The sequence below is a fragment of the Vanessa tameamea genome, chromosome 19, assembly GCF_037043105.1.
Source record: "Vanessa tameamea isolate UH-Manoa-2023 chromosome 19, ilVanTame1 primary haplotype, whole genome shotgun sequence".
NCBI classification, from domain to species: domain Eukaryota; kingdom Metazoa; phylum Arthropoda; class Insecta; order Lepidoptera; family Nymphalidae; genus Vanessa; species Vanessa tameamea.
This window is the reverse complement of record NC_087327.1, coordinates 299,943-372,031: the sequence shown is the minus strand read 5'-3', so window position 1 is coordinate 372,031 and position 72,089 is coordinate 299,943. Positions and strand designations below refer to the sequence as shown.

At 35.8% G+C, this 72,089-nt stretch overlaps 3 protein-coding genes across 3 annotated transcripts; 2 read left to right on the top strand and 1 right to left on the bottom strand.

The window, feature by feature from the left end:
* Positions 1 to 16,366: 16,366 nt before the first annotated feature.
* On the bottom strand, positions 16,367 to 26,095 carry LOC113397043 (structural maintenance of chromosomes protein 2). Its single transcript, XM_026635186.2, has 21 exons — positions 25,787 to 26,095; positions 25,460 to 25,609; positions 25,192 to 25,353; positions 24,414 to 24,524; positions 23,792 to 23,913; positions 23,267 to 23,423; positions 22,046 to 22,237; positions 21,332 to 21,467; positions 20,906 to 21,081; positions 20,421 to 20,604; positions 20,122 to 20,195; positions 19,676 to 19,822; positions 19,245 to 19,609; positions 19,066 to 19,165; positions 18,686 to 18,798; positions 18,367 to 18,595; positions 18,055 to 18,249; positions 17,584 to 17,784; positions 17,295 to 17,510; positions 16,866 to 17,075; positions 16,367 to 16,715 (listed from the first exon to the last, which is right to left on the bottom strand). The coding sequence occupies exons 1-21, from the start codon at positions 25,952 to 25,954 to the stop codon at positions 16,602 to 16,604; spliced, it is 3,522 nt and encodes a 1,173-aa protein (XP_026490971.2). The 5' UTR covers positions 25,955 to 26,095; the 3' UTR covers positions 16,367 to 16,601.
* Positions 26,096 to 26,787: 692 nt separating this feature from the next.
* Positions 26,788 to 35,973, top strand: LOC113397032 (nuclear pore complex protein Nup133). Its single transcript, XM_064217844.1, has 22 exons — positions 26,788 to 26,991; positions 27,071 to 27,189; positions 27,438 to 27,634; positions 27,806 to 27,995; positions 29,201 to 29,316; positions 29,452 to 29,635; positions 29,893 to 30,009; positions 30,094 to 30,237; positions 30,588 to 30,744; positions 30,827 to 30,914; positions 30,996 to 31,186; positions 31,267 to 31,421; positions 32,010 to 32,137; positions 32,687 to 32,917; positions 32,995 to 33,119; positions 33,265 to 33,428; positions 33,595 to 33,728; positions 33,824 to 34,057; positions 34,335 to 34,523; positions 35,270 to 35,380; positions 35,466 to 35,577; positions 35,677 to 35,973. Exons 1-22 carry the CDS (start codon positions 26,882 to 26,884, stop codon positions 35,832 to 35,834), a joined length of 3,354 nt encoding a protein of 1,117 aa, XP_064073914.1. The 5' UTR covers positions 26,788 to 26,881; the 3' UTR covers positions 35,835 to 35,973.
* Positions 35,974 to 40,643: 4,670 nt separating this feature from the next.
* On the top strand, positions 40,644 to 71,605 carry LOC113397053 (uncharacterized). Its single transcript, XM_026635197.2, has 5 exons — positions 40,644 to 40,882; positions 58,588 to 58,737; positions 59,181 to 59,361; positions 70,678 to 70,911; positions 71,153 to 71,605. The coding sequence occupies exons 2-5, from the start codon at positions 58,624 to 58,626 to the stop codon at positions 71,242 to 71,244; spliced, it is 621 nt and encodes a 206-aa protein (XP_026490982.2). The 5' UTR covers positions 40,644 to 40,882; positions 58,588 to 58,623; the 3' UTR covers positions 71,245 to 71,605.
* Positions 71,606 to 72,089: the final 484 nt, after the last annotated feature.

Below are 72,089 nucleotides of genomic sequence, written 5' to 3'. Positions count from 1 at the left end.
GTTTATATTTCAATAATGAAATTATTTAAATGCCAAGATCCGTGATGGTCTATTGATCACAAGATGTGAATCTTAACCGATGATTCTGATTTCGAGTAGAAAAAACTGACGATCTCTGGTTAAAAGGATATTACTATACAACGATACACGTATATTGTACATACTAGTGTTCCATCTGTCACTGCACCATCTCGGATCTTCATATTTTGGTTAATACTTTTACATTGGTGAAAGTTGAATGACGTATTTATACTATATTAGCTAGTTTCACTTGATATAGTTTCTTAAATGACGATTCAAAAGGGCTTGTAAAATCCTACTTGAATAAAGTATATTTTGTTTTTTTTTTTATCGCTAATCGCAGATTAGCCAAAAGTACATAGAACATATAACATCACATGAGCGTGTGTGTAAACACCAGCAAGCCCTTCCGAGGGCTTCCTGTAGGAAGTCAATACGAGCTGAGAGATCACGCGCGGAACCAACATTGTAAGAGCTTTCAGAGATCCATGAACATTACATAGCCAACTGTTGACAGCTACATAGAATCTCCCGACAGATAAATCCATGACTAACCTAAGAACGAACCTACGACTTTGACTACTAATAAGCTAGCCACTAGACCGACGAGATGAGTTATGCAATGAATTATTAACAATTTAACATAATATTAATTAATCATAAAGTGAAGCCAACCGGAACGTAAATCATATTTAATCACTTAAATACTAAAATATTTTGTTGTAATTAATTTATACTTACAAATAAAATACACGATGATCCAAATTAATTGAGGCATTCCTTAATTACATTTTCCCTCAAATTTATATTCACATAATTTTATGAGATTTTGTTAAAATACATACGTGATAATAACTTATGAGTATGTTTCGACATATACATGCTACGTCTTTATGAAATCGATTTTATAGTTTATGGCTTTGAGTCATATATTAAATTGGAAATTAATTTTGCTTCATCACACTATTGCTTACCATTTATAATTCGGCATCAAGTCACCGAGATCTTTTTTTGTTTATTTAAATTTGCAATAGTTCGTGTTCGGTGTTTGACGTCCACCTTCATTTGTTTTAAGGACCTTAATAGGAAATTTTTATATATGTGAGTGTAGGTATTCCAAATTCGACTTTTTATATTCACATCTGTGACAAATTAATTTTCAAATGAGATTCAGTTATATTGGTTTAATTTCTCTCCTTTTAATTATAAATACTGAACAAATGTATGAACATTTTCAACTTTATAAAAATTATAATAATTATTAATAGTAAAGTGAAGAAAAATTAGCAACTATAACATTATCATTTAAAGAAAGGCGGTGGGTCTGTGGTAAATAAATATGAATTGTTTTAATCAAATACTGTCGCCTTGTCTACCCAGAAAATAATTCAGCTCTGAAGTTTATTTAATTTAAATAATAAGCAGTTGGCACTGAGTAACTGCTGCGAGATAATTTGATAAAACGACACCTCTTGCTGGGAAATTAATTCGGTCTCTGAGCTATTCTGTGAGATACACTCGAAACTCACCGCAGAACACGATCGGGGACCGTCATAAAGTGTGATGCGATATTGGCTATGATGTAATTCTGAGCGATTTCGGCCACGGTGATTCTTAAAGGAGACTGCTGTGCAGGATATATTACAGTGCACAGGTGCATACACTAACCCAGACGCAAACTATATTCCGTCACACTCATAATCCGATGGGACGGCAAATTCGACACGACCTGAAAATTTCAGGCGTAGACCATTTGTCAGTTTGATCAATTGCGCACATTTCACGAGTGACATGAACTGACTTCTTACCGAATAGCACTGCTCAATCTCATCTCCAACAGACCAATGGAACAATTGTGACGTTGACAATTGTTCAATCACTGTTATTATTTATATTTGGAATTTGAATTTCATTTTAGAAATTTGTTTAAATTCAAATTTATAAGCGAAAATAAAAATAACTAATTTATGCTTAAGTACTAACCGTGCAGACTAAGTTTTGTTTTCTTCTGTTGGTTGGAATAGAAGAGGATACCAAAGCAAATGGACAGATTAATGTCCCCTTATGTGGCAGAAATTCGTTGAAACATGCAGGTTTCCTCGCGATGTTTTCCTTCACCGCCGAGCAAGAGATGAATTATAAACACCAATTAAGCACATGAAAATTCAGTGGTGCTTGCCGTGGTCATCGGTTAAGATGCACGCGTTATAACCACTGGGCCATCTCGGCTTTACACGCCGTACGCACAGAGTAAAATCGAACTCATTTCAACCAATTTAAAATGACACAGCTGCAGTTGACAGAGAAAACAAGGCAGATTAAATCGACTTATTGTTTATTTATATTAACATTTTTTAAAGCCGATATAATGCCTAAAATAACAAGATAAACCCTTTTGGGGAAATTATTAATTAATTATATTGAACAAAAATTTTTTTTTTGTTTAATCCTAAGATTTCTGTATATTTGTTTGCGGTGTACAATAACGTATATTAACATTAATATTATCATTTTTTTATTAATATTCGTAATTCGTTTTCTTATTTCATCATTTTCCGCCCCTGCTTACTCTGAGTTTGGGAGGACAGTTGTGTTGGAACTCTTTGTCCTTTTCTTTAATTTAAATATAAAAAAAAACATTTTTAAAATACTCAGTATTTCTTAATAAGCTTACGAAGAACAGAATCACATGTGAAATATAATCCTGAAAATAGAAAAACAAGCGTAAAAACGGGTCAGATTTGAAAAACATTGTTAATTCAAATACAAAACTATGTAAATAAGGTTTGCAAAAAACACAGCGTATGCAAATATTTCTTTCAAAAAGACATCTAAAAATATCCTATTTAAATTACCCAGTGAATAAATAAGTCTCGTGAAATGGGGTTAATATGTATACGATTTTTAACCAGCTTTATAAATCGAGGCTGGTCCGGATGATTTTATCTGCGCGTGTAACGCGATAATGATGTTCGTCCACTATGAACCGATTTTAATGACAAGTTTTTAATAAAACTCTAAGGTTGTCATATCTTAAGGTCGTACCAAGAAGAGTCTCAGATTTGAAGAGTAGAATAAGTTTAAAAAGTAGATTAGTCATTAACAAAGGCGGTAGGCGGACACTACCGCCCATAGATAACGACGCTGTAAGAAACATTAACCATACCTCACAACGCCAATGCGCCACCACCCTTGGGAACTAAGATGTCCCTTGTGCCTTAGTTACACTGACTCACTCACACTTCAACCGGAACACAACAGCACTGCTCTTTGATAAAATATATGATGACTGGGTGGTACTTACTCAGACGGGCTTGCCCTACCTCCATTTTAAAGTGTTGTTTTATTATTAACCGAGTTCAGTTACAATTCTTTCGTATTGTTTTTTTTTAATTTCAATTAAGCTGTAGGACACACTTGTCCTGCCCAATTGTAATATATTAATTTAATGGAACGCTCAGTTATTACATTTAAGTATCTTAACTAGTGGTGAAAATATTTGGTTTCGGATTGTTACTTGTTCATAAAATATTCTGCATCAATAATTGTAAAATTTGTATTTATATATTTAATATAAATTATAATATTACTTAATCCAGAGATGGTGCACGTCGTCTTCTATTTATTTTAAATCTTATTAACTTTCTTTTAAATATTTTATTTATTTATTTTTAACTAGAATATTAATAGCCAGCAAAACTTGATACTAATAAGAGTTTAACTGTAAGTGAACCTTATAATATCTTCGCCATATAATTGTTTTTAAGTTTTTTAATATACTCAGCTTATGAATAAAAATAGTACATAATATTGCCTCCATTTTCTATTAGAATGTAAGGTCTTGTAAGATAAATAAGGGTGAAGATCCAGAAAAATGGTCGGGTCCATCGTCGCCACTCCACTGATAAGCAGACCTAATATATTATGTTGTCGTTCAGAAATATGAATCTTATTCGTGTGAACAGGCCCTATATATACAACTTTACATCTTTAAGTATTAGCTATAAAGTTAATACTTATTCTTCTATATTAAAAATCCTAATTAATATTGTTGATTAATAAATCTTATGGTAAATAAAAATTGAAATATTTTTTTCTCAATTAGATTTAATGATTGTTCCACTCCTAGAATTAAATCTGCGACTATTTACATCGCTAGGGGACCCGTATACCATTGCGCTAGTGTCGCTTAGATTAATTTAACACCAAACTTTAGTAAATAAATATTTTATTACTTTATTGGTCTAGAGGCTAGATATAAGCTGGGATTAATAAATGCCAGGCATAAGAAGAGGCTAGATATAAGGTAGCAGATCCAGAGGTTTTGTATTCAATTTCGGAGTCGGGCCGATAAAGGGTTGTTGTGTTTTTACGTCGAAGAATTCTCAGTCGCAGCCCGAAGTGTGGACACTCTCGTGCGTCAGAAAGTACGTGAAGCCATCGTTCTCGCGTCTGAAGTCTTTCCGGTCGTGTCGGATTTTCTGTCCCATCGGATTTTGAGCTTTAGAGAATAGCGAACCTGCATCTGCAGAGATACTAATTGTGAACTATAATATGTCCTGTGCAGTTGGCTGACTCCCTTTGAGAGTGGCCACTGTATCGAATTCGTACCTATTAATTTTCGTAAAGAACATATTTCCATTTAATTGTATATATAAGAAAAAGTGTAACTTTGACACATTAATATTGTCACTTGTGTTATATTTTCTAGTTAATTTAACGCTGCTCGGTTTTCAAAATGATTGTTCTAAAAGCAGCTTCGGCCCCAGCATTTTTCTGTGATAAAAATCCTTGTAACTATCCGTTAACTCTATGAAAAAGAGGTATACAATACACAATTGTCTTTTGCTCTGAGAAAAAATAATAGCGCATCAAACATATTTTGAAATTTATGATATTTGCTGTAGCCGATCAACGGACTAGACTTGCCGTTTATAATATATTAAAATTAATATAAATTCCAGAGCCAGTGGAATCCTCATTTGTCATCCTTTACAGGTAGACTCGGCCCAGCAGTATACACGTTTCGTATAATTAATAATTAAACAGATACCAAACATTTGAACTGCTCGATAATTTGACGTATGTACGTTTATTGATAAGAGAGTCTTACACGACGACGCGGAAGTATGTCATATGATGCTACTAACTTTGACCGCCTAAAAGAAACGGCCGGCCTTCGTATGTCCAGCAAAGATCTTGATACTTCCACATACACACAATACACACACACACACATATCATACAAATTACAAATACATTAAAACTAATTCCTGTCCTGGAGCTGAGATGGCCTAGTGGTTAGAACGCGTGCATCTTAACCGATGATTTGGGGTTCAAACCCAGGCAAGCACCACTGAATTTTCATGTGCTTAATTTGTGTTTATAATTCCTCTCGTGCTCGGCGGTGAAGGAAAACATCGTGAGGAAACCTGCATGTGTCTAATTTCAACGAAGTTCTGCCACATGTGTATTCCACCAACCCGCATTGGAGCAGCGTGGTGGAATATGCTCCAAAACCTTCTCCTCAAAGGGAGAGGAGGCCTTAGCCCAGCAGTGGGAAATTTACAGGCTGTTGATGTTTGTATATAATTCCTGTCCCACAAATATTAAAAAAAAGAATTAAAACGGCCAATTAACCCTCTACTGATCGAACTGGTCTTCTCTTTCCTGGTAAAGAAATTTTAAAGATTGTTTTATAATTTATACTTTTAATCAAACTAATTATTAAGGGCTTGACATTGAAGTACGATGCATACTAAATACAAATTCGCTTAGCGTGCGATATGTTACGAATATCTGCGGTAATTATACAAGACATAACTACCATAGAAATTTAATTACTCGTCTCATATTTAGTGTACTCCATCAGCAGGTTGTTGAGATTCAAATATAATTGAATCTATTAATAAATACGCGAGTATTTATTATTCTAGTCTTACCAACCAGAAGTTAAAAGTACTTTTTAGAAAGAATAGACTAATGACTATCTGACTTGATATTAACAACCAAGAACATTAATTACTTTATATGAATAAATATTATTGATGCATTAGGCATTATAACCAGTTTATATAGATAAATCGTTGATGGCTTTACTCAGTGGGAGCGCTCTGTGCATGCACTTCTCGGAACAGATACTCTACAAAACATCAATATAAAACACTGGAAGTCCATCGAGATTTTAAACCGTCAAAATAAGCATTTTATACCGAGATATTTTTCAAGCAATAACATACTCATATTTGACTAAAACTGGTAACATTAAATTATTTGTATGCCTGTTTCGCGTGAAAGGCCCTTCAATTATATTTAGGCTACGCTATACACATACAGTATAATACGCTATACACATACAGTCCCAATATAACTCTTATGGTACACTAGCGACCCGCCCCGACTCGCACGAATGAAATTTATTAATAAATAATAAATATTGGACAACATCACATACTCTGATCCCAAAGTAAGTAGCTAAAGCACTTGTGTTATGGAAAATCAAAAGTAACGACGGTACCACAAACACCCAGACCCAAGACAACATAGAAAACTTATGAACTTTTTCTACATCGACTCGGCCGGTATAATCGAACCCGTGAACTCAGAGTGGCGTACCCATGAAAACCGGTGTACACACTACTCGAACACGGAGGTCGTCAGATAAAAATGAAAATTTGTGAACTAAGATGTTATGTCCCTTGTGCCTGTAGTTAGTCTGGCTCACACACCCTTCAAACAAGAAAACAACAGTACTGAGTACTACTGTTTGACGGTAGAATATCTGACATACGAGTGGAATCTACCCAGACAGGATTGCACATAGCCCTACCTCCAAGAAACGGAGATATAGTTACGAAAATTACACACTATATACAAACAAACCAATTTTACCGCCTTCTATCATTAGATTAGTATAGACGATATGTTCACACTGACGATATAATTACAGTCGCTTCTTACGATCATATTATGTTTAGTTTAGATTTGAATAATAAATCAAATGTCAATAACGAACCAAAAAATTGACTTAGTGTATTTAGGTAAACTTTATGGGAGGATTTATTAACAAAGGAAGTGGTTTTTTTTTTTTAAATTCCTATCGGTAAGTACTACTGAATCGATATAACAAAGGCAGCGCGTTTCGGAGTAGACTTTAGTACATAATTTCATTATTTTATACGTATTTATTATATGTGGGAATTTCATTCATTTGGAAGTATAACTAGGAACGGGCTGTGAATATCTAATGAAATCTTCTTCTTTTTAAGAAGGGTGGGAACTTAGTCCACCACGCTGCTGATACGAGGACGTCGGTTATACGTACACGACAAATATAGCAACTAAAACTATGTAATACCTTGTATAATTATAATATTAGTAGGAATTATTGTTATCTATCACACTAATATGTAAATCAAATAGCGTCTGTTACATTTGAATAAACGTATTAATTTGTAGTTAACCGGCAAAGACAAATAGCGTCCATGATAACTCATCCTAATGCTGAGGCAATTATCCCGACACGTGAGCAAACCCACGACACGAAGTTATGGCCGTGTACAGAGAGACAGACGGGCAATCTCAGACTGAGGCTGCGCGCTTGTCTCATTCCTGTACAAAAGTTTATGCTAATATAGGCCTGGAGATTGACTGAAAAACAAGTTATTGCTAGCAATTGTATTTTATTTAAGAATATCGAAGGATATTAGGGGACAGTATAAATAGTAGGAGTCATACGTCATCCATCTAAGTAACAGCGACTTGGTGAGAGTAAGTAGTTCGGAGTACGTCATTTTTTTAAGTTAGAAACATGAAACTTTATTTTGGGCTACTGATTAAAAATGAGTAGATACGTATTAAAGCCTTTCCAGATATTCTACCCCAAATGGGTGAATTAGGGGTTGACGATTAAGGATTTATATATAGGTTAATCTGGAAGTCCGTCATTTTTTAAGTTATCTTTATTTTGGGCTACTGATTAAAAATGAGTAGATACATACGTATCTAAGCGTTTCTGATTATCCTACCCCTAAGGGGTGAAAAAGGTGTTGACATTTTCTATATAGGTTAGTCTGGAAGTCCGTTACTTTTATGTTAGAAGCATGAAACTTTATTATTGGGATACTGATTAAAATGAAATACACATCAATATATACCACAATCTTAAATTAACGTAATATTTAAATTTGCAATGCCGTAGGCAACAGCGAGTACATTATAAATTAACATGCATTTATTAAATTATTGCTTTTCATATTTTTATTAAAGCGAGATTATTTTAATTAATCCTATAAATTGTATGTTAATCTTTATGTGATATATTTTAATCAATTAACAAAATGGTTAAAACGGCCGTTGATGCAGGTGAGTCCCAATGTGCGTCACGGTAGAATGCGTAAGCGATCCCGTGGCGCCCGACGAAAAGACGGAGAGGGTACCGCTGGTTTTTTAGCGGGTATTCCGTTGACCGGGGCGCACTCGGCGCCCTGGACATCGGCGAGTCCCACATACTCCCCCACTTCCATCACGTGGGGAAGCGCGTAACGCGTATTTCCAGCGAAAAAAAAAAAAGTGAGTCCCAATGTGTAGCGTAGGGCTTCCTCCAGATGCGGGGTATTGGCGCTCCTTATGTGATGTATATGATTGACTGATGGAAGGTTTAAGAGAAATATACTTTTTATAAAAGCGTAAACCGAAGGTTCTATATACGTATTACTTGCCATTTATTTGTTACAGTAATATAACTTTTGTGATATTAAATCGTTGGTAGGAGGCACCCGTCGTGACGGTGGAGTAGTGGCATGCGCGAAGGGTGCGCGCGGTACTGGACAGTAATTTGAAATCGCAGCGTGACTTTATACATCATTCTAAAATAAAAGTAGCCTAAATTACTCATTATTACATCAGCTATTTGCCAGTGAAAGTCGTCAAAATCTGTCCAACCCTTCCAGAGATTAGCTGGAAGAAGACACAGCCAGACAGACAAAAATAGTAAAAAATGTTATTTTGGTATATGTACCGTGTATACATACATAATATGCATTTAGTAAAAACGGTTATTTTAATATTACAAACAGACACTCCAATCTTTTTATATGTAGTATAGAAGATTATTAATGCGAAAGAAACTCTTTTTGTCAGTTTGTCTGTTACGCTTTCACGTCTTTACTACTGAACCGATTCTGATGAAATCAGTTATCTTTTTAATTCATCCATTAATGGTCTTAAATTGGAGTTGGAGAGTTTTATACAAATTATTTAAATTTTAAGTAGAAAATGTGCAAAACTGTATGAAGGTCAAATGCGGGCGAAACCGTGGCCAATAGACTAATATTTAATAATTGATTGTGTTTCCCTTAGGTTTTTTGTTTCACAAAAGGCATATGGAAAGCATTTTTTTAAACCTGTTAGTAATTAAAACCTCATTCGAACCCAATTCTGAGTAAATATTAATAAAATGTCTTTTAAAAATGGAATGGAATTTTATACGAAATTTATTTAGCGCCGGTTCACTAAAAATGTTTATGATAACTTTTTGAGGTCTCGTCTGATGCTGGCTCAGATAATTATTTTGACTTTATATATTGCTATTACATCCATGATTAGACTCTTAAAAATATATTTTATTTTAGTGCTATGTAAAAATTATGGGATACAATCTCAACATGACTAGTCGTGACCATGAATCAAAGATACAAAAAACGCGGCTCATAACTAAACAAACAGTAATTTCACGTCGCAATATATTACATGTGATATAATTTTTCCTCTACCCTTTCAAATTCCGCCCATCCTTATTCCTTTGTGCAAGCATTCACCGGACAAATTGCACACCGTAGCCTCCGCGACATTTGACTTGAATAAAATGTTCCGTGCATTTTGAAAATTTATGTCACCCTACATAGTGTTGCCATGCCATTCTGACACTTGACTTAAACGCGGGAAAAGATGATAGGCATGCTTGATAATTTTATTTCAGACCCAGTATGATAACTTCTGTATTATATACATAATTCTGTATTGAGCCTTAACTTCTGTATTATTGCTATAGATAATACCAAAACCCGACAAAATACTGACAATAATCATGGGTTACTTCTTTTTGTTTATATAAACTGTATATATAAAAGCGAAATACCACTCACTGATTAATCACGAAATGCCAGAAGCTATAACACTTACAAACTTAAAATTTGGCAGGTAGATATTTTTTCTTAAATTAACTTTTTCAGCATAAAAGCCAGGACATCTTTTCGAATATCAAGACAGATGGATACCCTACTTTACGTGTGTCTCATCATTATTCAACTTTTATGAAGAATAGTTTAACGTTACTGCACCAAAATTAATCAGTTTCAATAGAAGCTGTATATTGTGCCAACGGTGAGACAAATGTTAATCTCAAGTTTCATAGTCTCATCGAATCTTATTTTTTAATATTCGCATATTACTAGTAATTAAGTAACTGTTACTATCAAATAACTATGTCATGGTACGTAAACCCTATGGTCAAATTGATTTAGTAGACGATAAACTTAGTTTTATTCATTTGTATAAATTATACTTATTATAGATTCCGAAAAAAACTGATTATTTTTGAGAAAAGAAAGTCGTATAGTTGTGTCCCACGATAAACGTGAGGGATATTGCTACAAAGTATTACGTCGTATGACATAAAGATTCCGTAGATTCAGATAGAGTTTTTAAAGTTCAAAAAAAATGTTTAAGATCGCTATGTGGTGTAGGATGTTTAGACAGTTGCAAACCGCTCTTTAAATCATTAAGAATTCTTCCTTTTCCTTGTCTGTATATATACGAAGTAAGTGTGTTTGTCCAAAAACATCTACAGTTATTTAAGACAAATGGTGATGTATTGGGTACAAATTCTAGACATAAACATAAGCTCTATGCTCCTGTACAAAAGTTAGTTTTATATAAAAAAAATGTATACTGTATGGCGATACGCATATATAACAATATTCCCGACCACTTAAAGGATTTACCATTTACTATGTTTAAAAAAAAGGTATTTGATTTGCTTTTAAATAAATTGTACTATAACGTTAATGAATATTTATGTGACAAAAATTGATGAAAATATTGAAACTATTTGTATTATTATGTAATCCTTATTTTCGTAATCTAAATTCTTTATTCCTTAATTTTATTTTATGTTAATGTGATTGAATTAAGACTACCATATAGTCTTGCTTTTGTTTATGTTATATAAATTATTATTTATTGCATGTTTAATATTGTGCACACCGATAAATCGGTAGAATATGAGAATTTATATTAATGAACACCTGTATTGTGTACCATATTCTTGCAAATAAATAAATGAATTGAATTGAATGAATTGAATTGAAAGATGCGAGTCATAAGCTTCAATTCGAAAGTAAAAATTTAAAATATAATCAACTCTATTCATTCCAGTATAATTTATGTTTGTATCCCTTCTTAGAACGTCATGCGAATTCTCGCTCGCTGGAGACATACTCTATTCCAATCGTAAAGATAAACAAACTTTAGACTTAATCAATGCGATTTTCTCATATATCAGTTATATTACGCACTAAAAACAGTTCTTTATTAATATATCTTTAGATATAATCCATCACTATTTCATTTGTTGGTTAGCGCTGGGTCCACTAACCGTCTGGCCCATTTTGCTTGTCTAATTTAAAAAATGTATGTCACCGAGGTTTTATTATGAAAAAAAAATCAATTTATTTTATATAAGCGTTGTCTGCGTATAGTGAAATTAACATTTTTATTACTCTGCATATAAATTAGAACACACGATGCGTCAATTTTTGTACATAAAACGCAGAACTCAATCATTGCGATTATTTTAACCAGTTAAGCATGACATGTACCTCTAAAACATTGCCTATACCGCTTTAGGTACGATACATTTAATGTATATAAATCAAAGAAAAGCTGAATTGAAAGTAATAAACGATTTATTGCTCGAAGCAAGGGCACGTCCTCGATATTGGTGAAAAAATGATTGTGAAGCTATTCTGAAGAGCTCTGCCCGATATTTATGGATCATTTCAGTATCTATTACGAAAGTGAGAGATATACGACCATAATTACAATTATTTTAACCGTAAGGTAGAAGTCATAAAATTCTATGTTAACTGTTGATACCAAATAATTGTGCATTTATGCTTTAAATAAATATGTACTAACCATGTAGAAATATATTACGTGTATAAATTTACTAGCAATTACGATTCATGACCGTATCGCAATGTATTTATATTTTACCGAGAAATACTGGTAAGGAATTGAGTGTCGACACTCTTCCAACAATTATATTGTACTGTCTGATCTGGCTGATAATGTCCTGCCTAAGCATATTCTACTCGAACAGGAATAATTATTAAAAAAAAAGCAATTCGAAAACATAGTGTTGTAAAAATGTATTAAATATTTATACTGAAAATTTGTATGCTCGCGTTTACCATAATACATATAGGGTCTCGACAATGAAAATCTAATGTTAGCAGTTTTGGAACTGTGTGTCATGTTGAATTATCACAGAGTAGTAATAACTGTCAACTGGAATTACGGAAGTGGTATTTTCGATCTTAGTGTACACTAAACCGCCATAAGCGGTTATAGCGCCTTTTTCTTAGGTTTTCTTTCCTTCTACAAAGTATTAAAAAAAAGATGAATGAAATCTATAAAGTTAAATAACAAGCGAATTAGGAATTCATTTATTTATATATAAAAATTAGAATATAGAATAATTTTATTTTGAATGGTAAATGTAAATAGTTTTATTGTGTAAACATAAAACAAATACTACAGGATTTAATAAAAAAAATTATAAATACTAATTTTATGCTAATTGCTAAGAACTAAGAAAAAAAACTAAAACAGCCTGCGATCCAGAGAACTGAACATTTAGCTCGACCAGATAAGCTATTATACAGAATAGTACCTCCGGGAGTCCGAATGAAATCTTGGAACTAATGCAAAAGCTTACTGTTCTCAATAAAACATAGAGTTACTTCCGACGTCCGGATCAATTCTGGGAGTTATTTCAGTCGAAATATGTAGTAAAGTTTTATTTCCCTCGAGCCAGGTGAGCGACTTGCTGGAAAACTTGTGCGCCCCTAATAGAATTTTTAACGGACAATGAATGATACTACGGTTTATGTATGCAGTATTTTCTTGATTTATACCAACGTGAAAGTTTTATGGCCGCCTTCGTGCATTGCATGGCAACAACCCGCTCGTGACTTAGATACACACAGTTTTTTGTTATATTTAGAAATTGATTATGACGACTTCGCAAAAAAATAAAATTGTCAACTGTATTTGACACTGGTGGCGTCATGTATTTTCGTTCCATGATGCGTGCAATTATCCCTAATATTCTTGTAGCTAGCATATAAGGCAGCAAATGAAGAAATTCTGGGTTCAGTGGCCTGAGATAGGCCATAAAATTATTGTTGTTTAATCTTTATGTATTATGTTGTTAAACAAATATATTTTTATATATTATTGATGTATTGTCAACCTATGAATTAACAAACTGTTTTTGTACGAAAGTGTTTTAATAAGGAGAGGGTAATACTCCCCTCCCCTCTGCCGTTACTTCCAACGTTGGGAGTAATAACAGAATCCAGGTATAATTACTAAATAGTAAAAAACAAATACATTTTTTTAATGAACTCCACATCCAAGCTAAAGAAAGCATTTTATATAGTAATTAACGCATTTAAATATCCTAGTAATTTCATATTTTAATTCCGGAAGCCAAGCGTTAACTTACGCAGCAAATACCGGAAGAAGTCTATAATAGCGGAAGGATTGACATCAGTAATGAGAACGCACGTCGGGGCCCGTTACTTTGTGTGAATTATTTACTACGGAATATAATTACCAACGCTAATCCGAACGGTTACTGGAGATAGCTTTACAGTCATATTCATGTTCTAAAATTATTATTGGGCAACCTGATGGTATTTGGTCGCCATCGCCCAGACAGTGGTAGAAATATTACCCACCCTTTACACCGCCAACCTTGGAAGCTAAAGATTTCCGTTATGGCTGTAATCACCATTCGAACCTCAACGCAACGAAATTATGCTGTTGGGCGGTGGAATGTGTAGATGTAGTGTGTGGATGTGTAGGGTACAGTGATCCGAGAAAACGGTTTATATGAATACATGCATATTATAGTAAGAGCCGATAATTTGAACATTCCCAGCTTGAAAATGACAAGTATATTTATTTTTATGTTTGTTCTTTAATCCTAAAGTTATATTCAGACCCTTGCTCCCATGCGAAGTCGGGAGGAGAGCTACTGGAAATATAAAAAGAATGAATAGTTTTGCTATGTGCAATAATATAGCGTATACTCTATTCCAATGGGAATAGGAGAGAACCAAAACAAACCGTACTTTTCAATGTCACGAGTGTTTTGTTGATAAGTCCGCTTTATGATTTACTACAAACAGTTCTTGATTAATATATCTTCACTTTTAATATACCAATATTTAACTTAACTACGTACATCCACTTAAATTTGACTTTCAAAGTAACGAAAACAGTGTTGCCGACATTCAAAACGCCATTTTTCGATGAACGAACGATTAAAATGGAGGCCTCACTAAGGATGTCGCTAACCGAATGGAGAATGAATAAATTTATACAGATAAATATATTATTTTAGTTTTAACATACAGTTCAGATTTTTTTTTTAGTATATATTTATTTAATTGGTTATAATATAATATATAAAGTTACATATTGTTCGATAAAAATGTTATTATTTTATATAGTAAGGTATAGACAAAAAAATTAAAAGAATTAATTAATTTTACAGAAATAAAAAATATTAAAATATAGATCAGTTTTATGCAAAGCAACACTTAATTTATAGTTTTGAAAATAATACAAAAGTAAGCTATTATTCGGAATTATCAAAAGTTTTTTTTTACGACCTGGCTTTGTTTAAGCGAACTGTAATTGTAGCCGATTTAGTATTTACGACCTTTTGCTTTTGCCTACTGACTTTTGATTTGCCATCAACACGGCCTACGCTGATTGAACGTTACTTTTTCAATTTGAAGATTAAAATAAGATGTTATTTTTAATTACATTTTGTTTTTTTTTTCAAAAAATTTAATGCTAAGAAATGCATTTCAAGGTCAAAGTCGTTTTAGATATAAGATAAAGTAAGAGTTTCTTTGAAAGATATATAAAATTTTATTTATTCAAAACCTTAGTATTATACAATACGTCATATGTCTTGAAAATGCCACTTCATTATTGAAACATACAATTTTTCTTTTTATTAATGATGAAATAAAAATCTATTCATATAAATGAAATTGTGGGTGTGTTTCTATGACTTATCACTGAAAATAACTACCTCTTTATAAGTTCTATTTGCGAAATACCACGATCCAAATGAAAACTAACGACCTCATTTTTATTTAAGCCTAAAAATACTGCTATCTAAAAATTGGAATATGTACCTTTCTTGCAATTTATATAAAATTTATTTAAAATTTCCATAAAACCAATAAAATATATCGTTCCTTAGCATTCTTTACCCATTCACTCAATAATTTTCTCCTCACTAGTGTAACTAAAATGTCATGTCAATTCAAGGTCAAAGTTGTTTATTTATCTTTTCTCCTATTCCCGTTGGAATAGAGTGTAGATATATTATCGAGCCTTTAGCGCGCCTTAGCTTACGACTTGGACATGAGCTTAAGGTTTGGAGCTTGCTTCCGCTGGATTGGTAGCAAAATAATTAAAAACAATAACAATTTTATAAGTACATAAAAATACTTTATTAATCAAGAATTTTTTATATACAATATCAATCTTAGAAATATTGTTATAAAAATACTCAAACTAAAAAATTACCTAAAGAAACACATTCTAATTAGGAAAGCTTTGAAATCTTATATCATTCATCATTCATCAAAATAACCCGAATATTATTAGCTTCTACGCCAAAGGGTTTAAAATAAAGTATCGGCTAAAGCCCAAGTAAGAGTTACAACTTATACGACATAAAAATAGAAAATAATGTCACGATAAATAATTCTGTATCTCTTTCTTCCAAACCGCCCGTCGCTACGGAATGAAGGCCTTTATTAAAAATACTACGTATACAGTACTTCGTTAGTAAAATATTCTACATATTCATGGAATCCTTGAATTGTAATAAACATTTCTCATATAAAAATATTATAAAAATTTTAAGACGCATGAAGGCCTTAAATACTCCAAACTTTTATATTATGAGAAAGAATATGTATGGTCTGCAAAAAAATAATTTTTTTTTTTTAATAAGTCGCCTGTATCTAAAGTATACGTGACACGAGGAATCCAAATAAACTAAAATATTCATTTATTTATTATTATTTATATTCATAATTATAAAGGCGACTGCGATTCTTCAACACAAGGGGGCAAATTATTTTCGTAATTATGTTTATTAAAATCATTGAACTTATTCGCGAGATTATCTATTTACACACAAATACGTATTTTTGTGTTAAGATTTTGTACTGGTTTAGATTGCAGTCCGGGCGGATCCTCTATCTCCTCTGGTTGACGGTTCTCTGCACCGAGGACATGCCGTCCACGAAGCGAGTTCGGAACAGAACGTTCGCGTTGTTGAACATGCCGTCCTTCAGCGACACGATTATGAACTAGAAATATTTCGTTTGCGTATTAGTATTTCATAGTAGACATTTTATGTATTTTCGTATAAAACAAGATCAATATTCGACTAAAATAATTACTAGGTTATTAATTTAAAAGTTAAAGAGCGACCCGTGCGTGTGGTGCCGCTGAGTCACCTGCGAGTGGCGGAAGTGCTCGCGCAGCATGTGTCCGATGTTCTGCGTGTGCGACAGGTCGAGCGCCGCGTCCACCTCGTCCAGCACGTAGAGCGGCGCCGGCTTGAACAGCAGCATGGCCAGCACCAGCGACAGCGCCACCAGCGAGCGCTGCCCGCCCGACAGCTCGCCCAGCGACTCCTTCCACGTGTTGTTGAAACCCACTTTCACCTGGAAACGTTTCGACGAATTAAAATATCCGGCTCGAAGGACCGTATTAAAAGTAGCAGAATATTCATCGATTGTATTCATTATAAATGGAAGTTCAGTGATTATTATATTTTTACTACAACACGACTCGGGCTTTTTGACGTAAAACTTTAGATACAGAATAAAATTAAATATTTTTTCAAAACGTCCCCATCTCATTCGGAGAAGGCACTATCTTACCTCCAGACCATCCAGCACGGTAAACCCCGGCGGCGGAGTCAGCCTGGCCTGGGCGCCCGGCAGCAGCGTGCTGAAGATGGAGCCGAAGTCCCGGTTGACCTGCTCGCAGGCCGAAGCCAGCGTGCGACGCTTCTTCTCATCAAGCTCCGCCATCACCTGCACGAGCTTAGCCCGATCGGCCTCGACTATCTTCTTCTTGCGCATGACGTCCTGGTACTGAAAAGCATACGATCGTCAACAGTCCCGCCGCTCGTAAGGCGGCGCGGCGGCGGCGCGGCGGGCGGCGCACCTGCTCCTCCTCCTTGCCCAGCAGCGTGTGCGCGCGCGCGTTGAGGCCGCGCGCCAGGCGGTCGCGTCGCTCGCGCAGCTGCGCTACGCGCGCGCCCGCCACGCCGGCCGAGCGCGACTCGAAGTCGTACGCGCCGCCCGCCAGCCCGAAGTACTGCCGCTCGCCCGGGATCCACGGGTTCTCCGTCTCCAGTGCTTTGATCTGGAACATCGTTCGGAGTTACGTTGCGAGATCATCTTGTCGTCGTGCGCGGAAATATATTACTTATTCGCTATAGACAAAAACTATGTATCGTTGTGGTGTAATTGAAACTTTACTTTTCCCAATAAACAAATCAGGAGCCAGCTTTACGCTGACTCTCAGCTCTCGCCGAGAAGTTAAGTGCATAAGGGTTCGATGAGATCTAACTTCAAACGAATTTCTTGACCCGGTTTCTTTATAAAAATACTCTTTTTAAAAACGACAGTTAACCTTCTTTTCCCACTCGGACGCTTCATTCTGCAGCTCCTTGATCTTGTAATCCAACTCCTTGATCTTAAGTTCCAGATCGTTGTTGCTCGCTCCGAGCTGATCTTTTTTCTGCAGTAACCGAGCTATGTCGCCGTTTCGACTCGCTATTTCCGCCTTCTGCTTCTTTATTTTCGACTGCAATTCTTTGACGACAGCCTGCAACGAATGTTACGTATGGACGTTTGCGACTGAAAGGTGTATTAATGAACTACAGTGAGGAAATAGCAGGTTATGGCGGTACGGTAGCTACACCGAGGCCACCCGAATGCTCACGGTGGCGGCGGCGAGGTGGGCGGCGGCTTCGTCGCTGGCGGCGCGGAGGCCTTCGCTGGCGGCGTTGGCGTCGCTGAGCTGCTCGGTGCTGGCAGCCACGGCTCGCTGCAGCTCGTCCACCTCGAGGCGCAACGTCTCGAACTCCTGCTCGCGCTGCTTCCACGACTGACTGTTCTGCTCCGCCTCCTTCTTGGCCGTATTTAATTCTTCCTCCGCTTTCTTGAACTCCCTGGATTTGTACATTAGATTTTACTATGCCACTACTACTTAAACTGTTAAATTGTTTTTGTAATGTTACATCAATCCAATGACCACAAACCTTTCCCTATGTCCCTTGATATCCTTCACTTTGGCTTCCAACTCCCTCGCCTTTGCTGCAGTTTCATTTTGGGTCTGTTTGTCTCGTTCCACGGCTTCCGTCAATTCCGAAACCTACGGTTAGTGTAAATGTTTAATTAAACAAAACTCTAAAATATAAAGTTGAATTAAGAAATTTATGAGTACCTGTCCGAATAGGAATCATCACATAGTTACGTAGTTTTACTGACAAATACGGTAAAACGAGACTAAGTGAGTATCGTAATTGTATAGTTGTAATTTGAAGTCTCACAAAACTTATTTATTAACTTATTATCTATGAGCTAAATTGACCATTTTCCTCAAAACAAACAAAAACTATAAATTCGCAAGTCCCCTCACCCGCTCCCGCAGCGCCTGTATCTCCTCGTGCAGCTGCGCGTGCGCCGTGCCCGCCACGCGCTCGCTCGCCACGCGCAGCGCGTGCCGCGACATCTCCAGCCTGCGGGGCTCCAAAGCATTACTGTATGGCACCGAAACTTAGCGTTCGTCGACCGATATGCTTCGAGGCGATCGCTCACCTCTGCTGCAGAGCCGTATACTTTTCGCCGGCGTGCTGCAACGCGGCGTACTCCTTCGAGCTCTGCGCCAGCTGCGCCTCCGCCAGCCGCAGCTCGTCCTCCAGCTCGCGCAGCTGCGCCAGCTGCACGAGCACCGAGCCGCCCTGGTGGCGCGCGCCGCCCGACAGCGTGCCGGCGGGGTCGAACACGTCGCCGTCCAGCGTGACGCAGCGCCGCCGCACGCGCGGGTGGAACGTGACCTGGCGCGCCGCCGCCAGCGCGCCGCACACCAGCGTGGAGCCGAACACCCACGCCACGGCCGGCCGCACCGCCTCCTCGAACGACACCAGCGCCAGCGCCAGCTGCACGGCGTCCGCGCCGCCGCCCTGCGCACACACCGCCGTCACTCGCGCCGCTCACCCGCACCCCCGCGCTCGCCCCGCGTCACTCACGATGTCCTGCGCGAGCGCCACGACGTCCGGCGGCACGACGCTGGCGGAGATCTTGTTGAGCGGTATGATGGTGGTGCGCGTGCGCAGCTGTCCGCGCTGCAGCAGCAGCTTGCTCGTCTGCTCCGTGTCCACCACCACGTTGTACAGCTGCGGAAATGGGTGTCGTCTGTCAGTCAAAACGCTAGGTTTTGTATTATTGAGTACAATTGCAGATGTTGTGCTTCCATTAACTTTTAGGAAACTTTTTTTTAGTTATTATAGAGAAAAGATAACTAAGTAGGACGCAGTTTAATACTACATTTTACTAATTAAATAAAATTATTACAATATATAAATACTTTTTATTGCTGCACTTGATTTTTTTATCTTTAAAATTATTGTTTATCCAAATAAGACACTCCCTTATTATTGTTTATCACAGTTTGATTAAAAAAAAATCAACTCACCCTGCCGCCGGCCGTGGTCTCGAGCGCCGTGCAGTGCAGCGCGTCGCGCACGCGGATCAGCCGGCACACCGTGCCTGCAAGTTGCGCACTACCGTCAGCACACTACATCACGGTTCCATTATCGATTCGACATTTGGGAGCGTTCCCATAACTTCTACTGTATCCTTAAATGCGCACGTGCGATCGTGCCTGCGTGTGGGTGTGATTACGGCTCATTAATCTCGCTTGCATGTCGAGAATATATGCACGAAACTAAACAGCGTCCGCCGGCCACGCTACGGTCGCCCCGGATGGCTCACCGCAGACCCTGGCGCGGTCGAAGTCTCGCTGCGGCGGCGTGTAGTGGAAGTCGCAGCGCTGCAGCGTGGCGGCCAGCTGGTCGGCGCGGTCGCGCTGGCTGCGGATGCTGCTCTGCAGGGAGCGTATCGACTCCTTGAGCTCTCTGCTTCGGTCTTCGCTGAAATTCATACCTGATAATTCGGCCTGCGAAAAGTTACATTCGAATATGAGCATTATTATATGACTCGCCGGTTACGCGGCGGACATCGCAGTGCACAGGTGTGATGCATCTTATCTGAACATCGCAAGTTCAAATATGAGCGCACGCCACGTTTCTCATGCGTTTAATTTGTATTTATAATTCATCATGTGCACAGCGGTGTGAGAAGGCATCGTGAGGAAACCTTACGTGCAAATGAAACGTATATAAAATTTCGAGAAGACTTTTGCCAAGTGATCTAACATAAAATATTCATTAAATTAATGTACTAATTGATCGACTCACTTCTAACTTATTAACTTCCGCCTGATGCTTATCAATACTTTCTCTGTCTTTTTGGTACTGCGAGCTGCTGGACTGGAACTCCCGCTCCAAGGCTTTCAGTCTTTCCTCTGCGTGTTTCTTCTCCATCATACTCTGCGATATACGGGTCGACGCTTCGGACGCCTCTTGTTTGGCCGCTGGGATAATAAACAGTTTTTGAGTATAATTGAAGGGGTTTCAAATTTTTTAGGCAGTAAATTTTTTTTTTTCATTCATTTTTAAAATAATTACTCGTTACAAACAAATTGCGACTAAATTAATTTAGCTAAGTTTTCTAAATAATATGAACGAAATGAAAGCATTTCAGCCATTTAATTTCATAAAACCCGGCCCCAGCAGGGAAACGGCACTGTACAAACAGGCGTGCATAGGCAACGCGGCGCGCACCCATGAGCTGGTCCTGCAGCGAGTCGGCGGCGCCCTCGCGGCCGGAGCTCACGGACAGGAAGCGCCGCTGCGCCGCCGCCAGCCGCGCCGCGCTCGCCTCGCTGGCGCCGCGCAGCGCCGCCGCCGTCGCGCGCGTCTGCCGCGCCGCACAACACACGTCTCGTCTCAAGCGGTCGCTTTACCGACCGCGAGAGGCCGAATGGACCACATCTGACATCGAATTGCCGCGATATCATCGGTCATCGGTAGTCGGTCATTTCATTATGGGTTTGCGAAAAACTCGCTTTCAACGTCGACGACGCTTTTGTTACTTTTGAAGTTAAATTAAATATTATATAAGTAGTTGAGTGGAGTGGTGTACAGTACAGATGAGTTGTAAGAAAATTTCATGGAGTGCAAAGGTTTGTTTATCTTAATTACTCCTTCATCGGAATAGACATAAATGCAATTGTATTTTCGAATAAGGTCGATCTGAGGCGTTAATTTTAGTGAAGTTATATTTCCTATTTCATCACATCATTCAGATTATAAAACAAATGGTATACGGAGTGCGCAAACATTATAGTGAAGCAGTAAACATACAAAATCATATAATCGATATAGATACAAAATCTCGGTACCGGTAACGGGTACGGGACGTACTAACAAACAAAGCCTCATTCCACACTCGTGCTTTCACCACTTTCACCATTTTACAACGCCACTTGTTAGCACCTCGTCGAGCTCGGCGCGCTTGATGGCGAGCGCGGCGGCGTCGTCGGCGGCGGCGCGCTGCAGCAGACGCGCCGCCGCGGCGTGCGAGCGCAGCGCGTCCAGCGCGCCCCGCTGCGCCGCGCCGCGCGCCGCCTCCTCGCGCCCGCCCGCCTGCAGCTGCGCCTCCAGCGCCTTCAGCGCGCTGCCGCTCTCCTGTCGATATATCGACAGTATTGATCAAAACGATACACGGATAGTACTATCGATATCCTGAACAGTTTTCGAGGTCGACTATCGATAGTTCTGCGGCGCTGGTGTAACGCAACTTGCGGCAAGGTAAGCGATCCGTTACGTGACGCGGTATGGCGCCAGTCTGTCTGGCTTCCCTTTCTCCTGTACGTACGTAGTTACAATTCCAGTAAGTACATATGTAATGTTCATATGGAAGGTCGATTTACCAATTAGATAAAATAAATATTATATTTATTCTACACACACACTGTATTCACCGCGCGCCAATTTTCTATTTCCTTCTTTCCCGCGCTTTCACGGTGTCGTGTGATGTATGTGTGTCACTCGAGATGACAGATCGTAAATACACAGATAATATATATTTATATAAAATATAAATCTAATACTAATGAATATCTTATTATAGATCTGTGTACACATTCAAGAATTGTAACTAAGAATATAATATATTTTATAATCTATAAAAGATTGTATTCATAAATAACCTTTCCTTACATTATTTTATCAATAGGCATAAAATTTAAGTAATAACCTAAGCTATTCAGACATTAAACAATTTAAATATTAAGTAGTTCAACTTAGATTACTTTGAATGATCACTTCTGTCGGGCGTCGTGAGACGCGCACGTATTTTTAGTTAGAGTGGGTACCGCCCACTCATCAGATATTCTACCACCAAACAGCCATATTAAGTGTTGTACTACAGATTGAAAGGAGTGTGAGCCTATGAAACTACATTAACAATTGATATGACACCTAGTTCCCAAGGTTGGTGGCGCATTGGCGATGCAAAGGATAGTTGACATTTCTTACAGCACCAGGGTCTATGGATGGTGGTGACCATCAACCACCAATTGGATATACACACAATCATATAAAATATGACTTGCTATTAAAATAGAATTAAAAGGAGTCACAGTTAAAGAACATTTAAATGCATACCAGACAAGACCAGTAAATTATAAATATTCTAAAATGAGATTCACATACCTCATCTAACTTTTTATTGAGTTCGGAAACTTGCTTCTCTAGTTCCTTTGCTTGTTTTTCATTATTCTTTATATTTTCTTTCTTAGCTTTGATCTCATCCTGCACTTCGGTGACTTTGTCCACCGCCTCCTTCGCACTCTCTTCGGCTTTTACATATCTGTGTTAAACCAAGTATTAAGCATTATTGTAGATTTATGATATATTTTTTTTCATCTAAAAACAGCGAAAAAAAAATAGTCTTTATTTTTCTGCTGTTTCAAATGCAAAAACATATACTCATTACAAGGAATTGCATAAAAAAATGTCCCACTTTGTCTGGATGTTCCTCCTCCTCAGGGGTTTTTCATTCCAAGATGGACTTGGATTGGATTGGATGGATTCCAGCATTTGATGTTTTTTGTACCAATGTTAGTCAATGGTAAAAAAGAAAGTGACCACTCATAATCACATGATTTATTTACTTGCATACCTTCCTATTTAATGTATAATTATTTTAAAAGTACTAATATATTTATCAAAGCTTACTTCCAAGCCACATAGAGCCTTGTGAGGTTTTCCAGCTCTCTGACAACCTTCTGATATTCTTGGAACTGTGCTCTTTCATCCTGTAACTTCTGCAGCTTAGGAGCTATATCTTCTCTGATTATCTGTAACAAACATTATAATCAATAAAAAAAATTACACAGATATATTTTTTTACTTTCTTCAAAATTCACTTATTCGAGATTTTTGCTAGTTGTATTCTACTATCAGTAATGTATAACAAACTTAATCTGGCATAGACAATAGCTGGAGTCACTGAAAACATTTTGTCAACAACAACCTCCTTCGTTACCCATGTCTGAGATAGATATTTGGATATTAAATTAAATTTTAGGGAATTGGTAGTACATCATACCACAATTATTATTCTATTATATTAGACAGAAGAAAAAAAACTTTTATACTTCAACCCACTATGAAATGCCTCCTTGAACAAAGAAAACCTTAGCCAACAACAATAAAAAATAACAGTAACACTAAAAAAATATCTATTGTTTAGTAATTTGATAAATGCAAATAAATTTATAGCAACAAGCAAGGAATAGTTAATAAATATCCTCGAGGGCAATGTTTTTAATTTATAAAAATGAAGTAGATATCTTACATCATTTAACTCCCTTAACTTTGCATCTTTCTTTTCAATAGTCTTCTGTGCGGCTTGTTTCTTAGCTTCGTACATTCTTGTCCCGGCCGCTTCTTCCACCATTGATAGGATCTATAACAAAAAACATTGCAAATATGTTTATTCGTTTGAAAAGTATTTTAACTATAAATATTATTCATATTCATATAGTATTATCACAATGTGAATGCATTAAAAACATGAAAGTATAAAGCAATCTCTAAATGCTAGAACAAAATATTAGTAAAGTATTTGTAATTCAATTAGTTTTTATTTTTTTTTATGATAGCATATTTAAACATGTATGTTCAACTTTTTATATATATTTTTTTTATATTATCAGTTTAAGAAATCCAATATACATATGTTTCTTAGGTGTCGACTGTTAAGACATAACTGATTGATTAAAAAAGAGACAATTTAAATTGACAAAGCCATCAGGGTCATAAAAATACTTATTAATTATATTTTTTTTAATACTTATGCTGACACAAATATAAACTATGTATTGACCATTTGGTTGTAGATATTGTTTTAAAATATTTTTATTTATCATGAAATGGAGACCTTAAGGTTACCTTCACCCATAGACATAGGCAACGCATAGACTATATAAAATACCCCATACAAAGTAAATACATTATCAAAAATAATATCTAATATGTTATGTCTATTATCATACAAGCACATTGGTAATATTCATACTGTTTCTTTAGTAACATTTCAACTAAATTATTTTAATAACTAAAATCATTCATACCTCTGGTGGCTTCATATTCAGCACTTTGGTGATACGTCCTTGCATGATAAGAAAGTGAGGATTGTTCACATTGAGCTGAACTGAGCAGAACAAATCACTCACTCTCTTGTTTTGAACATTAATTCCATTGATTAGGTATTTGTTCTTACCGCCCATCACTACCTGCAATTATCATTCATCTTATAGACACTTATGTATTTAAATGACAATTTTTCTTTTCATAGACTTCTTACAATAAAAAAGATATATTTTTCAAATAATTTCTAACCTGTCTGGTAACGGTGATTTCATCATGGTTCTCATAACCAATAGGACATTGTCTTTTGTCTCGGTTGTCAAATGTGATGCTCACTGTTGCTTTAGTGATTCCTGCTTGGCCATGTTTGTAAATTAGCTCTTGAAGACTTCCAGCTCTTACCTATAAAAATAACATTACTGATTTGTATTTTTCAAATAGTGACAATGAATACTTCTTATTATGTTTGACCCAATAAAATAGATGTAAGCATAAATAACAAAAAAAAAGTCCATTCATGTATTCATTCCCCTAGAATTGGCGGGAAACCTCTTGGGTATGTAATGAAATAATACTCACGTTGGAAAGATTGGTAATTCCTAGGACAAAACATATCGAATCCAATATATTTGACTTTCCAGTGCCGTTTAGACCTGTGATAGCATTGAATTCTGGGTCGAAACCCGTAATTTCAACTCTGTTTCCGTATGATTTAAACCCATCTAACACTATAGACTTAATAAACATTTTGATTTTAATGAACACATCAATATCAAGAATCTACTAATCACAAATGAAAGTTGTGATAGTTAATAATATAACTAAAGAACTTGTAATTTGCCTTCATGTAAGTGGGAGCCGTTGCGATATTTTGTTTAAAGTTTGACAAATTGTCAACACTCCAATGTCAATTAATATCCGGCGAAGTTATGCAGACTATTTAAAAATATTGTAAATTTAATGAATAAGAAAAACACTAATAATTTTAGAAGTTTCTAAAGTGATGTCGTAAATAAACATTTTTTTTTTGCGCTTATATTGCAAACGCTGACTAAACCCTAGAAGATAGATCAAAATAATTCACTACAGTATTATACACCTAAAAAAGATATATGATGATATATATGTATATATTAGGGATAACAATAATCATTTTTTATCCCTTATGTTTTACGAGAAATAATGGCTTATTTTCGAAGCGATTTTAAGCAATACAGCATTAATTCTTATCCTTAGTACCTTAAATACATTGTGCATTTAATATAGATCAATATGGCCCTTCACAGCATGTGATTTAGATTAATATTTTCGAAAATATTACAGATTTAAATTGCAGGGACATAGCGGTTTGTATTGTCTAATGACAAAAAAAGCGTTGAACATTGTAAGACAATCTGTTGTATATTTAGTATCATCATTGCACCCATGCGAAGCCAGGGTGGGTCGCTACTCGCTAGTAATATATAAAAAGTTGATTTTCACTGCCAACATAAGACAACTTGTTTTGGTTAGAATTTGCCGCCCAATATTATCTATGACTATATGACTATCACTCTGACCGTCAGTTTTACCATGACGGGTGTAAAGCGTTAAACTGTCAGTTTTGAAGTGTCAAAAATATAGCGGCGACGGTTAATTAAATTTCGTAAAATAATATAATAATTTTATTTAAATATGGAGTTTAGTAGCACTGGTGGAATGAGAAGTCCTTTCTCTCCTCGTGTAAGACAATCTATTGCAGGAAGAAGACCAATAGGACTAGCATCGTCTAAAAAGATCCAAAAGTATGGTATAAACATAACCTGATTTTCTTTAAAATTAAATAATCTTAATGTTTTAATTTTTTTTTTGTTTAAATTACAGCAATTTTATGCAATCAGTCGATCAGCCAGCCGGTGATGTCATTTACAAAACACCTCTCATTACTATTGAAACTTTTGGCATGCCTTTACCTGTTATGGTGACAGAAACACTCACATTTGGTCAGTATTTTATTTTTAGTAATACACTATAGAAGTTATTGAACACAATGCAGTTTTTCTAAAGCAAACTTATGGACACATTTTAAAAGTTAAGTAAATAGGATTACTTGATCCGATGTTGCTGCAGTTCAAAATGTTAAAAAATATTAATTTTAATAGAATGGTAATTAAATCAATAATGGTTTCGAGCTGTCGTATTAAAATTGCATATTCGATATAAACTTAAGATTTTAACTTTAATTTTAAAGCAAGTGGAGATGTCAGTGTTCGCATGGCCCCTTGTGGCTGGTGCTGGGTGGTTGCTGGACGCAAAGTGCTAGCCTGGCCGAGGGAAGCAGCGGCCGCACCTTCAGCTCCAACAGCTGCCAGAGAGTTAACATTGCCCCAAACAGATTTAGCACACAAGGCTGACTTAGTTATGCTGTTCTATGAGGAAGATGCACAGGTGACTAATAATTTACTACAAATTATTCCCAAAATAAATCATGAAGATTATTAATATATTGCACTTTCATACAATGTATCCCAATTGCATGATTGGCATACACGAATGTTAAAGCCAAAGTAGTGTATAAATATTATATTACTTTTTTCATGTACTGTTATAAAATTTTAGATGCCTTCATGCATTGGTGTCTCCCCTGAAGGTGTAGTGAGATACTGGGCATCAGTAGGTACAGAAGGTGCATACTCTGATGTTTCATGTGAGTTAGCTGGACAGGAGTGCGACCGCCTCACCGAAGCTAAAGATGGACTACTATTGGCTACCACAACTTGCACACTGGTTAAGATAACTACTTGCAAAGGTTAATAAGTGAACACATATTTTATTTTATTATCATATTAAAATAAAATTGCTCTAAGTTAATTTAAGTGCACAATTTATTCTTTAAAGTTTGTATATGTTTGTATACCCATGGTCTGTGAGACTGAGAGTGCTACCTCTATTTTAATATAACTTAACAAAATATCAATTTTAAATTATGTTTAATGAAAAAATATTCCTATCAAATATATTTCAAACTTTTAAAACAAAGATTTTATAAGATATTATTCCATTTTATCAGTTAGTCTTTTCTTGGTTTTGTATATTCTAAACAAACATTTAACTTATCTAAGTGAAATCAATGCCATATATCACTACAGTCTATTCCAATGGAAGTAGGAAAAAAGATAAACAAACCGTTAGATTTATGTATATCATGCGATTTACTAATAACTAAGCTATACTGTGCACTACTAAGAGTTTATGATTAATATATCTTTATTTATAATACAACACTATTACACTTAACTACTTATTTTGACTTTAATTTTACTTTCAACATTCTGGTAACAGTTTTGTCGACGTTAAAAACACCATTTTATGCAAATCCATAGTGATTATCATAGATTAATCAACCTCTCAACCAATGATATTGCATCAATTTGCTGTCAAATGTTGTTTATTTGGCTTTTTTCCTTTACGGTTGGAATAGTGTATAGGTTTTTAAAATTTTTAGCTTCACAAATGTTCTTACTATCATTGACAGTACGCTCTTATTACATTTGTTCTGGCCATCTTTCCCTTGTTAGTAATCACTATAATCTTCTGGAAATTTCTTCTTGCTCTCAGAATTACCTTCCTGTGCTGTATCACTTCTTTCTTGCTGCATCACTTCTTTCTTGCTGCTCTTCAAAATGATACCCAAAGTAATTGTGGATTACATGACCATAGTATAATTCAGAATCATCTTTCAGCTTTCTAATGTTTTCCTCGTCCATTTTATTGATTAAAAAATATCACCTCAAATGAAGTATATTATTTAAATGTAATAGTAATTAGAAAAATACACAATAGCAGGTATTGACCAAAATATTAAGTCATGATTAGCATCATAATCATCATTTAAAGAGCAAAAACCTTGAATAAATTATCTTTTGATTTTAATACCTCAATCTAATTTTATTAAATAATTTTTTTATGTGTAAAAATGTATAATTTATGAAAAATAATAAACTTTGTTCATAGAGGGTCGTCCAGGAGTAGTGTGTCAAACAATGCGTCCGCCCAGTGGCTGGCTGGGTGGTATTGGGCGGCGGGTTTCGCTGCTATTCTTCGGTTCCATGCCTGCACATGCTGATACGGTAAAGATTGCATATAAATTTATTTTATGTTTATGTGCAAGAACAACTTTCAAGAAAATGGGATGCTATAAATTATTTTCTTGAGAATGGATTATATCGTTTCATGTTCGATTGTGCCACTTCCATTGGTCTCAGAAACTAGTGGGCGTGGTGGTGTTGCCGGGCTGGGAGAGTGCGGAGGGCACGGAGAACTCGGAGTGCGTGGTGCTGGTGGCGGGCGGGCCGCTGCTGCAGCTGTGGTGCGGCGCCGAGGTGCACGAGCACCACCTGCGCCGCCCGCTGTCGGAGGCCTTCGCCAGAGCGCATCTCGCTCCGCAGGGTACTTGGACCATTAAATTTATCTTAAGAAAAACACAAAAATAGCCTGATTTATTATACATATAATATTAATAATATCATTATACTTTCTAAACTTATATTTATTAATAAATAAATTTAAGAGAGTCTAATTTTGTGACACTCGTGTCAGAGACGCTCGTGTGTGTATTTGTAAGGGTTTCAGTGGGAAGCGAAATATCATGAAATCAATCAAAGTACCGCGAGCGTCGTCAGTCACACAGTACCTCTGCCCCGCAGGCGACCTGAACAGCTTGGAGATCATGGCGCTGGACGTGCACGCGCACGGGCGCGGCGTGCTGCTGCTGCTGGCCGCCGCCAACGTGGCGCGCTCGCCCGACGTGCGCTACGCGCTGGGTACGCCTGCCTTGCCGTGTTACGCATAGCTTAACGTGTGAGTCCGTTGTTGAGTCCGGAGTAACCGTGGTTGCGCGGGCGCAGCGCACGTGTCGCTGGAGGGCGCGGGCGCGCGCGTGGTGTCGCTGTGCGCGCTGCGCGTGCCGCGCGACGACGAGGCGCCGCGCTGTCTGCCGCTGCCGGCGCGCCCGCTGCTCTACGCGCCCGCCTACGTCGCCGCCGTCTCGCGTGAGTGGACCAATTCATTACTGAATAATGTGCTCAACATATGGCACCAGCGATGTGAACGACACGAGCTCGATACAGATTCCTCGTGCATTAACTGCCTTAACGAAAGTCAAAATATTAGTGAACATTCAACAAAAAAATTGACTTTCATAAAAATACACGCTTGACGTTTAGAGGTTACGTCGGACTCGCGATAATGATATAAAAACTTGATTTTTATATGTACCTAGATTAGATTAGATATTCTAGATTTTAGATGTAAATTACGTTCCGCCAATAAGGATCAAACTCTAAGGCAAATTTAACGAATATTTTGATTTTTAATAAAACATCGCGTCCGTGTCGGGCAGCGTCGGCGAGCGACAAGAGCGAGTACGTGGACCTGGCGAGCGAGGGCGACCGCGTGCTGGGCGCGGCGCTGTGCGGCGGCGCGCCGCTGCTGTTCAGCCGCAAGCACGGCGTGCTGCTGCTGCGCCTGGCCGACCCCGCGCTGCCGCACCGCCCGCCGTCAGTGCCCGCCCTGCACACTACACTTTCTTTTCCATTCACCCAGCTCACTGTTTTAAATGAGTATTGCATTTAATTTTAGGTCGATATGCGACAGCCCGATGGGATCTCCGTGCCCCTCCGACATGTACGAGGGCAACCTTTCGCTGTACGAGATCGACCCCCACGAGGTGAGCGCTGCGGCCGTGGTAGTCGTGTAGGAGCTTAGATCGTCGCCAGTGGCACGCAGCTGTATCACCCCGCGTGCGCAGGTGAGCGCGATGAGCACGGACGCGGTGGGCAAGCTGAAGAGCGCGTTCCTGTTCCACGTGCGCGGCGACGCGGCGGCGGCGGCGCGCGCGCTGGCCGAGCTGTTCCCGCGCGAGCACGGCGACGCGCTGGACCGCACGGCGCTGGCGCTGGCCGCCGACATGCTGGACGACGCGCCCGCCGGCGACCCCAGGTGCGACAATCTGAATAATTGTAAGACGAATGAAATCTCTTCCGAGTGCGCCCGCGAGGACATGAATGCGTCGTGTGCAGGTGGAAGCTGCGCGGCGCGTCGCGCGTGTCGCTGGGCAGCTCGTGCGCGCTGCACGGCGCGGCGCAGCTGCGGGACAAGCAGCGCGCCTTCTCGCTGTTCCTGGATTTCCTGCGCGCGCACAGGCTGTGGCGCAGGCTCAGCACGCTCACCAAAGGTTGTTGTCGCTTATGCTATCGCTACTATCGGCCGATATGGATGTGGCAAGAACAACTGAATCTATCAAAATCCTACGTGTAAATACATCTGAGAAAAAAATAATATACCCTATATAATAAATATAGACACACATATTATTATAGTACTTGCATGTAATAAAATGTATAGATATTTTATTGTCAATATCAGGATTATTCGTGATAGGGGGGCGTATATTCAAACGATTATCCACAAATTCAGTAAGTTTTTAATTAAACAAATCAATTACATAAAGTTTCATAATAGTCATCAATATAGATTCGGTGATATATCACATACACAACCACACGCGAATCACTGAATCTACTACAAAAGAATAGAGATAATGTAGGAAATTAGCGATTCGTCGCATACGTGGTGCGCGGGAAACCGTCGATCCAAGATGGCCGCCTCGCTACCATCACCTCGACGCTTCACTAGAACGCCGTTCCATTACCATTGACACTCTTTTGACAGAAGCTTTAAATTTATCAAGCGGCAAATTTGAATGTGATAATAATCGATTACGATCTCGATCGAAATGAAATATGAAATACGTCGTGCGCAGGGCGGTCGGACACGCGCGTGAGCACGCAGTGGGAGCTGTGCGCGCTGGCGGCGCGGCTGGCGGGCGCGCGCGCGCTGCAGCGCCTGCACCGCGCCGGCGCGCCGCTGCTGGACGCCGCGCTGCACCAGGTAGCGTCCGCGCCCCCGCTCTGTGTGTCGTACTTGTGAGGACAGCAATGTGTTGGCTCATAATGTATTCAAAATATTTGCTCGAGTATAACGTACTCTCGTACTATATAACTTCATTCTTACAATTGTTTTGGCGAAATCGATGTTACTATTTATAGTTTTTTTTTTTGTATTTGGTTTTTTTTTTTTGATATTGTAATCTGTTTATTCATAATTCTATTGTGTTTTTTTTTGTATAAATATATTTAACAAATATGTGCAATTTAAGTGTGTGTAAATAATAGAACAATGTCGCTTTGTTGGCGGGCGTTTATAACTGCACCACAGTTTTATACTATCGCAGTTATTATCGTTCACATCTTGTTTTTGTTCAGTATTACGCTTAAATAAATAATTAATTATTATATTTAGAGTAATAATTACTGAAAATATTGAATATAATAGGTCACTACTATACGAGTATTCCTAAAAAAATTAAATCGCCAATTATAGAATATTAATCAAATCAAGGTGAGTTGTATCCAATATGATGAAATCCCGTCGATACAGGTGACCGCAAACGCCGACAACGAAGGGGGCGAGGGCGGCGAGGGAGAGGAGGGTGAGGAGGCGGAGGTGCTGGAGGCGCTGCGGAGCGGCGCGCTGTCGCCGGCGGACGTGGTCTTCCGCCGCGTGACGCGCATCGAGCGCGTGCTGCGCGCGCTGAGTGCGCTGGCGCCGCCCGCGCACGACGCGCGCGCCGCCGCGCACCACGCGCTCAGCGTCGTCAGCACGCTCACGGTGAGGGCGCCGCCCACCCGCCGCCCCGGGCCGAACGCGCACTCGGCTGAGCTCTCACGTCTCCTGCTCCTCCGCAGACGGTGCTGGGCGAGATGCACGCGTGTCGCGCTCAGTGGATGTCTACCGCCCCGCGCCCCGCCCCGCCGCTGGGCCCGCGCTCCACGCTCTCCGCGCTCGCCCTCGCGCACTCTCGCGCCGTTTCGTGAGTACACAGTGTTTCGTTATCAACTTATATTTATGTTTACACGATTTATGAAAATAATTCAATTATACAATTATACAAATCTAACTCAATATTTTTTTCTGAAATAAACGAGAACCCGACACTTTTGTCTCCCTGCCCGTAGACAATGCGCACACAAGTGTCCGGACGCGTCCCTGCGCGCGCAGCTGCTGGAGGCGGCGGGCGCGCTGGCCGACCTGCTGCTGACGGAGGCGGCTCCGCTCGCGCACTCGTCCAACACGGACCATCTCTACGAGAAGCTCCGCCGCGACACCATACAGCCCTACAGTCAGTACTTTTGCCTTTTGAATCGCTTGTTGATCTCTGAACTCATCATCTTTTGAAGATTAAGACCAAATCGAGTATGACCTATTCTAATCTGAAATACTTGGTTTGATTATAGCTAATTATATATGTCACTATATTATATTCATAAATGTCAAATTCGAAACAGTCGACGAGGGCCAGACAGAACGCGCCGCCGTGTTGGCGGAGAAATTTAAAGACTTTGACCTGCTGGTGGAACTGTGTGTGATGCGCGGAGATATGGACCGGCTATACGGATACATCGACAAGTACAAGGAGGAGGTATGGTTTCATCAAAGCATCGATTGTATTATTGTGATATACCATCGTCGATAACACCAAAGACACGATGAGATCGGCTATCGTCCCGTGCGCAGGGAATAGCGGAGAAGGCGTTCGCGTGGCTGTGGTCGCGCGACGGCGCGGCGCGGGCGCAGCTGCTGCGCGGCGTGTGCGCGCGGCACGGCGGGCGCGCCGACGCGTGGCTGGCGGCGGCGCCGGCGCGCGCGCAGCTGCGGGCGCTGCGCCGCCTGTGCGCCGAGCCGCCCGCGCGCGCCGCGCCGCTCTACGCCGACCTGGCGCCCGGCGCGCCCACGCTGGACCGCGCCGTGGTGCGTTGCGCATCCAAGTCTAACTCACGTGTCGCTATTTCAAAGCGAGCGCCCCTTCCTTATTCTATCGGTGAGCGTTAATGCTCGGTATCGCTGTGTTCCGGTTCGAACGGTTGCCGGTAGAGGAAGGGAGCCGCTGTCGTTTTAGGCACGAGGGCATCGACATCTCGGGCATTGACTGTGTCAATAATGGGCACTATTTTTTTGCAATGCCAATGTCAAATATCTGCTACTGCACGTGCTAGTTTCCAAATAGAATAATCGCCTGTGATTCCAGACATTCGCTTCGATAGCGAAACTGTGCCTGCTTGCGAGCGAGCCGGACGCACAATACAGTGAGACGATGCGCCGAGCAGAAAGCACGCTATCGCTGGCGGAGCAGCAAAGAACACTACCGCGAGTGTTGTGCTTGCACCACGGACTCGACGAAAACAGCAGGCTGCTCGACCCCGAGGAACTTTTGCAGGTTACCTACTCGTTGAATTAGATTTTATTAACAGATGATCAGGCAGGGCATCTGCAAGTGAATATTTAGTTACAAACAGATAAAGACTTTAGGAGGAGAGTGACAGTATAATAAAACTCCTTCTTTGTAGCGAGTAAGATTGTGGAATATTTTAATAAAAAAAAATTACGAAAGTGAAATAAAAATACAAGAAAATTATAAGTTGTAAAAATATAAAAATAATAACCTATGAAAAAACGTACACTATAGGCTTAAAGATTCGTTTAAGCTGTCTCCCTCTCGCGCCTTTCCCTCTCGCTCGGTTGTCTGCGTTATTTTTTATAAAAAGTAATTTTATCGCGGCGTCTCGTTCATTACGTTCGAGCGCAGCGCGGAGTGTAGGAATACGTCGTCGGCGAGTCTTGTCTTGTGTGTCTACGGAGAGAAGATATGATTTGAAGAATGGAATTGGAAGATACGAGCTTCTTCGCAGACCTGTTTGTCTTTTCAGAGCTTATATCATGTTTCAAATGACACCGCATGCTGCTTCTTGTTTCAAATAAAACAGTTCAATGTTTAAAAGGATGACGTCGTATTTTGTGGCATGCGCTTGTCGTTGCTAACGTCATAACGACGTACTGCTGCAAGTCCAATCTGAATGTTAAAGTCATATTTACATTTCTATTTTTTTAACAAAGACTGGCTCTATTTATTTTCAGCTCAATTCACCCTTTCAGAGTATAAAAGTATGCAATATTGTTCCACAGATATATATAGATTCGGAAAGCAAGTGTCTAAACGAATATGACTTTAAAAAAGCTCTGGACCTCACAGACTTCGTGCAAGATATGGAGCGCAGAGATGAACTGCGGCTGAGGGTATGAGTTTCGAATGCACAATATGTATATGTAAGTACCCGGAGTGCCCGCTGGGCGCTGAGGCTAACGGCGGCGCCGTCCGCAGATCTGGTGCGCGTGCCTGCGGCGCGACGACTGGGCCGCGGCGCGCGAGGACGCCACCGACGAGCTGCACTCCAAGATGTTCTTCCGCCTCGTCGACCTCGTGCACGTCATGGGTGAGGGGCCCCGCAGACGGGGCTACTCGTGCGAGATTGAACCCTGGCGTACCGCAAACTTCGCCCGTTTCTATTTTGTAATCACGTGGAATATTTCAGGTGGTGATCTTGAACTCTTGCTGCCACCCTTAGACGACATTCTGACGGCGCCGGAACTAGCAGAGCTCGTATCGGACCCTCGGATTCAGTTCATCATAAAGTACGGCTACGAATGTGTCGAGGGCATGCGCAACGGCGACGTGGTCGACGTCTCCTAGGCTATACATACGAGTTGTCAGCCTTTTCAAAAACACAAATTTTTCCGTGTGTGTTTACCAATTCAAATTAGAAAATACGCTACATCCCCTCCCGTTTTCTTAAGCAAAACAGTTACACAAATAAGAAGGCATGTCAATTCTTAACAAAAACTCAAATTTTTCCGTGTGTGTTTACCAATTCAAATTAGAAAATACGCTACATCCCCTCCCGTTTTCTTAAGCAAAACAGTTACACAAATAAGAAGGCATGTCAATTCTTAACCTCATGTATGAAGAACAGTATTAACGCTTATTAAAATCAAGTGTAACAGTTCCGCTAAACAATGAATTATTAATTAATGGCAACATTATCACGTTACCACTCAACCATACGGGCATCGAAATGGACTACCGCGTGGGTATCATAGCTTAAACTAAGAAGTAAATGTAGTAATAATTAAAAAAATATATTTTTGTATTAAATAAAGAAGTACAAACACCTTTTATATTCCTTATACGACCAGGCAAAGATATACCTACTTAAAATTTTATACGGTTTAGAATACGAGTAAAGGTTTATATTTTTTACATATTGAATGTTGTGCAAAAACTAAAGTACAGATCTGCGTTTTATTGTTATCTTTGGTGAATTGGTGGATTTATGATGAAGCGATTTCAGAGCATGGTATTGAAATGGATCGTATACTGCGATTTGTGAAGATAAATCAAGTAAACATAACGTAAGTTCAGGCGAAGGTCAGGCGACGCCGAGAGCGGTCGCTTGTGTTAAGTTAATAATTTCTCACCATTCGATAAGTTCAGTCAGACTGATGTAGCTTTAAGTTTGTTAATAATAACTGTGATTAATACTAAGGTTACATTTATCTGTGTAAGTTTTACTAAAGATTAAAAGTAACTTGTTGTTTTATTTCAGTTATCCTTTTAATGTTATAACAAATTTAAATAGATTAATAACGACTTGAAAGAGCCCGTCGAAACTCTTCCAGGTCAAGACATAGATAAGAACTTAAATGGTCCTAATGGTAAGTAGTACCTCTATCCGTGAACATTGGCAATGTAATAATATTAACCATTCCTTACGTCAAACGCCGAGATGGCTCAATGGTTAGAACTCGTAAATCTTAACCGATGATTTCGGGTTCAAACCCAGGCAGGCACTACTGAATTTTCATGTGCTTCACTTGTGTTTATAATTCATCTCGTGCTCGACGGTGAAGGAAAACATCGTGAGGAAACCTGCATGTGTCTAATTTCAACGAAATTCAGCCACATGTGTATTCCACCAACCCGCATTGGAGCAGCGTGGTGGAATATGCTCCAAACCTTCTCCTCAAAGGGACAGGAGGCCTTAGCCCAGCAGTGGGAAATTTACAGGCTGTTAATGTAAAATGTAATGTAAACGTCAAACGCTAATGCTTGATTTTAAAATTGTTGTGGCTGGCTGAAACTGGCGAAAATTATTGTTTAGTCACTATGAGTGGCACTTACCCGGATGGTCGTGCTCAAAGCTATAGAACCCACGGAGGCGCGCCCGTCTACGTTAAGGGGACTACAAGAGATAAGTGCCCTTGAGAATTGCACGCACACACTTACAAAATCGACAAAAACGGCAAGCCCGTGAACTAATGGTTAAGCGAGGTAACGAGGTTACGCCCAAATATTCTAATAGATGGCGCCAAACCGAGCGAAGTAAGATCAATCATAAATCTCATAAAAAATAGATAGGACAACAGAATTGTTTTTATTTCTTTCGATGTTAGTTAACGAATGATTATAAAAAAAACTGATTCAATTAAACTTACAATATTTTTATTTATATTTTGTACACAATAAAATAGACAGTTAGTTTAACCTTTTTTTCTTTTATTTATATTATTATACCTACCACAATTAGTTCTTATACTAAATATTAAAACATACCAATTTTTAATATTTTATAAAAGTTTGATAATCTATTTATATAATAAAATCGTAAGTGTTCGAAACCTGTAGTGTAGTAACCGTGGGGTAACATATAGCGTAGTGTTTGTTCGTTTTATTAATATCGGTTCACAAAGAAAAAAAAAATTAAATTAAAACAAAAACATCTAAATATTTACAAGAAAAAAATGTCGTCAAGTCGATTTGGTTGAATCATTGGTTAACTAGGTTAATCATACTAGGTTTCATTATAAATCTCATAAAAATAGATAGGATATTAGAATTATTTGTTTTGCTTTGGACTGTTATTCGAAAATGATTAAATAATAAAACTGATTTAATTAAACTTAAAATATTTGGATTTGGTACTACAAAAAAAAAACATTTAGTGTTAATTTTTTTATTAAAATATTTTATTTAATTTCACTTGTATGTATGAATGTATGTACGTATGTCCTGAAATCTTGCAATCAATATTACACCTACTTCCATTGAAGCTATGGAGCTGAAAGTTGGCACACATATTTAGTCTCGATGACAATCCACGATTCATGAATTGCTTCCATTTTCAATCTAATATGGCGGACGTTACTAAAAATTACAATTTTTGAATTACGTACAAATGACACTTCTAAATATTCTAGTTCTCTGGTTCACAACAATTACATTATTTTTTTTATTATTAAAGTTAGTTCATACATAACTTTAATTCCTATTATAAACAAAATCGATAAAATTAAACTCTTACGCAATATAAATAGCTTCCGTGTTATTGTTTTCGACTTTCTTTATTCTGTAAAAAATAAATATATGTTAGTAATTATATTTTTATTAATTATAAAATTATGTATTTAAAAAATATGTATCTAAATATGCCCCATAGTACTTTTAATGAAAAATATCAAATTGCTTCGAGATCATGGGGATCGAACGTAGTGACTCTCAATTGATTTTATCCTTACTTTCACCAAATACTCTATCATAATATTTGAAGAACAGCTCGAAAAATCTGATTCTATGCGAACTGATTGCACATTTTTTCTAATAGATGTTTTCAATATTCATAATTTATAAAAAAAAAATATGTTTACTAAAAAAATACTCTTACCTTTTAATATCGTTCATAAGTATGTTCGGCGCTTAATTTATATAAACGTTTTTTAGTTTTCCTCACGCGTTTCACTTCATTTCCCATATTTACACAATTAAAATTTATGACAAATAATATAATAAAAAACAAATGCCTAATTACTACTACATTATTTTAACTTAATATATTTATCTACAAGAAAGAATAATATTTATTATAAGAAAACATGAAACAATGAATTTACAATTAAAATTACAAAAAAATATTTCGTTACGTAATGAGGCTCGTAACGAAAAGATCGACACGTCTGTATAGCATCAGGCCTCGGCCGGCAATGTCTGTACACGGCGTTTACGCACACATGCGTACGAATTTTGTTCGAAAATAAGAATATCTGATTTAAAAAAAATCTATTGAAGTTATTAAAAAAGTGACGCAGAGGTTAAATAATATATTGCTTGTAGAATAATCTGACAAAAAACCAGAATTATTGAATGTATATAAGTATAGTTTTTATTTATTAAAAGATTTTTTTAGAGGTAACTTTGTGATTTTTTTCTATCGTACCAAATTAATTACATCATGTTTTCAAAATAGCAAATAACTAGCATGTATCCTGAAGATTATCATATATTTTTTTCATTTGGTTTACTGCATCGGATCTTATACTTTTTTGCATTATAAAACTTGCATTTAGCTCATGTAGTCCCCTTAAATTGTCGGCCTGCTGTACCTTCATAAACGATACAAATTAAGAATATTATATCTAATCCAATCAAAACTATTAAATAAGATATTTTGAAGTAGGCTATGCTTTTCGCTTAGTGAAATGTCACACGTAACTTGAGCAAGCTTCCCGCCACCTCCTTCCTTTTTATTAATTTATATTGCTTGAAATTATTATGTTGCGATCAATTCTGAACAATACGATATTGATGAAAGGTTGTAGAGTTTTTAATAAAAAATAAAATATGCAAGTACGTTAATAATTAAATTACATGGTTTTTTTTTTTACAATTTGGTTATACAAACATAGTGACCTTAATAATTCGGCTTAATTTTTTGATGTAAATGAATTTATTACCGAAACGAAGAACCAACGTTGACAGATATTCGAATGATGTCAATAGATCGAGTTCTGTACGATCAATTTCAAAATATTTTCGTGGAATGGTAACACTCTTCTTTTGACTTAAAAATTGAGAATCGCTCTAGCTCACTAAAATCAACTTTTCGACCGTGAAATTTTGAAAGAAACTAACGAACTTTGTAATTTGCATTGAAAATTCAAATACTTCCGGTGAAATAAACGTTGATTAAATTTTCGCTTAAGTGATCAAAAGGGTATTTTTTCTTGGTAGAAATCGATTCAGTAACGCTTAATCTGTTATATATTTTAAATGCTGGAAAACTGTTTGAATTTATACATTTTATACACGTCCTTAAATTTATATTAAAACGATGTTAAAAAATAGTTATTAGTAGTAACTTAGCCGATTTTTTTTAAATTTCTATTAAGTCCTATTTATCGAAGAAACAAATGTTATTATATTATATTTCGTTACGTACACTATAATTTTGATTAATAATAAACGTAATATAAACTATAATTAGCTATTGAATAATACGGGGTACATTTAACACAACTTTTACTTTTTTCTTCATGTTATTTACTCTTAGTAGGTACATAATGCATTGATTAAAGTCCAACAAGTACATTTACAGTATTGTACAATAAAACTAAGTATAATTGTAAATTGTATAATATATAACAAATTTTCTTTGGCGCCATTTTTCCGAGCGCCACCGTTGTTGCCCGCCACGAAGCGTCACATCAGTTTGTTTAAAGACATAGTCTAAGGCGCATGCGTGCTCAGCGCTCGGATTCGTTTGTTTACGTTCACTTGCGTTCTCAACATCGTAGCGTGTCTACGGTGTATTGATTTATTGAAAATTATGAAATAAGTGAATTACGTGAATTTACTTAAGTGAATATAAAGAACGTATCCTTGAAACCGGTGGATTATTCCGAAACGAAGTAAGTTCCTTTATAGAATGTTTTTAGTGATATTAACATAGATATATTTTTTTAATTTATTCAGAAAATGAATTAAAAATAATAAAAGATAAATCGAATAAAAATAATAAAGCAAAGGTAAAATAGACAATAGTACATATTATATGTACCTATTTACTTAAATATTTTTAATACATATATACAAAAAAATTTTTAGCGAAGATAAGTAAGTATATTAAAAATCCTAATTACGAAGTACAAATCTTATTTGCAAGCATTAATTGTTCTTATAAAAATATAGTTAACATACTTATAATATAAGTAGTATATATTTAGTACAAGAAAAGCAAAAAATATGATTATATAATTTTGTTTGAAATAAAACAAAGATAATGTAATTAAATATATATATATATATATATATATATATATATATAATTTGACTTCTAAACTAAATATGTATATGAGAAAATCTTTTCCAAAACTAAAATCACAAAAAATAGTTTACAAATGTGTCCATGGTTATGAAGATATTTTATCCTGATTTAAAATTGATAAATATTGTTTTTAATTTTGCTTTAATAAGTGGAATTAGTTAGTCAGCGATAATTTGGAGTGCATTCCATAATGTTCCAACGCGGGGTTGGCGTACTGGGTGGTTTATAGTATTCTAACGAAGTTTCATCACATGTTATTTCCGCTGAACAAGCCGATGCACAAATCATATATAATCGTTTATTATATTTAGAATAACTGTCCACTTAATATAAGCCTTACAGATTAAAATATACTTAATACCAATCGTAATCAAACCTCCGATGAGATGAGACACCTATTGACAGTTTTTTTAGTATTTCAATGTTTGTTAAATCCTATCAGGCGTGGTGACATTGAACCATTATACTGTATATAAAAAAATATTGCCGTCTTTAATTGAACAGGGATTTATTTATATTTAGCTCCCACATTTAAAATATGATGAATTAAGTTGGTCCAGTGTATATAATAGTGGTGTTGCCAGAAATAATATTTCGATTTCTTTACATTCATTTAAATTTTTGCATTGAAAAGAAATGCAACTCGCTATTAATCAGCATGAAATTAGCTCCGAATACTTCTACAAAGTGTAGAAGTGAAAGCATTTGCTCAACGGTGTTATACTAATGGGCTGTACTTTTACTTTTCATGATATACTTTTTTATTTAACTGTCGTTAATTTGAAAGTTGCAACAAACGATAATACAGTAACTGCGGGCAAATGTCCCAATCGGGCGAAACTGCCCAGCAAGGACAAGGATGTCTCTTTTTATAAGGAGGAAAGTTTACTTTGATTTGCCGCGACTTCCCGATTCTTCGAGACTTTTAAACAGAATGAAGTTAAATTTTGGTTAGATCTATCAATTAAATTTAACAAACTATCAAATTGGAACATTATAAACATATCCATCAAACATACTTCTAAGCTATACTATACTCTCATTTGGTTCAATACTTCCCAAAACCCTAGTCAAACCAAAAATATATTGAATTCATAATGGTACAAATGAGGTAAAACAAGAGAATTTCACATTTCCTTAAATAAATATACGAGTAACTTCCGCAAACGATACCAACTAATTAACTAACAATTACTGCCGACATTGGAAAAGTGCAGTTTTAAATTCAGGGACAGAATGTGTGCGTTTGTTAGATTTTTAATAGAGACTCAATACATTATGTCAGGATATTTTAAAATAATTTCTATTTCTTTATTACTTAATTATATTTTAAGGTTTTAAGACAATAAAAGATTATATATGAAACACAGATATTTATTTAGCCATTATAATAGCTGTAGTAAACGTAATTTTGTATCATTTAATAATTACAATAAAACCAATTACCTTAATCAAAATAAAAATATACTTTATTCAAGTAGGCTTTTACAAGCACTTTTGAATCGTCATTTAACAAACTATTTAAAGTAAAGCTACCACCGGTTCGGAATGTAGATTCTACCAAGAAGAACCGGCAAGAAACTCAGTAGTTACTCTTTTTCAATATCCAAAAATACAGTCATGTTAGTTAAATACAATTATACTAACTTTTTATATTGATAATTGCAAAAACACAATTCATATATATATTCATCAATAATTTAACAAGCAATAACATTTATACTATATCACAAAATTATATCGTACCTTAAATGTTAGCAGCAACTTGCTGGTCCAGGATCAAAGTGAAAAGTAAAGTAAAAGTGTTCTGTACCGAGCTTCCATCACTTATATAAGCCTCACTACAAATCACGTGACTCACAAATAATGAACAGAAAAGTCAAAGTATCCTCTTATTTAATATCAATGTTATCAACACAATTCAAAAATAACTTAAATTAAATTATTGTTATTACAGAATTGATTAAAACATATAATACTTAGTGTAAGCCTTGTTTGTAATTGTCTAATTATTTATTGATTTCTGACACGGCCATCCTGACAAGTACTTCGCTCTCGAAGTACAATACCTTGTAGCTAGATGTGATTGTTAAGAAATATCATAAACTTCTTTTATTTTTCTGTTTTGCCTATTGCCTAGACATGTCAAGCCCCCTCCACCCGCTGCTAGTGGGATAGACTTACGTCAAGCAAAAGACCGACCAGCGGAAACAGTTTTTTTTTTGTATCGATATCCTCGACATGCATGTCCCAATCACTCGCTGCCAGTGCGCCGGACAAGCACCAAGTAAACGATCGCCCAGCGATTTTATTTCTTTTTTTTTTATTTATTAACAATCACAACTTTCTGTATACTTCACAATTTCTTTCTTAATCATATATAGAAAAATTTTAGCCTAATATAAATAATATGCAAATATATCATATCTAGTAACAATTAGTTATATGTAAAAAAAATTTTTATGACACGTTCATAACATATGACATCGTGTATTTAAATGTTTAAAATTGATTCCTATGTAATATATCAAGTAGTTTCAGAATAGTTTTTATATTTAGATTTACTATAGTAGTCTATTTTAATTAATTTTAGTAACTTTTTTTGACTTATGATCTTTTTTATATTGTATGTATAAAAAGGCCACAGATGGAACGTATAATTTTAACCAAATATAGTTAAAATCCGGATATCAAGTACTTTGGTTTGATATGAATAGCTGTGTTTATAATTTATATTGTGCTCGACGATGAAGGAAAATATCTTTCATGTTACGGATGAATTAACGTAACCAGTGCTGAAGCAGCGTGATATAGTTTTTGTCCAACATTTCCAATGTTTATTTATGTATTTACGATATATTGTTTATTTATTTTTTTAATTCCAAACATTATCGACACTTTTGCCAAATAAACCAGTTTTAAACATTTTTTTAAGCAGTCACGAAGAGAGTTATGATGAATCAAAAAATATATTAATTAAGTTTAGTCTGTGATGGACATTCAATGAAAATATGTTAAAAAACTCTCAATCTTCTACACTGAATACTACTACTAGACATTAAATCGCAAACGACTCTTAACAGCAATATCATGCACATTTAAAATTCAGACTTATTTATTTAAATGAATGAATATTCAAAGATGTTGTAGATACCGAACTTAATTTAAAACTGTAAAATGAATTTAAAGGTACAATTAATTAACGAGTAGATTAAACATTGCAATTAATTACAGAGCCGGTCATATTTTTGTTTAATTATTGCATGCGAATACATTATTCATATTTATCTGTGGTATTATACAATAACAATGAAATTGTTACATATCTTGGTGGTAAAATCACAGCAAAAGTTTCATTAAATGATTTTGTTTTCATGAGTCATTAGTTTACGACTGGTTCGAAAAGACCTTTCCTTACTTGGGGATGGTCTCTGCAAGATGAGTCAGACGCTGGGTACCCCCGCTCATCAGATATTTTATCGCCAAATAGCAATATTCAGTATTGTATTCTTGTAGGGTCCCTTTGAGAGGGTCGGTGAGCCAGTGTAATTACAGGTACAATGGACAAAACATCGTTCCTAAGATTGCCGGCGCATTGGCGATGTAAGGAATGGAATGAGTACTTCTTACCATCAGGTGACTCATTTGATCGCCTACCTATTATAAAAAAAGATATGTGACATTAACGAAATAAGCCTGATTATGTTTTTTTTTTCTAATTTATTTCTATTAACTGTTATATTGATCTCCGATTCGTTTATTACTTATAACTATTATTTCAAACTTTATAATGATTCCGTGAGAAAGCAATTCGTCGGCGTCGGCGCCTGCGCTTGCGCCGCCCAAGATTGCCTCACTTTGTTTTCCCGCGCATTGTGTGCTAATGAGCTAATGTCGCGTGTCATTTCTCGGATTAATCGTGTTGGGTCTGATGCTTACTGGTGTTTCGGCATCGTGACAAAAAAATCTTGTGCCGAGGTAGTATTTTAAAATCTTTGGACTATTTTTACAAGTACGAAAAGCAATAATTAAAAAAAAATAAAATTAATAAATACATTACCAATTTGTTTGCACGCACTTATAGCAGTACGTCACTAAACACTTATACTTAAAACGAAGAAAAAAACAATACTTAATATGTTATTTTTAGTTAAGGGATTTTATTAAGGCGAGGCAAGGACCTACTTCCCTGATTTGAGCGTTAAAAAACATATAATGACTTCACTAGTAAAACTTCATACCAATTAACGTACTAAGCAAATCGACTAAAATAACCTATTAACCCTCCGTATTAGCATTCTGGTAACGTCACACACTCCGACGAATTTTACGATTGGAATATATTTAATTAAAACCATCTTATCGTTAGTATCGCATATTATTTACCAACAATTTATACACAACCTTTTAATTTACCAACTATAAGAAAAGATAAAATACTCTTAATCGATTAGTTTTAATGATAATTATGTTACGTTTGGATGCCAATTAATCTTTCAGATTTCAGAATGACCTTATGTTAGTGTACACATCGTTTACAAATATAAATTAATCTTGTAAAAAGAGCTTAGAGTCTGCAAAGAAAATGAAATAAACGGCTGAGGCGAGTGGGTTGGACGATCCAGTAATTGCAAATTGTCTAATTGTAATTGCGCTAACCGAGACAGCTGCCAACTGCTATTGTCACGCGAACGAATTACTCATCATTGTGATCCTTGATTAGGAAATCATTCTGGTAAAAGGTTTATTCTCGAATAATTGGGTGGACGTCTCACTAATATTTTAAATGCGAAAAAGAGTTTGTTTTTTACGCTTCCACGTCTTAACTATTCGATGTGATACACGTTGTCAGGGTACAGAAATTGATACAGGGTACCTCCTCACCAGCAGGTGACGGAAGACAACCATCACGCACAGGCGTGAACAAGTTATAGCTAAATATTGGGTTTAAGTTTTGTAAATTATGGAATATTATGTGCGAAAGTCTCAATGCTCTTATAGCTTAAACGGCTGCACATTTCGGGCTCCTGGATTAAAATATAGAATGATATTGAGTAAATAATAATGAAATCAGTTTCAAAAAATATATAGAGATAAACTTCTTCACAGTGTGGGTGCCGGATCTATCGTGACAAGGGAAAAACTCTGAGCAGTACCCGGTACATGCGACTCGAGTGTAGGTTTAGAGGGGCCCCTTTGCCCCTCACTGCCATTCACTGCTCGTGCTGCTCTCTTGCCTAGGCAAATTTGGTAGGATGCAAATTTGGACATTCGTTCTGACATAGAACGAATACCCAAAGTAAGTACATTTCAATGTACTTAATCCTGTCCATTATTTCCGTAAAGTAGGATTTCCTCCTTATACGTGTAAATTCTGAGGCCTTTTAACTGAGGCAGCTTCCCGTTTTGAAATTGACAATTTGACGTAATGCCAATATCTCAACAACTTCATCGTATGCGTTGCGAGCGAGGTGTTTCCGACAAGCTATTTTCTGTTAGAGCTGTGATGATTGGTCAAAGTCACTCGAGAAATTTTATGTGTACAATAAATTTTGATCTTGATTTAAGCTTAATTTTTGTCTCTATTGCCAGTAATTAAAAATAATAGAAAGTGTTGGTATATAGAGGACTTGCAGAGTATGTTTTTATGTCAAACAGCCGAATCGATGATATATCTAAATAGCTAGAAAACGTAAATCTTGACCACGACTTAGTTTCCATGTGCATATTTTGTGTTTATACGAGCTACGTGTATAATTACATCGTGAGGAAATATGCGTGGGTCGGATGATATTTTGTCACATTTGTCCACCCGCTGTGTATCAGGTGGGGTTGTGGTATAAGTCATTCAGTCCTCGTGACCGACGCTTTGTATATAATTTTATATAATACTATCACGTTTATTTATCGGTTATTCTTTTGCCAAATAGTTATCGTTCGGTTATTAAATACTATATAACGATGAAAAAGCCTTGAGCTCATTGGGTTTTTTTATTAGAACATTTTATATATACGAGTATATATACTACCAAGCTGTCTGAAGTGGGTGCCAAGCCTATGAACACTTTAAGTGTACACTTCAAACGTTAGTTTTTAAAGTGTTTTTTTTTAATATTTTATGAATTGACTGGAGAAGAAAATCATTTTATTGATTTTATTATGTGCTCGGTCGAAACTTATCCCATTGCCTATCTTACATCAACTACATTTGTTTGCTTCTTTCTAAAATAATTGGTTATATTTATGTACGCAAATTTTCCAAGTCTTCGAATAAATCGCCAACAAGTAAACAACATTGTACTTAATTTTATTGACAAATCTCTTCGTTGAACTTTAATAGAATAAATTAAGTAATTATTGAAGTTACCTAAATTATTTACAATTTTATATACCTATACTTAAAAATTACAATATAAAACTATTTGTTTTGCCTATGTTTATTGGGTATGTGCAGAAAAAATGAAATTTATAAGGATATTATATAAAAAACTACGTTTTTAGCCAGTGACTGACGAAGTACGACATGATAAGTTTTAATTTGAATATTTACAACATTTATTACATAAAATACCTAACTTTTTATTATATAAGGTAAGTTGTAACCAGAAACTACGAAGAAAACAAATCGCACTCAACAATAAAGAAATTACAAACAATAAAAACCCGAAATTTCGAATGTGATGCTAATGGCGAGATTAAATCATTTTATTCTAATACGTGTTCTTTCTAATAAATCTTATCAATAATATCACGACCCCGAGCAGTTCCCGGTACATGCGACCCGAGTGTAGGTTTAAGGCCCTTTGCAATGCGTATCAACGCTCAAACTCAAAATATAGAAATACATATATACATTTGTGGAGGTTTTATGTATAAAAATCTAGAGTAGCCTCTAGATTTGTATCTCTCAGATTTTGATTTGGTTTAATTTTTAATATTATTTATTAGAAAGAAAAACAAACAATGACTACTACTAAAATGCAATTGATTAAACTTACTAAAGTTCAACAGCACAAATTGAATATTTTATAAATAATTAACAAGCTAACGACATCAGAACTTGTACTCTTAAATTATATATTTGACATCAGCACGCATTACGAATGTCACAGCTGGCTGACCCAATTTTGCATAAAAGGGTTCCACCTGCCTCGCCCCTGCATTTTGTATCAAAGGGTGTTCAGGTCAATGACTTCGCGAAGGCCAATGTACGATAACCGAAATATGAAACTAAAATATTAATCTTAAAACGTAAAGTAAAGAGGATGTATTAACCGGTAATGTCAAATTACAGATTGATTCATATTTATATTCATATATACCATGCTTAACTAGGCTAACTTATATAGCTATATAACGGTCAGATCTGTCATTATAAGAAAAGTAAAGAAAGAGCTTACTTGAGAGCGACCACCTGATATCGGAATCAACGAATGGGTAGCATAATCATTCTATATCTTTAGATATCTATGGTAATAACTTATGTAGGTATGTAGAGATAGTTATGCATCAATCATAACTATTGCGTTTTAAGTCGTATCTCTCCTAAGTAAGTTTTATACAAAGTTTACAATGGAATTTCTGTCTGTTTTGCCATAACCTAATATATATTATCTTTAAATTGCAGCAAAACATTTATTTGACACATTTTTTGCCTGCCAAAATGATCTGCCAAAGGCCACGCGTGCGATTGAAGCAATAAGTAAAGAATTTACTTTTATGCGACCTCGCAATATCATCATAAATGTAATTTATATTGAAATAATATGTTAATATAAGTTAATAATATTATAGGATATATAATATTAGTCTAATTGAATAAATGTCGGTCAAGATTTTGTGTCAGATTTTTTTTGGTCTTAATTATTGTAGTTTGTCGGCCATTTTACTTACCCTGCGACACACAGGTTGTTGAACCGTGAATATTCCGACTATAGTAATTGTCCCACAAATTAATACATATTCAACATATATGCAAACTGATTTCGGTTCATTAGTTTTGAACATAAAAAATAGTTCATGAGCCCGTATACGTAGTTTGGATTATTCTTCAAATATGTAACAATATTCTATGTACTTATAATTTAGATAAATAAACATGTGTAAGTCTCAGTACATGAAATATAAAAAACAATTTATTCAAACTGAATTTTTGTATGACAAATATCGACGGACCGGCAAATAGGCCACCTGATGTGATCACCACCGCCGATAGACTATAGTGGTGGAAGAAATATTAACCAATTTTTACATCGCCAATGCGCCACCAACCTTGGGAACTAAGATGTTATGTCCCGTCCACCTATTAATAGCCTAAAAAGGTGGACGGGCAAATGGGCCACCTGAAGATAAGTTACCACTGCCGCTGTAAAAAAGATTAACCATTCCTTAGATAACCAATGCGTCACCAACTCAAGAACTGAGATATTAAGTATTTTTATGTCTGTGGTTACACTGACTCAGTCGCCCTTACAACCGGAACACAACAATACTGAGTAGTGCTGTTTGGCGATAGAATATCTGACGAGTGGGTGGTATTTACCCATTATTATCAAATTTCACTTTACTCGCGCCCAAAGAAGTCTTTCTTCTATATGAAATGGTTAATATAACTTTTCCTTATGTCGCTTACAATATAATTATTACTTTCTTATACCGCTGAGTATTTAAATACAATTATATATTACAAATGTAATAGTGGTAAAGAGCAGCATTCGATTCTGTGGACGAAAAATCAGCTCTCATAGAGGGACTGTGTGGAAATATTCTGAGTAATTTGCAAACAAATTGAATAAATATTCGGTTAAGTTATAAACGCTTTATGATATAATAACCTAGATTCTGTTTACTGGATGTCTGTGTCAACGTTACGTGTTACTTGAAGCTTATCAGCGAGAAACGCAGACAGTAAACACCGCATACAACTTCACTGTTCAGGCTTTGGCTTATCTATCCAAAGTTTGTTCGCCATGTGCCATCTGTAGCAAAACATTTTACAGAACTTTAGATTCTATTGTCGAAGCCATAAAAGTTAATATTTATCCCCACTAGGTGTTAATAATAAGTTTAAACTTAATGTTTACTTTAACACGTCACAATGGGTTGCAGCTAGTTACTTTATTAAGTATGAAGGTCTCTCAATGATATACTGCTAGGAAGGCGTTATTTATTTACGGATATTTGTATATTACAATTTCTTTGTACGCTTGGCTTCACCGATATTTCGGCGTACATCAATCTCAGGTCCATAAACTGTGTCAAAATATTTTTGCTTAGTCGAGCGGAAACATGATAAAGAAATAAATCACACTTTTTCATTTATAAAATTAATATGGATAGATAATGATTAACAGTTTTTATTAAATTATGGTATGTACAATTTGAATCCTTCTAAATAGGTTGGGCTTCGACAAGGTTTCTGTTTCCCTAGGACAATGCCAAGCTTAAAGTGTTCTGGATAAGTTTGATTAAAGATCCTGGCTCTTCCTAGTACAAATTAGTCACGTCGTCATTCTCAATGGAAACTATCCAATATGTAAGATATATACAGAATACTATCATAAGTAGGCTACCTAGACAGTATAACCAAATTATAAAAAATCAAAAAATTGATGTAGACATTTTTTCAGACAGTCTGCCAAAATTTAAAAGTAGGATTGTAGCAAGCTTTAAATCACCCAGTATAAACTATAAAGTAGAAATAATAAAATAAAATAAAGATCACTATGTTCTTCAATATCGATCACGTTTATATTATATATTATATCTTTATATTATATTATATAGTGTTTTTTTTTATTACAGTGTGTGGCTGTTGTTGCACTGTTGTTTATAAAATCTTTGTTACCTATAAAAAAGTTACATTTTTATTTTTTATTTTAATTTTTTAATTGTTTAGTAATTAGTTGGTAATTTGTAATTGTCTTGTCTTTTGTAATTTGCGTTTTTTGTATTGTATTATTATTGTTAGTATTTTTCTTTTTTCTTTCCCCTTTTTATACAATATAATAGAAAAAAGTTGTGTTAGGTTAATAGATAAAACTGTCCTTTTCCATGCCGTGATAACTTTTAATTGAAACAACACTAAGCTAAAAATGTAATTACCTTTATTTTTAGACTATAAATGGTGTATGTTTTGTAAGTTGTCCTTAATAATAAAAAATATATATATATATATAGTAGACATAGTGTTGACCAAAGTTCTTAATCTTATGGGATGGCAATCCGACTACACCGAAGAGCGTTTAGGCGCATCTTTCTAGCTGTACGTGCTTTTCGCGGCACGTAGTTTAAGCACTGCCGACTTTCAAACTGGTGTTCTATTGAAAATTTCTTAACCTAAATAACCAATTAAATTATATTGCTTCGATTCTGGCTTGAACCCAGGCTTTCGGTTTCTTAAATAAATAATGCATCTAAATAAGATGACAAGAGTCGGTCAAGTTAATTTGTTCTTAATTAAAGTTCTGAAACAGGAACGCTCTGTTTTTTTTTATTCATAATTGATTCTAAACACCACGATGCGACTGATTATGGCATTAAGGCGTTAAACAATTCATAGCTTAGATTAAAAAGTTAATCTGACTTCTTAATAGAAGTTCTTGAACAATGTAAAAAAGTTGACTTTTATAAAACATTTTCAATTCAAAACATGAAGTGTTTAAATTTGTTTTATAAAGCTTTTGTCAAATTAAAAAAAATAGTTTTGTTTTGCAATTAGCAATTTTGAAATTTGATGCAAACTATCTAAGGTTTCGGAAATAAATGTTAAGAAATATATTCTTGGGTATTTCAACTTCAGGCTAAATATATCGGGGGGTTACATTGTTTGTTACATATATAGTTGCGATGAATAGTTAAAAAAAAAGTATTCATAAATGGAATAAATTAACTTGACCATTATTATTATTATTAAAACACAATTTTTTGTCCTATTTTTTGTCGATTACCCCGAGAGATAGTACAGAACCCTCTCGACGCGATTGTCTGTGTCCTTTTCTTCAAAGCGTAAGTTCAGTTTTCTAATAAATAAACATATACTCTGGATTAGTACATTCCGCATTATAATATGGATGCTAACCGGCAGGCGGAAGCTTTAGTGTCGTGTTTCAATGCGAGCGGTGAATCGATAGCAATCAGTGGCTGGGTGCGGATCAGTATAATAGGGTTTGCATTCAAATTCAGCGGATATAACCTTATAGGTTATGTTTCACCTTAGGTTTGTTGCTTTTGTAATGACAATATAGATTTTCTTTCGTAATATACTTTTCAATGAGATCTTTGAAACCGGAACAATAGTCTAATTATCACATAGTATAAAACAAAGTCGCTTACCGCTGTCTGTCCCCATGTATGCTTAGATCTTTAAAATTACACAACGGATTTTGATGTGAGTTTTTTTTTAATAATATAAATATTATTAATATTTATGTACGGCTTTAGTTATTTTGTAATCTTATGTTTATAAGTTTTTTGTAACATTTGTTGTTTATATTATTTAGTCATTTAATTGTTTATCTATACTTCTATACTGGCTAATATTATAAATATGAAAGTAACTCTGTCTGTCTGTCTGTCGCTCTTTCACTGCCAAACCGATGAACCGAATTTGACGAAATTTGGTGTGAAGCAAACTTGAACTCCAAGGAAGGACATAGGCTACTCTTTTAGCCTAACATATGCAATATACATACATACATACGCAACCAACCCCCTAAAACGCGAGCGAAGCCGCGGGCGACAACTAGTTATTTATAATCAAGCTTGCATTCCTATGTGAAGCGCACATAACTTTATTAATTAATCAATCCTATACGAGTACCTGCAGTGGTATTCTAATATACAGTTGCAATCTTGAATTATAATTTAACTTTACCTAATAATTATTTTTCAAAAATATTAGAAACAAATGATGGTCAATTTTACCGATTGAAGCGATTGAGAAAGTGAACTTACAAATAAATAGGACATCAAATCATACATCCCTTGATTGGCACAGCATTGGCGCCGTAGGAAGGTGAAGAGTGAAGAATATTTGAAGTGGCTCTGGGCGAAGTTGATGATTGGACAATATAATCGTGTGCCTCTTAAAATAAATATTTATAAAAAACAGAAACAGCTTCTAGTTGAAAGAAAGAACTATGATTATGTTACGTAAGTCCTTGAAACTATAATATAGTTTTTGAAGCACTTATGCCGTTAACACGTCATAAATCACGTTTTAAAACTAACGTAATAAAACAAAGTGCGTGAAATAAATGTGGTGTTCGTAAATGAAAAAATGCTATTCATCTGCCATCTCTGTTAAGTAATCAATACACTTACTACATTCATTATCGAATTGTATCGGAGCCGAGACGTCATGCTCTAAACAAAACGCCAGACAATATTTTTTGATAAAGAGAAAAAACATAATTTCAAATAGTGTTCTTAGCTGAAACAAAATCCTAATATGATGAATGGGAAAGTGAATTGTTTGTTCCACTATCACAACTTAACTTAACCGGGTACTTACGTATTAACGCAGCCGCGCCGCCGAAATAAAAATAATCTGCGATTATGCCAATATCGGTTAGGTTTTTTTATAATAAATAAATAAATAAAACCTAACCTATCCTGTATTAGCTCATTCGAAGATTTTTTTTAAATATGTAAGTACCCTTATATAATAAAACAACTCACATTACCTTATCTTCCATTATATTAAAACCACTCGATACATATATTACTTATAACTTTAACAGCAAAGTCAGCAAATATCCGTCCTTCCTTGTTTGTCCTCCATCTTTTTCTCCCCGTTAAAAATCCCGCGCTTCTCCGTGCCAGGCAGTACCAGCTCGCCTCCCCACGCCACGAGACGGAAGAGACGGGAGTGCCACAACACGGTGTCGATAACCGAATCAATAATCATACTTCATACATGTTATTTCAATTTAAAAAAAAAAGTATTAAAAGTCAAAGCAGTACTAAATATTATTATTTCATTTAAAATTATATAAGTATATTTAAAAAATCATGACACTTAAACTTTAATTTTTGTATACACATATCCCTCAGGAAACAAATACACTTATCTAACACCATTAGCATACGAAGCCGCTAGCGAAAACTAGTAAATATTTACTTCAACTAAGTTCTTATAAGTACTTTTTATTGATTGTATGCAGTATAAATATTTATCTAGTAATTATCAGCACAGTATCTATTTTATGTATTATCATATCTGTAAAGTTGATATACGTATGCATTTATTAGCACTACCTACCTTATTTCAAATAGCTAGTAAGCCCTTTTAGTGCATTTCATGTTTCTACAGCTCTATATTATTTTATTGCTTAGGTATTTATGTGATGTTTTTTACAGTCAACTGATAAGAATTCGCGGGACTTTGTCAAGCAATAATGAGTCCCAAGCTTAACGAGAACGCGAAAATAGTCTGATATAAACATGTTTTTTATGCAAAATTGTAGGAACAAATTAAAATATATTGTTTCTTTAATTTAGTAGATGTTAGTTTAAATTAGTGGGTCAATTTACCATTAGACGTTAAGGTCGATAATTATTCCAAGTAAGTGAAATTCTTTCATGTACCTTCTAACGGTAGTAAATCGTGAACGAATGTCGGCCCTTTCGCGAACACGTCATGAGCCCGGTGACACAGAACGCCCTCCTGTGTACCGAAGGGCCCGTGACTCAACTTTTAATTATTAGTACTACGTGATACTTTTCATAAGATAGCTTATTGCTGTCTAGCTTATTTTTCTTTATTTTAGATTGTGTTTAATATATTATATGTATTTTGTCGATGTAAAAACTGTGTGATTGGTTTAGTAGCAGCTGTCCTTTTGGATTTAATATAAACAAGAATGAGATTAACCAATGAGACAAATCTGCAGTGGCTACCATGTACAATATTCAACAGATATTCTACCGCCGTTGTAACTACAGGCACAAAGAACATAACATCTTAGTTTCCAAGGTTGGTGGCGCATTGGTGATGTAAGAAATGGTTAATATTTCTTACAGCGCCATTGTCTATGGGCGGTGGTGACCACTTCAGGTGGCCCATATGCTCATCCGCCAACCTACGCCATAAAAGAAATACATATATAGTCATATCGTTCAATTTTGAGCATACAACTAGGAGATACCTAGTGTCTAGACCACAGTATGTATCATGTGTATAATCAATGTTCGCAACTGCAAACTGCAACTGCAAACTGCAAACTGCAATTGCAAACGGCACCATTTGAAACAAAAAAGAGTAAAACATTAAAACAGCGTAATTGTTCAAAAATAAAACTCCTTGTGTATAAATAACTTTATTTCGATAGTAATCACGAAGCCTTGGATATATTTAAATTTAAAATTATAAAAAAAACTCAATATGTTTATATTGAGTTGCGAAAGAAAAATATAATTATTATTAATGGATTATCTTTTTTTTTTAAATATAAATATTATTTTACTATGACTATATTAACCGCAGACCACAAACAGCTCAAGGTCAATTAAGTTCTAGATTTCAATCTGTCTGTATGTTTAATACGTGTGAGTTAATATATGAAGATTATAACGTGACTAATTACCTGCTGTTTACGTTCTTAATTAGTGTGTAATTCAGCTCTATAGTGTCTGTTAGAGTAGAACTACAGCTGCCTCGCGATTAAGGCACTCGGATTGTTCTAAGCACATAAATTTAGCATATATTAATATTATCAGCAATAAGAGCTTCAATGATAGTGATGGGTGAATGGCGGTGGGGTCAGTGTGATCTCAATACCCGTATCAGAATTTATAATAATTCTTACATAGTTGCGTTTAGAGATCTGGAGGCATTGAGGCAACAAAGCGCCCCGTATTATTTCGACATAAAAGTTATAAATCAAATCAAAATATACTTTATTCAAGTAGGCTTTTACAAGCACTTTTGAATCGTCATTTAACGAACTATATTAAGTGTAGCTACCACCGGTTCGGAATGTAGATTCTACCGAGAAGAACCGGCAAAAATTTCAGTAGTTACTCTTTTTCAACATTTCGCAAAAATACAAAGTCAAATGTCAGTTAAATACAATTATATATGTATGTAATATATCTTGCCTGGAAGTCAACAAGCATTAACTCCACGCTTTTTTACATATGATATCGGTATAATCTTGTATTGAATAATATGCCTTCACCGATGTATTTTTTACAAATTGTTTGAAAGTTAAAAATGTCTGCGGGTTTTTTTTTATTACATGTTATATGTACGTTAAAAGTGTTTGCTCGTCAGAATGTGGGATTTTTTTTTGTAAATTGCTTTAGCGCTTCCTATTGTGCCTCTCCTGTGAAGGCCCCGAGGATGTCGTCCCGGATGCGCTCCCTTAAAAATTACCCGAATCGTGAAGTATATAAGCGTAGCGTATCCAACGTATAGTTTTTAACTTGGCGAATGTCTTCGCATTGCCAGCGTGCTAATGCATTGCGTGCCTGTCTTACTCATCGTGGATTTAATATAAAGTGTGATGCACACTCAGCGTGATTACGAAGAAGTATTCTTATATTTGAACTTTTATTTTTCAATGAGTGGATAATATATTTATCATTACAGCTTTAACAAAATATTTACTGGTTGTTATATTAAGCGGACAATGAAAAATACAAACTTCCTTCGTTAAATAATTAAACCTCTTACAGTTTTAATGAAAGGCGTCCACCATATTATTTTTCTGATAACGCAATAAAGCCAAGAAATATTTGAACGCTTCTACAAATAAATATATAAATTAGCATAAGACTGAGAACGATAAAACCCAAGGAATATTACCTTGGTTAAAACAAAACAATTTGAACTCAGTGTGTCCCCAACTTGTACATCGATACTAAAGCGTTGCATGGCTCGCATTCGCAAATCTGATCAGGAATGTTACGATGTCATTGAGGTGTCCATTATTTGGTATTTGTATTCAATGCACCCGCCTCCCATCCTTATTGGAGGTGGAACTATTAACCCCGCTGCCGATTGTTGGCTCACGTTCACGTTCGTTTCATATTTCATATCGTTAGACCTAACTTCCGTTTGTTTGACTCATTAAAAGTTTTTTATTTCATAATAATACTTATCCTTAAAAAGTTTACCTATTAAATTTTCTTTATATATATATAATCTATTGAGTTAAACGCTTCGTTTATAATATTTTCGTTATATAAGGTATAAATTTATTATGTACTAGTCTCCATATGCGGCTTTTTGGTGCAGGTATAAGGGATACACAGTAACCTATGTGCTATTCTAGACTGGAATCTATCTCTATGCCAAATTTAGATCAGATCCGTTCAGCCGCTCTTGCGTAATTGAATTACATCCAGCCATCAAGACTTTCGCATTTATAATACTAATTAAATTAAGTCTTAAAGAAGTATTACTCAATTCTAATTATTATTCATCCAAATAAAAAAAATATTTAAATAATTGCGTCCAATGCAGTATACGCGACATTTCTACGCAAGAATCTTTTCGCGATATTTTTATAGAACTGCTCTAATATATTTAATATTTCTTGCGTTCACATTAGCTACACTTGAAAACGACTGATTAGCGTCATAGTGATTCTGGAGTGCAGTTTTAATTTGCCTCGTCAATGCGTATTGACGCTGACTCGAAGAATCGTTCAATCGTGTCGTGGACTTGGTTGCAATATCCGCTTTCAAGGTGCACTGGAAATCAGATATCCATGGATGATTGTCGTCAAACGTAAAGTTAGACTTTATCGGTGCTGATAAAATACAGCTACAGCTTCGCAAGAATACTATTGACGTTTAGACAACATTTTCTTTATAAATTAGTAGCAGCGCACATATATAAACATTGCGAATTCTGTAGGTACATGCTGTAATTTCAAGTCTCTTTCCTTGTTTTATTTTGTTCTGCACGAAAAGTTCCATAATGAATTAATTATAAGCTTATCGCCTTAGTATTATATGCAACAAAATATTTTGTAATAATTATTAATAAAATAACTTATGATCATAAGAAACTATTTGGTGGTAGGGCCTTGTGCAAGCCCGTCTGGTTCGGTAGCACCCTCTCATAACATATCTTACCGCTAAAGAGCACTACTTTTAACAGACTTAAAAAGGAGATCCTCGATTTGGTTGAATTTATTTATTACCTTAGAACTGCGTCATTTATGAATCGATTTATTGGGATTTTAAAAAGAATTACCAATATTTTTTTGAGAGCATGATCGAAAATTGTTTTTTAAATGATAATTTTATATGATCTAATTAAACATTTAATTACAGCGTTTCCAAGCGTGATTGGCTTGGACGTGAGATGGGATGCGGCGAGTGCGAGACGTGGTTCTCGCGTGGACGCTGCGGTTGCTGGCGCTCGCTCTGCTGCCCGCTGTGCCAGCGCGACCTGATGTCATATTCCGAGTACCAGAAGTTGTGGTAAGAATTACCAGTAGTACTAATAAGAAATTCTGCTTAATATCTTCAAGTAGAGCCGCTTAATATCTATGTTTAAAGCAGTCAATTGAAGGTTGTAGGTTAAAGCACCACTGAATATTCGTTTTATAATTAATCTCGTGTTCGATTGTGAGGAAACACTGTACAAATGTTTTGGATGAAACTCTGCTATCCACCAACCCACATTTATGTTGCGTGGTGGGAAAAAATTGTTACTTTTTACTCACTGTTACTTTAGTTTTTATACTTATATTCTCGTAATATAGTAAAAGATTGATTTTGAATACATTCTAATTAGAACAAAAGCTCTTTTAATTATTTTTGCTCCATTATAACGTTGTTTACTTGTTTATATATTAAAATGCAATTAATTCCTTTTATACTATTTCAAACAGTTATATTTGATTATTGAATATTTGATACAGGTACGCCCAATATCGGGCACTAAGTCAGTTGGCATAGGTCCGGGAAACAGCAGTCGGACCAACGATTCGGAGCGCTGGGGGGAGACGGTGGTGGAAGTGCAGTATGAGGAGTACTTCGTAGAGCACGAGGTCTCCACGGCCGCAGCGAGGCAGGCGGCGGCCGTGCTCAAACTGGACGACAGTGAGTATAAAACGTTTTTTTTTATACTATATACTAATCAAACGAGCTGATAAGCCACTTGATAGAAACAGATGACCAGCGCCTAAACTTTGTCACTATAAGAAGTATAAATCTCTCTTTACACTGATAATAATTAACGTTATCAATTATGTTGCTTGTAATACAGGATCAGTCACCATTCATAATGGAACACAACAATACAACTATCGAAGTTTGAGATAGATTTACTAATGTGGTGTATCCACACTAACAAGAACGCAAAAAATATTGCCGTTATTAAAGAGTATCATCATGCACTCCAGTTGGTAAAATTGTTATATACAATTTATATATAAAGTAAATAAATAAAAACTTCGCGAATACTTCACGAAACGAGTATTCAAACGAATATAATGTTGTGTCTTAGATTTTATTGCCACGAGCTCCAGCAGTGTACAAATTTTACGCTCAACCACGCTTGTGGTTTGATAAGTCAAATAAAGTTAATATTTTAAATGTATATTCCACATAAATATTCCAGTCGACATTTTATATCAAAGAAAAGTCAGATGATTTATAGGCAAAAACAATATTTACATTTTAGAAACTAGGAAGTCTAGGAATTCTTATAATATCAACAATAAAATAACTCCGTAAATATCGCACTTCTGGCCAAACGCTTTATTTTAAGGAAGATACTTTGAAGTTGTTCCATCACGTTGCTCCAATTCCTGCTTTTGGATACATAATTGTCAGAACATCATCCATATGATTCCTCGTGATGTTTTTCTTCACCGAACATGATTATGAGTTACCAACAGAAATTAATCATGTGGAAAGCCAGGTCAGTAGTGTTTGTCTAACGTGTTGCCAATGTCGGCTCACCATAATCCTTACAAAAAGATTTCAAGCTTAACGATCTTAAAATAAAAAACGTTTATAGATTCAATCGGTGTCTATAGCACTTTTATTTTACACATAAAATTTCAAAAGGCCCGATTTCGTAAACAGTATTTCGTAAACTGAACGTAATTTATGAACGCGAGAGAAGAATTAGGACGGTGGATTAAAAGAATGAAGTCAATTGTTCTCAAGGTCGGTCCGAAGTGGCCATTTGTCTAAAATAGACATAAGGATCTAATCCGTTCCTCGTAGTTATCTACTTAACGCCAGTTAAAGAATAATCATGAAGTAAAATGTGTTTTTGTGAATGCGCGACAAACCGACGGCGTTCGTGTGAATTCGAACGCCATATTAACATATGAATACGTTTTTTTTTAGTGTTGCCAATTGTTTATTTATTTGCGTTTGTGTGTGTCGCGAATGATTATGTAAAATATATTGTAGATACTTTTGTTCTTTTTGTTTTCGTATGTGTTTTTATTTTAGAAAAAAATATTATATTGGTTAGATATTTGCAAGAGAGCTAATAATAATAAAATAAAATACAATAAAACTAATCAGACCTGTCTGCGAACAGTACGGAAATATTAAATAATATAACATATCAGAGAATTTATATTAAGTGGCATTTGAATGAGTCAGCTTCGTAAAATAGATGTAATCGTTAGTATTAATTAAAACTCTGAATTTAACGCGTCTGATTGATAACTTTAATCCAAGTAGTGGACACTGCTATAACAATATTATTGGAGTTATTTGAATACTTTAATTACTATACAACTAGTGGTAGGGCCTTCTGGAAGCCCTTCTGGGTACCACCCACTTGTCACATATTCTACTGGTAGGGAGCAATACTTGGTATTATTGTGTGCCAGTTTTAAAAGTGAGTGAGATAGTATTTCTACAGGCAATAGGGTTAGGTGCAATGGCAAGGGTATCGTTATTATTTTTTACAATGCCAATAGCTATGTGGTGACCACCTGCTATCATGGTCCATTTGTCATGATGAAGGTGAGTAAATAGTAAGGTAAAGGTTATTAAATAATACATTGCTAACTTAAACAAATACTTCTTTCACTTCGAGCAGCGTACACAAGTAGGACATTTTTATCTTGGAAAAAAACAGGCAGCGCTAAGAAGCGATTGGTATAGTGATGATTAATTTTAATTATGTCTCGTGTAATGTGCGTAAAATGTGCACATCACTGACTACAATTAGCTTAATGCAGTTTGTCGTAGTTCTTCATTAGCGCCAAGGAACTTCAGTATTTCTTTTGTAAATCTCGATGTTATGATAACTATACTAAAAGCATACGTTAGTAATTAATTCGAACTCTTGTTTCTCTACTTGCATGGGAAAAGTTTTAAGTGAATCCAGCAAGTTACTCCGTTGTGTGATAAGTCGGATGTCATCCGACAGATGCTGGTGCACGATGTCAAATACCACCGAACGCAATGTGATTTATAAACAATTTTTCAAGCAAATGAAATTTCTGGTGCTTAAAGCCATTTAAACTCTATCTATATAATTGGCTAAATCTCCTTTAATATGTTAAAGTATTAAAAACGTCAGTTCGGATTCACCTGGTGGTAGGGCGAATCCATCTAGTTAGGCACTGCCCACTCGTCAGATATTCTACCACCAAACAACTGTACTCAGTATAGTTGTGTTCCGGTTTAAAGGGTAAGTGAGCCAGTGTAACTACAGGCACAAGGGACATAACATCTTAATTCCCAAGGTTGGTGGAGCATTGGCGATATAAGGAATTGTTAATATTTCTTACAGTGCCATTGTATATGGGCTACCATCAGGTGGACCATATGCACGTCTGCCAACCAATGCCAAAAAAAATATGATTATATTTTATACCGGACATTTTAGTTGAAGTAAACAGTGTATTGCGCTGTTCTTCAAATGTGTATTACATAGCATTAGTAATCGGAAATGTATGTGAGTAAAATTCTAAAGCATTGATTTATAGAAAATCTCTTGCACTTAAAGCCCTACTACTAATCAATATTAGGCATTTCGTAGTATAAGTACTGAATTATCGGTTAGTCTACCAATAAACATTAATACTCCGCATTGCTGTGTTCTGCTCTGATCTAGTCTCATCATCACAATCTCTATCAAAATGTCTACGTTTGTCATGAGTTCCATAGTACTCGTATCATTACGCCCAGCACCCTGCAATCATGCTACAATCATGAGTGTCCTCTGTTAATTAGGCGTTCATTAGATCTAACGTGACCGAGGTTAGCGAGGAATCATACTAATAATAGAGAGTTGACTTGTTTGTTTGGTGATTTGGATTTAACCAAAACACAGTGAGTCGTTTGATTTGAGACCTTATAAGTTCGAAGATGTTAAGAAAAAATATTAACCATTTCTTACATCACCATTGCGCCACCAACCTTGGGGACTAAGATGTTATCTCTCTTTGTTTGTAAATATTAATTACACTGGCTAACTCATCCTTCAAACCGAAACACAACAATGCTAAGTATTGCCATTGCGCTTTAGAATATCTGATGAGTGGCTGGTAACTACCCAGACGCTTGCACAAAGTCCTACCACCAAGCAAACAAGTTAACTCCCGTTTATGCGCATGGCGTGTACCTAGTATACCCGTTACTGTATAATACTTAATAGAAAAATATATTTTATCTATTCTATTTAAATATGTGTTTGGTTGTCTCACAGTTGCTGGGCATCCATCGTTACGGCTAACTTTTTTCTGAGTTATGGTTTCTATTCGAAGGCCTTACCCTATTGGTTATCAGTCCTTTATGTTCCCTTCTTATCGCAACATTATTTAAATAAATACTTTAAAAAAAAAATCAGAAATTCTTTCTACTTTATCATAAATTAATTATAGTCTTGATAAAAAACCGAATATGAAAATCATTTCAAAGAAGTTGCATGATTGGGCGGATCCACCTTGAAGGTGCCAATTAAGTTTGTCATTATAAATTATTATTTATATCAGAAGAAAAATATTACATTTAAATTCATACCATTTATTAAGGTCAATAGCAATTTTCAATTCCTCAATCAAATCCATATTTTTAATTTATTTGTCTATTCTGTTTCAATTTATTTATATTAAAAATTATTTTAAAGTACTTAATTATTAATTTAATTTTATAATATTATAATTTTAAAATAATATTTTTTAATTAAAAATTTAAACGAAAGCAGACATATGGTCGACTTTTAGTGATCAAATAACCCATATAAATATTGTCTTTAATACGTATTAACTATACCGGAAAAGCGTCATCAACTATAGACACTAAAATAAGTCCCTTTTGTTCGTAATAACACTCACTCATCATTCAATCAGTAACACAGATATAATATAATGTTACATAAACAGTATAATTAATAAATTAATTTAACACTCGATAAGTGTATTCGGAACGTATATAATTGTATTTCAATTCAACGCCTTTAAAGCAGTTTCCTCTAAGTACATACGATAAATAGGGTAGGGGTTCTGTTCTAGGGCTCGATATATATATGTATGTGTCCGTAAAAGTGCACGATTTCCGTTTTCCAATGCATTTGTATTGTTGCGCGCATTCTAAACAACCGTTGGGACTAAGGGAGTAACTTTCCTTTAATACAGTTAAGTTGGGTCGCTTGTGTTTAGTTGGTTTCATTACTAAGTGATTTGTGTACTTACTACTAGCTGCCCGACCCGACTTGGTATTGGTGAAATATATGTATTTATATTTCTATGTGCATAAATTGATTTACAAAACAATTATTTATTTTAAGACCTTAATTATATACAAATAAAAATTGAAAATAGTTACTGTTAAAATCATGACCGAGTGGAATGACGGCACGAATGCTAGCAGCGCTTTCCCGTTGAATCGCAATTCCGACCCTCTGGGCAAAAATTCACCAGCCCTCCCGTCACCAGTGGACGCAATAGTTTAATTACTTGTTAAAAAAATTAGTGACCTGATCTCATCGCTTAAACGAAAATAGACGATTGGAAACAGTGTTAATATGTGAATGATATTTACTAAAAATATGATATTCAAAAAATATTCATTAATTATATTAATACTTGTATGAGATGTTTATAAATACTGATGAAACATGTCATTTGAAATATAATTATTTTTGAAGCGTATCGTCAAAAATAGGAGGAAAATTACTTATGCAAAATTTGTATTGTCATCTTGTTTATTAATTTTTGATTTAATTACGTAACTTGTAACGACGGCGTCACGTACTTGCATATTTTCGAGGGTCACAGTGAGCAGTTGCAAATTATAAGGCTTCAACAAAACGGGGTGTCCAAGGTTGAAGGGCGTGGTGCGCTCGTCGTGCGGCCGTGAAACTATTGTTTGATTGTTCACTTGAGTCACATTTTCACTCTTGCAATACATGATTTATTAAATTTAAAAATTGAATAAATTCCTTTTATTATAATACTGCAAAAAGTTCTTCAACGGATATATTTATTTATGTAGAAAATATAAATACTTTTCGCTAAATAAATAGAAAATATATAATTATATTTATTTATATTATTTACTTTCAATTGTAGGGATGGACATTATTTTTATTGATTTATAGGCAGGATGTATAAAAATGTAATTATACTTGATATACTCTGTAGTTAAAACGGTGGAAAAGACTACTGAGTTTCTTGCTGGTTCTTCTCGGCAAAACCTCTTCCGAGCCGGTGGCTTTAAATTTAATTCAACACGTTACGTTACATATAACGATTCAAAAGTGCTTTTGTGAGCCTACTTGAATAAATTATATTTTGATTTTGATTTTTTAACTCGTAGACCCATGTGAATTTTACATTTATAATACGTAGTTATTTTATTAATTAATATATTTTTAATACATACCAGTGAATAGATTACATTTTACTATGAGTACTCCAGGATATAACACGTAATTCTATGTGGCTCTGTGCTCTCGATGGAATAGATAGGTTATGAATTTTGAAGGTAAAATTTTATATTTTTGAGAAGATTAGTTTCTTATACTTTTCGTATTTTTTCTTACACTAATATGGACGGTATTGTTTCTTGGCTCTGTGTAACATCATTTAATGTGACCAAGATAATATAATAAGAATACACTTTACGAGACAAAACAATTACAGGGAAAACAAACAAATGTAATGTATGTTACAATGGGCGGCCTTATCGCTACAGAGCGATCTCTTCCAGCAACGTTGCGGCAAAGTAAAAAGTTTGCTGACGTACAAATTTCATGTAATCAATTCATTATTAATATAACACATACCGTTACATGATATGATTTTAAGATTATCCAATATTTGTGATCATGGCAAAGATTTTCCGTTCCGTCCCGTTCCGGTTTCGTACAAGTAATATTCACGCATAGTTCTCATTTCAATAATTTAAGTAGAAATTTCCAAAAATCCTTTCTAAAAGAGCGTCTGCGTCGCGAAAGAAATGTACATATGTATATGCTAAATTTTAAAAGAGCGAACCTATAGGTTCGGAGATCTTGTAATGAGTGGTGTTGCTCTTCAGATTACATTATTATTTATATTGATTACATTCACTCAGAACTTTTAAAGTACGTACATTTTAAAAATGTTGTTCTGTTATATTTTATTTTAAGATGTGAGTTTGCGCAGTGTGTTGAACATATGAATCTTACCGAAGACATGCCGGGCAAGAACCAATGACTTTTTACGAGCTTAATATGTTTTTATAACAATTCGTCTTATACTTAGCGATAGAGGAAATTATTGTGAGGAAACCTGTGTCAGTTTAAATTCTGTCACATGTGTAAACCTGCATTGGATCAGCGTGGTGGAATGAGCTCCGAAAATTCCTGAACCCAGCAGACAGATAGGGATAGTTGATACACTGTTACTTTTTGTTATATTTTGCGATGACTTACCGACTCTTAAATAAAATGTATCGATGTTTCTACGCAACGATAATACTTATTTAAGATAAAATCTGTGATCATTTGATCCGAACATTCGAATCATTTAATTTCTCTATTTTTCTGATTTCATGCACGACCGAGTCCAGTTTTTGCTAGAAATCGAGCAGCCTTCGATTTGTCTTTGTCGCGCCACACTTTAGTACCGCCTTGAATTTTTTTACAAATACCATTGGAGCGATGTTCTTTAACGCGGCTTTCTGGGGTGAACTGGCAAAAATCGTCACGTAAGGAACACGAGTTATGTCTCCCTAAGGCGATCCCTTCCCTCTCTTTTTGTTTCTCGCTGTCTCGTCCTATTGTATTCGGTTTTGTATAATATTATTTAAACTTTTTTTTTTATTGTACGAATTCACATGGAGTTTTAATAACAATTTTATTATTCTTAAACATTGTTAGTTTATTTAATATTTGTCTGGTAGCCGTGATAGCCCAGTGGCCACGCGTTCTAAGCGTGCATCTTAACCGATGATTTTGGGTTCAAACCCAGGCAGGCAATTATAGTTCATCTCGTGCTCGGCGGTGAAGGAAAACATCAGGAGGAAACCTGCATGTGTCTAATTTCAACGAAATTCTGCCACATGTGTATTCCACCAACCCGCATTGGACCAGCGTGGTGGAATATGCTCCAAACCTTCCCATCAAAGCTAGAGGAGGCCGTAGCCCAGCAGTGGGTAATTTACAGGCTGTTAATGTTGTCTGGTAGTTAATATAAAATATTTAGCGAAAGCAACTTCGTTCCAACCGAGTGTACCAACGTCATATAGTTTTATATTAAGGAAGGTTATATTTTTTGTGAATAATGTGCACACTATAATACGTTTCTCAGCCTAAGTTAGCTACACGAGTAGGTGAGATTTTTGGCTGATATCAGCTCTTATTGAAAATTGTCTGAGTAAATCTTTGCTATCTACTACAATATTTATATTTGCATTCGACTTTAAGATATAAGGGGAACGTCAGCTGGTTTTTATTATTTTATTGTATTATGATTTGATTTTTGATTTAGTTTGTATTGTTTAGATACTTTTATATGTATTATATTTTATTGTTTTATATATATTATTTTATACTTTTACTGTTTGTATAGATACTTATAATATATTGAATATATTTTAAAATTAAGTCATAGTATAATGGATTGTTTCTTTTATTATCATGTGAGCGGCTATCGACGCTGGTTTAAAAATATATTAAAGAGTCACGCTAATACCATTCTTTGTGATATTCCTTACCATAAATGATAGGTATCCTATTCGTTAGTGAGCTGTAATGGCCTTAGAACACCCGACCTAATCTGATCAAAGATTGTGAACATGTAATGAAAATTTAAAACGTAAGGATCTGGGAAATATTATGCGAAAATTTTAACTAAAATTGAGACTATATAATACGCTGTCATTCAACATAACATCACAGAATTGTTTCCTTATTAAAGTTTATACCTGCAGTAACGGTCTGGTAATCTCTGATAAAAAATCCTTGACAATTCAACGTGATGGTCTCTATAACGACGTTTTATTTATTTCTGTTAAGAAATAAGCGACTTAACTATAATTATTACGTTCCTATATGAGTTACACCATAAGTTGGTTATCAAAATATTTCGAGTTAGATACGAAGTGAGTTACACTGCCCACTTACCCTTCAAACCGGTACACAACGATACTCAAACAGTACTCAATATTGTTGTGTTCCGGTTTGAAGGATGAGTGAGCCAGTGTAACTACAGGCACAAGGGTCATAACATCTTAGTTCTCAAGGTTGGTGGCTCATTGGCGATGTAAGGAATGGTTAGTATTTCTTACAGCGCCATTGTCTATGGGCGGTGGTGACCACATTCGATCATGGCCCATTTGCTCGTCCGCCAACCTATACCAAAAAAGTGAGTTCTTATTCAAACTCGGGGAAGGTATTTTTTTCAATTCAAAATAAAAAAAACTATTTAACGTAGGTGATCAGCGCGGAATCTCAAAGCTGTAATAACATGATATCGACTCAAATCGGCTTCAATCACCGATATTCAAATTTAACGTTTAAGAATGGTAACAAAAATCATATAAAAATATATGTCCGACGACGAAGTAACGACTAGACGCTGTTAGGTATTCTATTATGTAACTCGGACGGCTTATTAAGGACAGCGTAGTGTATTTTTATGGAACAGCGAATCAATACTGCAATCCTTGCACTTGACATGCGTACGGCATCCCCGTCTGTTCAATCAATACCTATCAGTGATTTCGTTTTAAACTACCAGATAGCTTCTCAAACAGAGAGCGCTAGTGTAGTAAAGATGCAATTATTGATGTATTTTTTTATATCGGTTTATGCTAGTTATCCACATTGATTTTAAAATTGATTTGAAAAGCTTTGTCAATTTTTTTAAGATGTAATTTTTTGTTAATAATTCTGTGATCCTGGATTCAGTTCTTTTCAGTTTTTTTTACGGTCTACATTAAATAACTTCTGTATGATAAAATTTCAGTAACGATGTAAAACATCGATAGGCAATCTAAACGTGTCGGGTTAAATTCTACTTCAAATTTAATTCAACAACATGACGGTTCAAAAGTGCTTTTATGAGTCTACTTGACTCAAGAATATTTTGATTATATTGAAACTGTGTCTTAAGAGTAGGGGCAGACCTTTGCCCGACATAGGGTTGTTATATTTATTTTAGAACTTTTTGTAACTGCTTGAAATAATTCGCCAAGATAAAATCCAAGAATACAAAAAAGTACAAGAAATAAAAACTTGTAACCCCAGTTTTCGACTTGCATACAGTACAGAAAATGTTTATAGACAATGGTATACGAATAAATAATAAGATTTCGGAAAATATAATTTACCATTTAACAAATTGAAAAAGATTATTAACACTAAATGAATTAAAGAACCTTTTTATTCCTTAAAGGAATACTTTTTGAAAAAAAAACGCCTGGATTTAGTCTCGATTTCCATAACAGGATTGTTTGACTGATGAATTCGCAACTATACGAGTTTCTTGGTGTTTCTTCTCTCTAGAGGCAGCTTTCGAAACGGTAGAAGACTTGAAATATTGACGATACAAAAATGTTTTGTAAAGTTTACTTGAATAAAATACATTTGATTTGATTTGATGATAATATATGAAGTGTAACATATTCACATAGCCACCGACTCACAATATGAATGTAGCGTGTATGACTAGACACCCATTGTTGATGACGCGCTTACGCGTTACCCAACGCGATATGCCATACTTATGTAATTAGAATGGCGAGGAGACACGTCGCGACGCGGAGTGACAAGAATCCAAAATTAAATTCACATCGTTAATTTATTAGTAATTGTGTATGTAACATAAGTAATAAGAATTTTGATGGTGCCAATATGAGCAGGTGTTCAATCGTCACAGCTCTTCGAATACGTTGCGGTCACATTCCAGTAAATATTTGCTTTTCTTATGGGTATAAAACCTTCACGTAATTGCAGTATGTAATATGTAACATCATAGAAGACAGAATGTCTTTTTTAGGCTTAATTAATTATTGCGGGGAAGTGGGGGCATGTCCTCACTGACCCGACATGAGAACCAGCGCAAGTTTTGTACAATTTAGTTGATGGTCTTTTTAAGAAGAGATTTAATTAACCGATACGACTTGGGAACCTTTAAGAAAAGAGTACTCCTTCCTTAAAGGCCGGCAACGCACCTGCAAGCCCCCCGGTGTTGCAGATGTCCATGGGCGGTGGTGGTCACTTTCCTTCTGATGAGCCTCCTGCTCGTTTGCCACCTATAACATAAAAAAGCAATGTATTTATTAAGTTTAATGTTCTGCTAGCACTATGAAGGTGGCATTTCCTTAAAGATAAAAACCTCTTTAAAATAAATGATGAAAAACTATGCACGATTGCAAATCGATATATTCAGAAATTTATATTTTTTCCACTGTCCAGCACGAAATGAGTTGCAAACCGTACTTTAGTGCTTATTAAATTTTGTGGATGAGGTTAGGTTATATTTTGGGTAGATGTTTTATCGAATTTGCATATCGGCTCCAGGGTTTATGAGATAATTATTACTTTAAAAATAGTATCCCTTGGGATATTACCTCCTCTTCTAACATTAGCTGAAATGGAAAATAAAAGATAAGGAATTCCCTGAAAAATTTTATTTGTGTGTATTTATAAGAAAAAAACTATACCTAACCTTTTTACAAATAAAAAAAAATGTTTAAAAGAACAAGACTGTTGTGTTATTGTTTTAAGCAAAATATTTTGCGGTTAAAGAAATTATAACTTGCGTAAAATATACAAAATGCAATTTAAATGAATGCTAACAACAATACAATAAGTGAAATTAATAAATTATTAGAAATCACTGACGTGACGGCCGTCTTTGACCATATACCAGTTGTCTATGTTGCTACGTTTAGTCTAATTTTAAAATAAATGAAGTATAAGTTAATATAGTTCATTAATTTACTCAGTTCCAGAAACGAGGGTAGGATGTGGGGTGTGCACGCGCCGCGAATTGGAGTACTGCGAGACCCGCGTGCTCGCCGACCACTGCTGCTGCGAGCGGCACTACCTGCCCGAGCCCTTCCCCTGGCTGCCGCACACGTGCTACGTCGGCCCGCACCGCTGTCGCCCGCTCGCCCACGACTGCGTGCGCTACGTCCGCCTCAGGGATTGCTGCTGCTACAAGAAACTCGCCGAACGATGTGAGGAAACTTCGAGAAAACTAATTTAAATATATTCGTTCGATTTAACGTAACTGCCAATGCATATCAAAGCATATCAAAACAGAACTGAGGTTTATTTAGTAGCACGTATCCGTTAAAAGATTTCTAGAAATTTCTTCAACATGAAAGGGGAAGGGAAAGGGGAGGTGTAAGTTTATAGAATAGTCGGTATAGTCGGACGATAACCTTGTAATTTGACAACGGGCACCCATCGCTCCAGGGAAAGGCATCCTGTCGAAGTCGTCGCGCGTGAGCGTGGGCGGCGTGTCGCTGCTGCTGCTGGCGGCGCTGCTGCTGGCGGCGCGCATGTGACCCGCGCCGCCGCGCGTGCCGCCGCCCGCGCTGCTGTGAGCCCTCCGGCCCCGCCCTCCTGCAGTCAGTGCCGCGATGTGCAACGGAGAGACGGGGGAGCCAGTTGGTCCCGATCCATTCTAACGGAGGTTCCATGTCTGATGTTACACATCATATATTTTAGAACATAAGCCGAATGATAAGCAGATTACTCGTAACAGAAAAAAAAGTTTTTTTTATTTTCTAAATATGAAACTTACTATTTCGACACAAATGATCTAATGAAGTCAATTGTGCCGGTCTTCAGGTCTACTTCATCGGTGCCATTTATGTTTACCAAAATGAACATTCTATTTTTAATCAAAGTATACATTATGAAGAAAGTAACATTCGTAACTCCTTTTAAACCTGCGAGTGTCGGCCTGTTAGTTCAGTCACTTGAATCTTTAACAAGTGAAGAAAATATTGTCACTTAAAGTACTCGACATAAATACAGATTATATACAATTATATATGTATTTACTCATAGAGATCTGTAGACGTGCTAAGACTCTAAAAAAAACATATATTTCTCGGCTTAATTGAAACTTGGACTTGAAATTTTAACTTATTATATAAGCTTAGATTTCTGTGTCTTGGTGTTGAAATTATACATTATTAATACAATATATATAGAATATTACTTCTTATATGAAATTTTAGACAGTGCCTAAATGTATGCTTGTAGTTTCAATATAAGCTGTTATACGAATATGAAGCTGAGCTATGAGCACAGCGAATTATAATATGATTACTGCTTTGTGTGTGTTTATACAAAATAGCAAAAGGAGGGCCTATCATGTTCTATCTACTAATGATATACTGGG

What these genes read in the sequence shown, in the direction of transcription:
- LOC113397053 (XM_026635197.2), top strand. Translation starts at nt 58,624, where the DNA reads ATGCGGCGAGTGCGAGACGTGGTTCTCGCGTGGACGCTGCGGTTGCTG. An exon ending in CGTGCTCAAACTGGACGACA is followed by an intron (nt 59,362 to 70,677) that starts GTGAGTATAAAA and finishes TAATTTACTCAG; the next exon opens with TTCCAGAAACGAGGGTAGGA. An exon ending in CAAGAAACTCGCCGAACGAT is followed by an intron (nt 70,912 to 71,152) that starts GTGAGGAAACTT and finishes CCATCGCTCCAG; the next exon opens with GGAAAGGCATCCTGTCGAAG.
- LOC113397043 (XM_026635186.2), bottom strand. Translation starts at nt 25,954, where the DNA reads ATGTTTATTAAGTCTATAGTGTTAGATGGGTTTAAATCATACGGAAAC. An exon ending in GAATTACCAATCTTTCCAAC is followed by an intron (nt 25,610 to 25,786) that starts GTGAGTATTATT and finishes TTATTTTTATAG; the next exon opens with GTAAGAGCTGGAAGTCTTCA. An exon ending in TGAATATGAAGCCACCAGAG is followed by an intron (nt 24,525 to 25,191) that starts GTATGAATGATT and finishes TTTTTGTTATAG; the next exon opens with ATCCTATCAATGGTGGAAGA.
- LOC113397032 (XM_064217844.1), top strand. Translation starts at nt 26,882, where the DNA reads ATGGAGTTTAGTAGCACTGGTGGAATGAGAAGTCCTTTCTCTCCTCGT. An exon ending in TGGACGCCGCGCTGCACCAG is followed by an intron (nt 32,138 to 32,686) that starts GTAGCGTCCGCG and finishes CCGTCGATACAG; the next exon opens with GTGACCGCAAACGCCGACAA. An exon ending in GCGTCGTCAGCACGCTCACG is followed by an intron (nt 32,918 to 32,994) that starts GTGAGGGCGCCG and finishes GCTCCTCCGCAG; the next exon opens with ACGGTGCTGGGCGAGATGCA.